Source organism: Ostrinia furnacalis, unplaced genomic scaffold, assembly GCF_004193835.3.
Source record: "Ostrinia furnacalis isolate ACB-3 unplaced genomic scaffold, ASM419383v2 OfSCF0020, whole genome shotgun sequence".
NCBI lineage: Eukaryota > Metazoa > Arthropoda > Insecta > Lepidoptera > Crambidae > Ostrinia > Ostrinia furnacalis.
The window spans coordinates 23,199-95,287 of record NW_021130259.1 but is presented as its reverse complement, the minus strand read 5'-3'; the positions used below and the strand labels follow the sequence as shown (position 1 = coordinate 95,287).

The window sequence follows — 72,089 nt, the reverse complement described above, 5'->3', positions numbered from 1 at the left end:
TTGTAAAGGGTCGCTTTAACCAGTGTAACCCTAACAAGGCTCACGAGTTTGATTCGCTTATCCTTGTTTGTCCCAGCCGTTCCTTAACTGCGGTTGCTGCACCTCTTCCTGGCACTCTCCTGAACGACTCTGTGTTATTTAATGTGGCTGCCCCTCTTCCTTGTACCCTCCTGTACGATTTCATTGCTTAGCCATATGCCTGGTCCAAGGTTCGACGCCACAAAATCAACTTCGTACAAGTGAAAATAGTTTAAATACTATTTCCCGTGCTTGCAACATTTTTCTTTACTGCTTCGCCTCTATTAGTCGTAGAGTGATTGTATATATCCTATAGCCTTCCTCAATGTATGAGCTATTCAACACAAAAATAATGATTTCAATCAAACTAGTAATTCTTAAGATTAGCGCGTTCAAACAAACAAACAAAAAACTCTTCAGCGTTTTAATATGAACTTGTTGTTGTTGATTTTTGGCGTCGAACCTTAGACCAGGCATACGGCTAGGCAACGTAGTCATGCAGGAGGATACAAGGAAGAGGGGCAGCCACAGTAGGTAACACAGAGTCGTTCAGGTGAGTGCCAGGAAGAGGTGCAGCAACCGCAGTTAAGGAACGGCTGGGACGAACAAGGACAGGCGCATCAAGCTCGTAAGCCTTGATAGGGTTACACTGGTTGAGGTGGCCCTTTTCAAGACTTGGAAGCCTGTGGGTAACAAACCATTGGGCGTGGAGAGGGTCATTAATTATACGTATATTTTCTACTTTGCCGAACTTTAGCGCGAGAACGGTTTGTCCAAAACATATGAATTTGGTCTTATTCAATGCAGGATTAAGTGCCCTTCAACCGTCATGAAGACCACTGTTTGATAGGGTAAGTCCTTTACGCGGTTTAACCGGAAAACCGAAAAAATGCCCCTTTCGGGGGCCCCCACCACTTAAGCACAACTCCGTCGAAGTCGAAAACTTAGGAAAGTCTTAATGGGCAACCAATGAAGCCATTAAAACAATAAAATCTTTTGTAGGAATTATTTCCGATTTAAAAGCTAATTCTACTGGACTAATAACACTCCTGAAAAAGTTAAATAAGCTCGTCACGTCGCAGCCTTTGCCTTATAATGCGTTGTATAAACATACCTAGTTGGGGTGGCGGGTCGTCCCGCTCGGCCGCTGGCAATCACGTCGCGCCCTCACGCCTCCCGCTGGGTCGCGCCCGGGTGTCACCCGGGTATTCTCTATGTGCGTACGATGTGTCGCTTGCCCGGGTGATACCCGGGCATTCTGTATGTGCGTTCAAGTGTCGCTTGCTGAATTTCAAGTGCACGGATTTAGCGGTTTCGGTTTTGAAGGGGATGATCTGGCTTATTGTTGCATACAAATCTAAGGTGTCAGAGAGTTACGTAGGTACATTTCGTTAGGTGCTTTTCACTCTAGGTAGATTTATTTTCCACGAATAATAAAACAGTTAATTTCTTTCTTTATGTATTGTTTAGCCCTTCAAGTACCAGCGAAACTAGACACATTAATTATAAATCAATTTTTGCTGTGGTCGGTCACATGCGACCACTAGGATTCTACAAGTTAGGCCATTACTTACTTAAATTTAAGTCTTTCAAATAAATTTTAAAATTACTTCTTAGATTTTTCAACGATCAAAGGCTTTGTGTTGCTAAAACATTGGGAAGGACTGTGCGTGCGTTCATCTTACTTTAGTCGATTTGTGTAATCCCATCGGAACATTAGCTCATTGACCTAAATGAGCCTATTCAAGGGGCTCGCGATTTATAAACATGGTTTTGTACATTACAAATATTTATTCCACCCCACAGGCGTCACAGAGCAATATTTGCGCGCCACGCGGCGCCACGTGGGTACTCATGGATTCGCACGCTCGGCACGTGCGTGAAATCTAACGTTACAATAATCGGTAAATAAATAGCAAAACACTGCTCTTTTTGCGAGTTTCTTCTTATTTAAACCAATTAATGCACATTGTTTTAACACTGTGTTCCGTGCAGAGGCGTAGTTATAAGGTACCACCTACTTAAGCTTAACAAATGAAATTAATATAGAAATTTATTAAGGAGACAGTGACCATAGGCTCTGGTGCAGAAAAAAGTGACAAATGAAATAAATATAGAAACTGCTTTTATTAAGGAGACAGTGACCAAAGGCTCTGGTGCAGAAGAAAGTGATAAGGTAGGACAGTTTTTGCTTTGATTTGTTCAAACATGTGTACATAGTGTTAAGTCAGCATTTAAAATGGTATCAACATGTTGTTGCTATACAGGGTGGCCAAAACAGTGAGGTCTAAAAGAAAAATTTAGATTCCTTACATCAAGGTGTACCTAAATCACCCCCATGTATATTATACGATTGTGCTTAGTTTAGGAGATAGAGTTAATTTTGTGATATTTTAAAATTTTATGACCTAGTAGGCTTTAAACATTTTTATCTTTTTTTTGGGTTGACGTTTTTCAGATTTCTTTTTTCGGACAGATTTGTTATGAATTGCAGATGTTTGAAAAAAATAATCACCTTTCTATCTTTGATTCAAGATACAAAAGTTTTGCTAGAAACATTAAAATTATGCTTTTATCAGAACACTATCAAATTTTCAACTTAAAAGTTTAAGTAAAAAAAAGAACTTCCATAGGTCCAAAACCATTTTAAAAACTGCGCCGTTTCCTGAACATTCATAATAATACAAAAAAACATGTACTTAATAGGCCACTATTTCCTGTAATCGGTCCACTAAAGTGGTAAGTCGGAGATTCCGTTACATGTTTTTGACTTTCTTAGAGTGAATTAATATTGGGAATCCTCTAAGTTTACATTACGTAGAACAGATTTAAAGCAGTAACTGGACAGAACATGTTTTTATTCTCAACGAGGAAGCTCTTGCCCTTCATCACACCTGGTGGAAACTGATGATTGTGCTGAAGGTGGAAGGGAACTTCAACTACAAAGGAACTATGGCTTCCTACCTCCAAATTCCGGAACACATTGTTATTTTAAGTAAGTTTTGATGAACATAAACCAAATATCCCTCCTTCTTCTTCTGACTGTAGTAGGTATTTCAAGGGTAATAGTAAAATGTAACAACTGCCTCTGTCTTCAAGTGGTAAGAGGTAAGCTTCAGAGGTCCCGGGTTTGATTCCCAGTGGAGGTGAAATTTTCTGCTCGGTTTGGTTGGTGGTAGGGTTTGATCTAAGTCTGCCTGGCTAGCAACTCTATTTTCCTAAGTCTGTCACTATAACAATAATGTTAAAAGCATTACTGTATTCCGGCATTTGGAGGTAGGAAGCCATAGTTCCTCTGTAGTTGAAGTTCCCTTCCACCTTCAGCCTAATCATCAGTTTCCACCAGGTGTGATGAAGGGCAAGAGCTTCCTCGTTGAGAATAAAAACATGTTCTGTCCAGTTACAGCTTTAAATCTGTTCTACGTAATGTAAACTTAGAGGATTCCCAATATTAATTCACTCTAAGAAAGTCAAAAACATGTAACGGAATCTCCGACTTACCACTTTAGTGGACCGATTACAGGAAATAGTGGCCTATTAAGTACATGTTTTTTTGTATTATTATGAAAGTTCAGGAAATGGCGCAGTTTTTAAAATAGTTTTGGACCTATGGAAGTTCTTATTTTTACTTAAACTTTTAAGTTGAAAATTTGATAGTGTTCTGATAAAATCATAATGTTAATGTTTCTAGCAAAACTTTTGTATCTTGAATCAAAGATAGGAAGGTGATTATTTTTTTCAAACATCTGCAATTCATAACAAATTTGTCGAAAAAAAGAAATCTGAAAAAAGTCAACCCAAAAAAAAGATAAAAATGTTTAAAGCCTACTGGGTCATAAAATTTTAAAATGTCACAAAATTAACTCTATCTCCTAAACTAAGCACAATCGTATAATATACATGGGGGTGATTTAGGTACACCTTGATGTAAGGAATCTAAATTTTTCTTTTAGACCTCACTGTTTTGGCCTGTATAATGTTCGTTGAAGTCCAAGGACGGTTTTTACGGCGAAAAAGTCGAATAATTTCTCCCCTAAGGGGGTAAAACAGGGTCCACGCGTACGAAGTCGCGGGCGGCCGTTAGTGTTCAATAAAAAAATCGGCCAAGTGCGTGTCGTGGCTCGCGCAGTGTAGGGTTCCGTAGTTGTCCTTCGTTACCACAATATATTTCAGAAGCAAGCAATTACTTCATCTAAAGTCACTTTTTATATTTTCTTCTAAGGAATTTTTACTAGTTAAGAAATTTTATTTTATAATACATGAGTAAAACCACTTTACTCTTACTTATTACTCTTAGGTAAACTGACTGATATATCTTAACCGCTACAGTTTTCCTTGAAAGTTCATAAAAATCACTATTATCATGATTTTGTTTCAGATTTTTTATGCCAACAGTTTAGTTTTTAGAGGGGGGACGCCTTAGGTACTCGAACAAAAATTGACACTTTAAACTTTAACATTTTACAAACGGATCCCTAAATCGAAAAATTGTCTTAGAAACCCCTAAGCCATTTAGAAAAGACCTATGCCCGTTTCACCATCAAACCATAATAAAATTTTAAGTGACCCCTATGGTAGTTAACACATTACTTGTTACATGTTTTCCTCTTCAAAAATAATGTTTCTTTTGTTTTTATTAACTGTATAGAATAGCACATTGCGGCACATTTGGAACGTCTTGTGCTTTAATATCTTTGTTTTTTCTATCTGTGCCTTTTCACTTTTATTAGTAGATATAGTGGGTTTATAGTGCGCTACGTGATAGAATCTTATCAATTATTTTGGATGGTAAATGTATGGACTTATCACGTTAAATCGATAAAATCGCGCGGTTGCATCGTTTCGCGGTGCGCATTCTAGACCCACAGTCCTCTTGTGGATAACGGTGTTGGTTGTATAATTACTTAAATGTTTACATAAGGTTTTAATTGTAATTCTTATTGTACAACTGTTTGTTTTCCTTAATAAAATAAAATAAAATAAAATTACATGAATTTTGTTTTCATAAGGGTCAATTAAAAATTAGGGATTGATGAAAACGGGCACTTTTCAACGATACCCCACACGATGGGGTTGGGGGTAGACGAAGAAAAAAAACCTTATCCCCATTTTACATGTAGGAGATATACCCTAAAAAAATATTCTACCATTTCGTCGGCGTGATTAATATACACACGTCCACAAAATTACAGCTCTCTAGTGCCAACAGTTTCCAAGCAAAACCTCAGACAGACAGACAGACAGACATATCGAAACTATAAGGGTTCCTTGTCAGGACTACGGAACCTAATTCCTCTATGACGGAACCCTAAAAACCGGGTCCCGGTAATATTCATCAAAATTACCTAAAAAAAAATAGAATGTTTTTCACATCAATGAAAATGTAGCAAAAACGAGAAAAAAAGGCGCGGGAAAGACCATTAATGCAATTTTCAAATAATCTACATATCAAGGAACAAGACGGTTTTTGAACGTATAACGCAACTGTCAGTGTCACAGACAGCCATCTCGTTAATGTCACTGTCATCACTGTCATTTCGTTGAAAATCACAACAAATGTGCGTGAAAAGTAACCTCAAAAGTTGAGTTTTTAGTGCAAAAATGGATGATTTACAGTTGAATATATCAGCCGTTAAAAAGGTAAATACATATTTTATTATTGTGTGTTAAAAATGTTTCAACTCTTACTGATAAAAGTGTTTTAATTTAGGTTAAAAAGAAGGTGAGTGCTCCCCCGAAAAATGCGTCTGAATACAAGTTTGTATCCAATCCTCAGTTTACTGGTAAAACTATAGCTAGGAAAAGGCCACAAAACTTCAATAAAGAACGGCAAAATCAACAAAAGTCTAATGGAGAACCTCAGAAGAAATTGCCTAAATTGTCAACCAACACTTCAGATGATTTGGACTCTAGATTGCGAGAACTCAGTGAGAATAAAGGGAAGTTTGAAGGAAAAAACTACCAGGAGATGAATGATGAGTTGCAAGTCCAACAGAAACCAAGAAGTGGTGCCTGGATTTCATCATTATTTAAAAATAACCCTGATGTGCCGAAGATTGGTCAACGAGCTGTAAAACCTCTTACAGAGAAAGTATTTGCAGGGAGAACTTTTGCAGATTTAGACATACATCCTCACAGTGTTGCCAATCTTCAACAAAACTTAGGATTAAATGAATTGATGACTGTGCAGCAGAAAGCAATTCCTGTAATATTGCAAGGCCGAGATGTTTTGATCAGGTATACGTATTAAATTATACATAGCGAATTCTTTTTATGTACACACAGTACTCAAGTGTGAACTATTTGTGCACTTATCCAAACAGAATAGTAATAATACTATAATTTAATATTATTATCTTCTTGGTAGAGAAATAGCATGTGCTCATGGTGTTATGGTTTTTGTCAAAACAAAGAATCAAAACAGTAGTAATTTCTTATAAGTATTTTTTTAAGTTATTTATTTAGATAAGTTATTGATGGTGTTGTGTGAGGAAAAATGATTTACATATCTATCTACAATGTTTAATGCCTCAACTTAGAACATGTATGTAAAAAAATGATTCAGTGTCTCATACTACAATAATTCCAATTTACCTAAAATCTTTCGTGCACATTTTTTAAATAAGCTAAACTCCACAGATCTCAGACAGGGTCAGGCAAAACTCTAGCCTATGCTCTACCCCTGATAGAAGGTTTGCAAGCCATTAGACCTAAAATCAATCGGCACGATGGCATCCGAGCTGTCGTTGTTGTGCCCACCAGGGAACTGGCCGTGCAGACTTATGAACTTTTTGTAAAGCTGGTGAAGGTAATTATTACTGACTGTACTTACATTTTATTCATGTGTTTCGATTGTGAAGTTTGTAGCGCATTATGACTTAATACAATAAATGTAAGATTTCACATAAAATAAGTAATTATTGATATTTTTGAACATCTTCCTGGCTACATTTTTCTGTTGACCAGATTGATACATTAAGATTAGCATTTGATTCAAGTAAAATATTAAGAATTTAACATTTTTCTAGCCATTTACTTGGATAGTGCCAGGTTTGTTAAGTGGTGGACAAAAGAGAAAAGCAGAGAAAGCTAGGTTAAGGAAAGGACTTAATATTTTGGTGGGTACTCCAGGACGAATAAATGACCATTTGAGACACACACAGTCATTGAACTTTGCTAAGACAGGGTAAGTATTGATGAGAAAATATAGGTATACTACCCCTACCTATATCTTTTTATTACACATGTATTAAAACAAAATAATAATATTTTTTATAAACAAAAACAAACATATTTTGTAAAAGCCTAATTAAAATACTTGTCATGGCAGATCTAACATTTGCATAGAAAAGGTATGGGAGTTGAAATAACTAGCAATTTAGATAAATTCTTCTCATCCTTAACTCTAGTCGTTTATTTTAGCTGCTTGATATTGGACGAAGCAGACAAGTTATTGGATATGGGTTACGAAAAAGATGTAGCTGCAATAGTAAAATCTATTGAAGACCATAAAAAAGCAGCTACATATGATCCACTAGCATTGATCAAACAAACAATTGTAAAGAAGATTGATGAAACTACAGATGTTGAAGAAGCAGAAAAGCTTGATGATAATGTAAATAGTGATATTAAACATAAGTTGACTGAAGTTCTTCTGTCTAAAGATAGGCAAACTATTTTGTTGTCAGCAACTCTTACCAAGGTAATAACGACTTTAAACTTACAGACCACAAAGACTCTAATCTTAAAATATCATTATTAATTTCATAATTTTCTTTAGGCAGTTGAGAATTTGGCGGGAATAACTATGAAGGATCCTGTATTTGTAGATACCTCAGAAGGCAGAGCACTTGTTGCTGACTCACTAAAACCAAAACTTTCCGAAGTTCAAGCTTTTAAAAAAGATGTCAAAACTGAAGAGAAAGTAACGAAAAGTAGTAAAGCTCTGACTCAAGAAGACAAAACAGACAAACAAGTTTCCAACGAAACAACAACAGAAAATAAGTTAGAAATTAAAAGAGGTACTTAATATAATCTGTCAATATTTATTATACCATTATACCTGATTAATATGTGTAATGTTATGTACAACTGTTTTTCTTGTTTTTTAGGATTAGTTGCATTTAGTGGGTTGAATCATACTGACTTATTTAAAAAAGAAAATGATATTGTAATAAATACTCATTCCAAACCTGTACCTCAAAGTAATGAAGATAGTGATAGTGACTCTGATTATGAATATTTCAAAGTACAAAAAGATTTGGAAGCAAAGAAACCTAAGGTTGAAGAAGATGATGAAGAAAAAGTCGATGAAGAACCTCAGCCGAATTTATTTGAGCAAGCTCTAAAGACAGCTGTTGTAGAAGATGAGCTTATTCTACCTGCAAGTGTAAATCAGACGTTTTTAATAGTTCCAATGAAGTTAAGATTAGTTACCTTATGTTCTCTCATAGTAGAACATTGTGTTTTAAACAAAAAAGGAGGCAAAATGATTGTTTTTATGGCAACTCTGGAGATGGTAGATTATCATTCTGAATTAATAGAAACTGTATTGACAGGAAAAAATGTTAAAGTGAAAAAGAAAGACAACAGTAAAAAAGAAAAAGGGAAAAAAAGAAAAGCAGATGAAGATGACAGTGATCAAGTAAGTTAATTGTTGGATCATAACATAATAATGATTGTAAATTGTTGATGTTAATCTAACGTTTCTATTAATTTATAGGAACAATCTTCAGAAAATTCGGATTCAGAATTCAAAGTAGATTATGAAGAACCTGCCGAAGGCGGATTGGTGCCTGTTGCATTAGATATGTTCAGTCTTCATGGTTCGATGCCGCACGAACAAAGAATGGAAGTCTTCAAGCAGTTCCGGGCTGCCAGGAATGGTGTACTTATTTGTACGGTAAGCATCTTTGAACTTAATCTTTTCATTTCACAGAGAATTTTAAAATATACATTAGAATAAAAAAAAATATTACCTAACCGGTTCGGTGCGTTCGTGCTTTTGATTCGTTCTCGAACTATAAAAATGATCTCATGAACAAATGAAAGCTTGCAAATTAAGATCCGTTATTAATCAATCGTCATCTAATGCTATAGAGGCTTTCAATGGTTCTAATGTGTTGAAATTCATAAGATTCCCGCCGCCTCCAGGCGCATTCTTAATTCAGCAACAAAAGGCTGACCGCGACCGCTCACCTCGCCGCGCCGGTAGTCGATTGTTGTTGGACTGGAGTTATTAGTTGGTCATTCGTTTGGCCTCTGTCGGCTCCCACAGCTTGCAGCACAATGGGCCTCGATTAAACACTATTATCTGTATTTATTACATCTGTAAGCGCCGCCGACACGCTCGCTCCTGAACTGCTGTCGTGAGATATAATTAAACGCTTTCACATGAGCCTTTCAAACAGCCTATTCAATCACCAATGGAATTCTCTGCAATACTGGCAGGATATTGATGTAATCATTTCGTAACTTCTTTCTTCTAAAAGATTTTGCCCATTAGTAGACTTTTAAATAATGTTAGTCTGTTTATTGTATTGCTAGTAGTGGTGTGGTAAACCAAGGAAGTATTTTTGAACCAATAACATACAATGTGATTTCGAATTGTTTCGTAGTTTATAAATCTTGAAACCCGTCCAAATTATATTTTTGAGTCCGGTTACATCTTTTGATCTTTTGTCTCTTTCTTAAACGTGGCTCCAAATTCAAAGGTGTGTTAATACTAGTAGCACAAAACATAATTCGTTATGAGGAATGGGTCACGTTAAAAGGTGGGAGCGGGTGCATCGCGCGGGTCGGATTCGCTTTGAAATCGCACACGTGGACGCGGACTTTGCGTTTAAGAATTTTCTCTTTTGTAGGTATACTACTACTACTATGCCCTTAAAGTCAAGAAGTTCTCTTTCCAGTCTTAAATCGCATATTAGGAGGGTCACGGATTATTTAAAAAAAAAATTAATTGAAAATTGAAAAAAATAATTACAGGTTCGTGTCTTTATTATTGATAGATATTATTGGAATATAAATAATTATTATATAGCAGTAAATAATTCGGTGAAAATAGACCTCCCTTGCGATACTATTAGGTGTTGGTTATGACCGCGCTCGCTCTTCCAATGTGAATACGCGGTTAATGCTACTGCCCATTACACAAATACTTCATTTCGTTGAGGATAATGATCCGAAAGCTGCTGACTGTGCGGTTTTGATTAGCCACTCTTATGAGCACGATTTAATAAAAAGTCCCTTGAAGTAGCGACCAAGGAATAGGCGATCAGCGTGACTAGAAGTTGTCTTAATCACAAATAAACACGGAACGTTATAAATGACAGTAAATTCATAATACATACACCGCCTTTTTGTCACGCGTCGTACCTATTTGTAAAGCAAAATCTACGCTGAATCTGAATCTGAAAATACCTACATAATGTGTCTTGAGCTTCTTGAGACTTATTTCTTGATTGCTACACCACGTCTATAATAATATGCTGTATTTATGAAAGATTCGTTATCAGAATAATATTCGTTATCAATAACGAATATTATTACAGAAACTCTACTTTTTATTATTTTTTTATGACAAGGATTATTCCGCTATTATTCGTGGAAGAAGCTCTTGCATGGCTCTTCGATCATAACTTGCGACTCGTCCGTTTTGTGTGAAACCATAAAAGTGACCGCTGCAGGTGCAATGTAGTATAAAAGATTTTATTCGTGATAATTGTAAATTGAGATTATTATGTTACCATTATTGGTACCATAGCGTTAACTCGTATCTTTTAACTGAAATTAGTAGATGTTTTATTTTCATGTTCGTTAAGTAGTTAGTTAGTCATTTTTTATTGGACTGTTGTTTTACTTAAATACATCATATCTTTTTACATACATAAAGGATGGTATTTGCTTCTGTAGTTTGTAGAGCATCTGTTTCGTTCCATTTCTCACATTTGGATCTCATTAATATCTTGATAGGAAGGGCATTAGTGTTGGCGAATTCCTACTCGACCGTGCCAGAAAAGATACACTTGCCACAAAAACTTGCAAATCTTAATGCCTCAAATTCGAATCCAATTTTAAATTTCCTTTTTCCGAGTTAATTAAACGCGCAAAAAGCCACGTTCGCAGTTGGACGACGAGTCCGTAGCGTTTTGTTCACCGCGCACCATTAAAGAGTCATTCTGTGATTTTATAATTACATTAAAACGGCAACGCGGCCGTTCTTTATATGGGAGTTAATCGAAATCCGAGGCGAGCCCCAATCTCGCGCGCAGCGGGCGGCCGCTACCGCGCTCTATCGGCACGCATTGCACAATGGAGCTTCTGTTCTTTTATTTAATCCGCTGTTACGGAACATACAGACAATAACATATCCTAATGCGATGTGAGATTGACTTCTAAATCGATGTACGTATTATTATTTCCGCAACAATTAAAAGTTATTTATATTTAGCGTTCACTGATTCCACAGCATTAGCCTAATTGATTTGCAGCATTGTTAAAATGTTCTGCAAGTGTTTTCGAAATTACTGTTTCTGCAATGTGATTTATTTTGTGTATTCTAGACGTATAATGTTTTTGTTAGTATATCAGTAACTCACAATTTATCACGTACACTATGTTGGCAATTTTATTCGGATAATACCGTTTCTGATCGTTGATCTTTTTTTGCGATTTTCATCTGTTTGAATGAGACGGTATCACGTATAAGACCGGTATTATTGATATTAAGTTCATTTCTTGGTCAATTTAATTTATTAATTCTTCTGCTTTTTGCCATTAGGACGTAGCGGCTCGTGGGATAGATGTCCCACGCGTGGACCTGGTGCTTCAGTACTGCGCGCCAGCCTCTGCCACCGACTACGTTCACAGGTTTGACTTGAAAATGGTTTAATCTAACTTTTATATGGTTGGAAGGAGATTCGAAACTGCTTGTTGTGGTGATGGTCAAATTATCGGAGAATGCCGAATGGCATTAACTTCGCCTTAAGTATTGTGTTTTATGTGCATGTAAGTTTTAAAAAAATAATAAATTTACTAGCGTATTTGTTTTCCTACATAGGGTCGGCCGCACGGGTCGTGCTGCGAAAGTTGGGGCTGCCATCATGTTCTTGCTGCCTAGTGAAGCGGAGTTTGTCAGACATTTGGAACAAAAACGCATCAGGTATGTCCTAGTTGAATAAAAAAATGTTTGTTTTGCAATAAACATTACATATTTTGATAGATAAAATATGAGTAAAGCTTTCTTGTATACGTCAAGCCGATGGGCGGTCGTCCTTATAACGTAAAAATAATACATTTGGACATAGGTTGCGGCAGTCAGACGAGACTGCGGCGCTGGAATCGCTTCGCAGCGTAGCGCCGGCGACCGCGAGCGTGCAGCGCGCCGCCATCGCGGTGCAGGCGCGCCTCGAGCACACCGCGCACAGCAGCAAGCAGTGGCTCGCGCGCGCTAGCAGAGGTGAGCTACCTTACACAGCCCCGTACAGTAGCAGCAGACGAGATTGCAGCACTGGAATCGCTTCGCAGCGTAGCGCCGGCGACCGCGAGCGTGCAGCGCGCCGCCATCGCGGTGCAGGCGCGCCTCGAGCACACCGCGCACAGCAGCAAGCAGTGGCTCGCGCGCGCTAGCAGAGGTGAGCTACCTTACACAGCCCCGTACAGTAGCAGCAGACGAGACTGCGGTCTGAAGGCTGAGTGTGAGTTTACATCAAACGCGTTCACTAAATGGCGCGTGAAAAAATGACATTAAATGTATGACGGATTGTACAGCGCCCCTAGTGGAAACGTTCAAGAACTAAAATGTTCATATATTTTTTTAACACGCTCGCTATAGTGAACGCATTTGATGTAAACTCGCACTAAGACCTCTGGAGTCACTCTGAAGTATTGGCCTTTCTCACGCTACACTAGCGTCTATCGAACGTTGTTGTCCCGCTTAGCGGCAGCGCCTGCGCAGCACAGACGCGGCGTTGGCGCATATCGGCGTCATGATGTCAACTCTAGAGTGAGGGAGTTGCGTTACTTCTATCGCATCGGCGCCGCGACACTTACGCTGAGCGCGGTGAAGGGTTGTTACTTGTCTGAAAAATAATATATAATATAATATATAATATAATATATAATATAATATATAATATAATATATAATATAATATATAATATAATAAAACCTTTATTACCAAAGATTTTACAATATACAGCTTACTAGTAGTCCCCAAACTAGGTAATCCTGTATCTTGGGGACTTGAGTTTAAGATAAAAACAAGACGATGTTGCTGGAAAAACGCTAGTGTGTTCTTTTAGTTAGTAGTTTTCCTCTCATACCCTCTAAGTCTAAGAACCACAACTGAACAAAGATAACTGAAAACGGGTTCTGTTAAGTTACATATCCATACGTTCTGCAGCACACATCATGGGTTCGCCTTTACTTTACCATGTCTGGAACTCTGGATGCCAGGCAACTTCACTTGGGCCACGCGGCCAAGTTCTTCACACAAAAAAACACGCAATTTCACTTTTCTCACAAATATTACACGTTCTCCAGCCTACACATCATGGGTGCGCTTCTACTCTGCCTACCCGCGCGAGGTGCGTCAATGGCTGGACGCGAGACAGATTCACCTCGGCCATGCGGCCAAGTCCTTCGCGCTGAGAGACACGCCCGCCATGCTGGCCAGGAGGGCTAAGGGACTCCCTAGCAATAAGGAGAAGCCTCAGAACAGGCTCACGCTGCACGAGGATGTGGACAAGAAACGACCTGGGTGAGTTTGTAGGGCTAATTTTTATTTCAATTCTAGTATAATCTATCTTCCTCTCTCACCTGGAGCATTGGCCTTTGCATTGCACTAGCAAGGAAGACGAACCGAGCATAACTATGCAGAATATCATAATAAAATGTGTAGTATTTTGATACAGCTTGTAACAATCAAAGCTAAAACATTACATTACAGGCGAATGCTTCAGGGAGCACTTTTAGGTTACAAATTGCGACTTATGAGTTTTCAGGGACTGTTTTTGGGTACCGATCTTCTCCATCTAGTTTAAACGTCATATATCGTTTTATTTTTTTTATTAAGTTAGTGTTTTTTATTACAAGACATGTAAGCTCAATCTCTGTTTTAAATTCATGTTATGAATTTAAATCTCTTACGATTAACGTAGGTAATAAAATATAATATTTCAACAGAATAATATTCTATTTACGGAACATCATTGCTTATCAAAACGTGTTTGTTGCAGTTTCCCTAAAATGAAGATTGGCAAATTCGGAAGCAATGTATCTAACAAACAGAGTTCTATGCACACGGCGAGCGAGTTCGACAGCGGACTACCGCCACTGGAACCCGCAAAGAAAAAGAAGAAAAATAAATAAGCTATTGTAATATTGAAAAATCGTTGTTTATATCAATAAATCGACTTTATTTTTATCTCTGATGTTTCATTAGAGCGTTTTGTTCCGAAGGAGGTAACTAATGAGAGATGGACCCAGTCCAAAACACTAAGCGCACTAATGGACGCGAGACGATGGCTACCGTTTTCATATTTCTGACTCACGAGTGGCTCGAATGAAAAATGATTTTAAACCATTACTTTGCCCCGTCCGGCCTTTTGATATTTAAATTTTTTTGAAGCGGTCGTCATTACCTCGGGATGATTTGCGAATTTCGCCCTAGCCCGCGGTTTTTGTCAGACTTTGAACGAGTTTTTTGTCGCTCTTACTCACGATGTTTTTATTGCTGCATAATGACAAATTAAAAGAGTATTGTGAGGCGCTTTCATGCTATATTCCGTGCCCTTTTCAAGGTTGAGGGGCTTTTCTTTCGGAACATGATTGTGGATGAACTCATCATGACTGTATTAAGAAATATTTTACATCGTTAGCAGTTCTGACTCATACTACAGGGTAAATGGTAAGTGTACCTAAGTGGTAAGTTATTATGTCTAAACTGGTGTATTCTAACTGGTTTATAAGGTATGAAATAATGTTTTGATTTTTTTTTGTTTTAAAACATTTTTAATAAATATAAGTCTTTTAATTTCACCATATTACGTCTAAAAAATTGCTTAACTTTATACAAAATGTTTGCAAAGTTATATTCAATATATTTTTCCCATTTCACTTGAAACTCACGAAACTGTTTGCCGTCCTAGACCTACGCATGTGTTTGTTTTCTCGGCAATTAGTGCATTAACATCACCACATTATTTGTGCGTGTGTAGTTTTCCGTAACGATTGAGCCGACTGTCGGCTGTGCCGCTTTGCGCGTCATTGGCGGCACATTTGCATGTGACCGGCGCCAAACCTCGTGAAAATGCCCGTTCATTACCATCAGCGGAGCTGAAAAATCGTTTTTCCAAACTTTAACGGCTTTTGTTGGATGATTATCTGTTGTTTTGTATGTTTACCACTTCGTAAGTAACTTTTCAGCAGGCAATTGATACCTATATCTTTCCTTATAGTTACATCGTTGATATTACAGTCTCTATCTAGACTTGTACACATTTTTAATAATGTTTTGCATTATTGCCTTAAGCCCTTAATCCGTCTTCGTAATTTTTATTTTTTTTACATAATTAAAACTGCCTTGACAAATTAAGTAAAAAAAGAGAATGAAATAAAATAACTCCATGATTTTTCACTTTAAAAATAGAGTTGGTGAAAAGTGACTAATGACTGAATGATTCAGAAAGCTATACATATTTAGCTCCAGCTTTAATTGAATAGGTGCGAGTAGATCGATGTAATTTTCCTTTATAAATAAGAAATGCTCGTCCATTATGTATTGAATATGAAACATCCAATAATAGGTTGCAGCTACTCGACTTTGAAAATTGGTTTCCCATAGCATGATATTAATTTCGCCAGCGATCGGTGTGATTGATGTGAGGGCAAATGTATCGGATTAAACAAATTTATGCCGCCATAGTAGCTGCTTTCATGGCGGAGAATTCCTTTCAAAGACGGAGTCAATTCGGTAGTAGGCACAATGAGTGTGAGGCTAGTTCGGTGGGCGAGGATAGAAAGATAACTTACTGTGTTAGATTGAGATTATGCCTATTCGTAGCAGTACCTATTCTGAGAGGCTCAGTAGTTAGTGTTCAATCAACAAAGGCAACGCATATAGAGCTTTCAGTCTCTAAAAATTATGATTCATTTAAAGTTTTTAAGAATTCTGCTTTTAAAAGCGTAACATTTTTATGGCTCTATCATGTTTACGATTATCAAATAATTATAACCGGCTCGTTTATCTAAACCCGTTTTGTGGTTTAAGATAAAGATTTCTTCACTTTCGTTCTTATACTACCTAAAAGCATTTAACTCTGTCGTCTTTGTTGCTGTCTTCTTGAACAGTTCTGAACAAACGTTACAGTGGGAGAAAGTTATGTTGCTGAACTTTTTCAAAAGTGAAAATTATCGCGTAACGCGTCTGTGTACAGCAGTTGGTCTATGCGTTGGGCGGCGAGTCAAACGCGCCGCGTCACGACCCACCGAATTATGGGCACAAAGCGCCGTTGATACCGAATATTCCATATAAATATTGAGCTAATCGCCCTTTCAATGAAGCGGCCCGCTTTTTATTAATAATTGATCGCGGAGCGGCGAGTCATGCGCCGCCTTATTGTGTAGTCGAACGTATTTTTTGCTGCAGCTCAACTCTTAATGAGTGGTCGCGGGAGCACATGACGCGAGCGGTATCGCCCGACTACCGATACTTCGGGGACCAATAACCTGGAACCAATTTTTGTTTGCGCAAAGGCTGATGAAATTTTTTGCTTCAACCCTTGCTTTACGGATCGGAACTGCCCGTTACGCTAATCATTATAAAAAGCTTCACTACCCTTTCAAATACCTTACAAAATACCTCTTGACATACATAGAAAAAATAATTAAATTTGTAATGATATGTTACGACTGCACAGCATTCGTTGTTCACACCTAACTTGCCTCATAATAATAGCTACTTGACTAACGTAATAAGCCTCTATCTGATAACATTTCGGAGGCGCTCCTCTAATTTGGCCGTAATGCTTAATTAAATTGTATAAATATCTATTTCTTAATCAGTCTGGGAACGCATGCGCTATTCGCGGAGTTTCTGTGCCACAATGTTTACTAGTTATGTTGTCACTTTCATTGATACTGCATGAGCTGGGTTCCGCAGTCCATTTATTTAATTAAACATTCTCACACGTTTCTTAAAAGAATAAATTTTAATTTTTAAGTATTACGAGTGCACCGCTTACAGGCAGTTAGGTTAACAGTAACAGCTTCGTGAGAAGTCGGCTAAAATGTTAGGCTGTCACCCCTTTAGCTATAAACGCGGATAATTTGAATGCTTGGTAGAGATTGCGGGAGATAAGCGACACGCGGCGGTCGGGAGTGGATAGTAATCATGCTTAATATTTATTAGCAATTATCACAAGAATCTGCGTGATTTGAAAAGAGTTTTAAAAGTAGGCTCACACCTGACGTTTTACATGAAAATTGCGTGCACATAATGGGAAATCTCTGAAAATGTATTCAACAGAATCCATATTTTCCGATCAATTTTGTAACAGATACCTACCGATTTCATTTGCAGCTGTGGCGTTTCCAATTTGCATCACGCATCAAGTTCTTTTCCGCCAACTAAAAAACTAGATTGATCTCATTTCCCTTGCCAATGTGTTGAACTGGACAATAAACCGTTTAACATATTAGATTGCTAACAGACATTGAATATTCAAATATGCATTAGTGCGTTTATAACTTGTTACGCGTACATCCCGTAGTTTCTACATTAAGTTATTCATGGGCACCGCAGCAAAAAAGCAGTGTCATTATTCGCGAGATGTTGCTGCTGATTATCGTTATTGTTTCAAAGCGGGGAACCGCTAACATTCACTCAATTTAATATAATTGAGTGAGCAAGGAACGTCATCAATTTATTACGAGTATTGAGCGAGTTCTAATTAGTTGATACATATTATAGTATGTTTAGTGGTTAACTGGGGTTAGTAAGCGATGTAAGTACAAGTGCACATGGGTATGGGTATGTTCATTATTATGCCCCTTGCTGGTATTTACTTATCCAAATACTATACGGTTATTTTTCTTTATATCGATGTATTTAAATTAGTTTTACGCTTTCAGTCTGAAATGTACCTATGTAGTTTGTGATTAATAATTTAGTTAATTTAAAAAAAAATGTATAAGTTTTTACATGTTTGGTGTTGTATCTTTTGCATTCCAGCCAGTAGACTGACGTGCAAAACTAAAGTCGTATCGTATGTACAGACCAAAGCACATCAAGGTAAATATTGTCGCATCTTATGTGCTTGTATTAAGGGCTATTTTACAACAAAAACGTATATTATGATAAGCTGTCATCTGTACATATCCACCTCCGTGCCTAATGACTTGGAAACCGATTCAAACGATCGAAACAGATGAAAAAACTAGATAACTTGTAGCAGACACTTTGCAAAACACTGAATAATAGCAAGAAACAACCGTTTTACAAGAATTAATCATAGTGTAGGTGGCAAAAACAGGCTATTAATGTTCCCGAGCGGGAGTCAGGCTTTTTACTATTCATGAGTGAATTAACGGCAAATATGGCAATGCTCTCACACTAGCATACTACACCACATTTGTTATTGTGTAACCGTGTCCGTAGCGTGATGGACATAGGGGTTACAATGGAATAGACATTGTAATAAATTGTTTAGGCGCGACGTAGACTGTCGACGTAAGGCGTGTGCGTGCGATTTATGTTATACTTATTGGAGAGAACGATAATTACGCCGACCTAACTTTTCTCACCCCGGCTCAGTATAATTAAGCCACTAATTGTATCAAATTGTTAGATTTTATTTTACAAATACATTTCATATTAGTTGTAAAGTAAGTAATAAGATAGCCTCGTATTGTTAGTTCCTCGGATCTAATAGGTAAGTTCTTTATAACTTACTTTACGAAATAGTTAACAACATAGTAAGTTTATAAGTTTCAGTTACTATAATTGCCAACTAGGTGACAATCTCTTTCCATACATCTACTAACTTAACAATTTGTACATCAAAACCTTCCCTGTGAACTCTATCTATTGATGAAAATCGCATTAAAATCTGTCACGAATTTTGAGGTTACAGACAGACTGCGTGACTTTGTTTACTATCTATGTAGAGACTATTAGCACTTTGTGCATTTTGCTTGATGATGATGATAATGAAGTTAAGTGTATTGATTACCTTTGATTAATCAGCCTCTCCTGACAGTTGTAGTTTTATTGATAATTGTAGGTATTTTCTGAGTCATTTTGTTTTATTTTTAAAGGAAAAGCGACGAGAGACATTATTGTTACAATTTTATAATAACCAAGGTCATTGTTACCATAAACAATGGTTAGTGTTACTTACAGTTGCGTGTTAAGGACGTGTAACTTAAGTCCCATGTAACTTAGACTCACTTTTTTACTGTTGTCTGTTTATGATAATATCGATTTTTGTTCGAATTTAACACTTGACTAAGTACAGCCTTAAGGTTTACTTGTAAGATAATTTAGTAACTAAGTAGAGGGTAGAAAAAGCAAGTAAAAAAACGTTTAACATAGCGATTAAAGTATAAATTATTATAGCATAGAGCCGTTCATTTAAATTAAAGAAGTTCTTACATATAGGTACAGACGACGGCATGCCGAGCTTGACAATGTGGGACCTTATTGTGTTTTGTAATAGGGGATAGTTTGTAGCAAAATAGTAAAGTCAGATGTGCTCTACATTTTGCAGGATCGTAGACGCCTATGTGGTCTGGTGGTTAATGTGACTTTGACTCTTAGACTCCGAGATGTTTTAAGTTTGTTTAAGATTTTCTTCAACCTGATTGTCTGAAAACGAATATGATCCCGAGTTTCAGAGCACGTAATGTCGTTGATAGAGCTAAGTCAGACGCTCGTGGCTCATTGCTTTACGATAATAGTAGTTTTGGCACAAAATATTATGCGTGTATAGTTTTAAGTCCCTTTGTTCTGTTTTTCTGTTTTCTTTTGTGTCAAATAAAGTTTTTCTTATTCTTATTCTTATTCTAGTGTGTTCTATGGACCCTAGCAGATCAATGGTGAGCTGTAAACAACTTCATTTCTCATTTAGAGTAGATGCAAGCTGTGTGCAGGTAAGAGAGAGTCTGAGGGAGCTAAATACTTTTGATCAAAGTAATAGTCAACAGCTAATCCGACTAGGTATTTGCTTTGATCGATATAAATCGTTTAAAATTGAACCCTATTTACTTAGAGTGCTCGGAAGCCTATAAGAGCTGTAAGCGATTTCACCAGCCGGGCGCGTAACTTAACCCCGGCTGCGGTCACCACAAGACTGCGAGTTGCGCCCGCGCAGCGTATCGCGTCCACTGCACACTGCAAATCGACGCTTATATCGTTTACACGTTACCAATCCTATCGGAATCTTTTAGTAATTTTATATTTCCGTTAGTTTCTATGACTGTCGGGCATTTATGGCTAACAATCAAGAACACATACATAGGTAAATCAGGTGCCTTATCGTCAGTTTAGTGTAAGAAGAACAATTTTTATTGTAGAAATCATTAAAAGTACATATGACATATCAACTCATTTAATCGGGTAAGTGCATCTTTTGCGCCTCTAGTATTGTTTACAATCGAATTCGTAGCTCTTTTAAAAATGACTTCTTCCAAGAAAACATAAGTGATTGCGTGTTCACTGCGCAGTCGGTCGAAGGCTCAACGGGTAAGTCGCTCGTCAAGTCGTCACCGATACATTAACCAATAGTTTAACTCAATCATATCGGCTTACAATTGCCCAGTTATCGAGGATTATTGCGGTATTGATGCCATATAACATGTCTAAACATTGACACAGTAGGTACATTGTATTGAAACTTACCGAGACGGAAATCGGTGTTGGTTTTTTGAATGGCTACTCATTCACAGTTCATGTAGCATTTGTTTGAATAAAAACTTCATTTTACTGAGATTGGTTACGGTCTGAAGTCTTCTAATTTAAATATTTTCCATTCTAATTCCTAAAGTTTCTGAAACTGAAACTTTTGTACCTAATTCACATGTTTGTTGTAGTAAAAGACGAAGTTGACTGAGTTTCTTCGATTACTTCTTCACAGTAGGTAGTTATGCATNCATATGATGTACATTATCTACTATAAAAACTACCAACGAAAATTATTTTGAACGAGATTTAGTAAGTAGTTTTTTTAATACCTCGAAAATCGTAAACCGCTTATTACCGCGTAATCTTTCATACAAATAACTTAAATTAAAAAAAATAATTCATAAATCAATGGTAGATACGGAAGTACGAAACCCTTTGTGCGTGAGTCCGACACGCACTTGGCCGGTTTTTCATGCTAGGCTGTTTGCACGCCAACTCCAACTCTGACGTTAATCTGTGGTCGGTAACGAACGTGCTGCGAAAAACATTACGCGCCCGAGCTGCCTGATAAGTAATCTGTGGCTGCCTGAGCCGAGCTTCGGTGGCGGGAAAGTGAAGCGTCATGTTTTGCAGTTAGATATTATTTATTTTTAGTTTTTAAAATGTGAAATAGGTACATAATATTCCCCAAACGTGTATGAGTGTAGTATAGGTAAAATAGGGTAAAATACGACGCAACAAGATTTTGCTTTGCGTTTAAAACATTTCTTTATCCTAAAACTTAGTCATTCAAGCTTAAATGGCTGTCGCACGGTATCTTTCTTCTTCGTTGGGTCTTAAAGAACATTTTAAAACTTCAAAGTGAAAAAAAAAACTCTTTATCGCTTCTGTGTAAAATGTCTAGAATAGTTTTAAAACGAAACGATAAAATCGCGTGATCAATCATTCAGTGCTAGCCCGACTGCAAGACGTAGAAGTTCAGATTTTCATCGCAAACTCTTTTGTATTTTGAGTGATGACCTGTGGTGATAAATAGAACCTTCTCCTTTTTTTTTGAAGTTGGATAAAACTAATCAATTATCCCGCTGAAGTCTAGCTTTTAAATATAATGTAGGTAATCCTTAGTAAGGTAGGTAGCTTATTTATTATGTCTTCTACTTAAAACGGTCACTTTTGCTACGGTCTGCTACGAGTAGGTAGTTATGCATCCGTCAGCTCCCTCTGCTCTAGACTAAACAAGATAAGTCATCACTTTCCACTCTACAGTGTAAGCATTCGTAGAATTGTTATTCACATAAGAGATGTGTCAGCAGAACTAAATTGTAAACACCGTACTGGACGACTGCGATCGGCCACAATATTAAATCATTATTAAATCGCCTCCAACTCGGCGAGGACGTGATCACTTAGTTTAATTAAATATAATCCTTTTTAAAAAGCTTCCACCCCGCTCCCGAAATCTGACTGGCGCAGCCGCAAACGCAGACGCGTTATCCCGCATAAAAGTAAATGCTCTCGATTCAGATAATCAGTCCATGAAAGTAAATGTTAGCAAAAAGGAAAAACGTATTCAAAAACATGTTGATAAAGTAGTAAAGAAAATAGAAAAATTATCATCAGGAAGTACAATAGTAATTTCCGACTCTACATCCTCAGAAGGAAGTAGACAATTAGGTTCAGAATATCCGATTCCGTCGTCAAATAATTCAGACTGTGTCGATGAACAATCAAATAACTCACAAACTATTCATTCCGCAAAAGATACCGAATCACAAGGCATCCCAATCTTAAACGAAGCAATCGATAACAAACCTAATCAAATATTAGTCTTTGAACGATTCGATAATGAACTTTCAGTCAAAAACCTTTCGCGCGATAAACAAAAGGTTCTTGAAGTACATTTACCTGATAATAATGCAGAATTAGTAAAACAGTTTTTAAAAGAATATATCAAACCNTTCAGTTATAGATGACCCACGCTGAACTGTCCCGCCAAACTCAATGACAGGGGGGCGCTACCATCATTGAACTTTATGGTTTCCAACATGGCAAAAATCGGAACCAGCGATTCGGTATTGACGGTGGCGCCCCGCTGTCAATGTCATCGATAGGACAGTTCAGTATTTTGGAACTATACTGTTGCCATTAAAAGAAATTAGTACCATTAGTTTTCCGCAACATGGCGAGGGTTTTTATGTTCCTGGTCAGGCTATAGCATTGTTTATTTGTCAGACATTTTATGAAATGGATGGTCATACAGTTTGAATGCAACATGGTGCAATATTGCGATGTCCAAAGCCATAATCTGTGCATCAGATGTCACCTTGCTTGCTAAATCAAAATAGACTTTAAGATTCACTAAATAGCGTCTCAAATGTTTCATTTATATAGTTCGTAATTTAAATACAATGACAGCTGACGGATTCACGTTGTTGACAGTTTTGTGAAAATAGTTGCTATGGCGGCATTTTCGTTTTTCCTGTACCTAATATTTTCAAGTTAATGTGATATTCCACAATCAAAGCTATTCTAGATGAAGTTAAAATTAAGAATTCGTCGATAAAAATCCATGACAATGAAGAAATTTCGTGACAGATGTGATGCAAACTTAATTCTTCGCTAAAATTTTATGGCATCAAAAGTTTATCATCCGTTTTGTTTTGGTTGATAAAACCATCTATTGAATAATGAATGGTCTAAAAAAAGAGGGATTTAAGCGTGATATGTGTAAAAGTCACTCCGCCCGGTCAGATCGAGGTAAGTTACATTGTACCTACTTTGAACAAAATTCTACTTGCAAATAACCAATCAAATGCACTGAAAGAGCTTCCTGATGAATGAATTAAACCTCAAAATTATCAAATTTATTACCCGAAAAGGTTATAGAGTTGAAAGATGACAAAAAAATTAAAAAATAATATTTTATTATAGAGTTATACAGAGTATGCCCGTCTAAGCTAAGTAAGAAAGAACTGGAGGATCTCTACTTCACTCTGTTGGAGAACAACTTGGAACTAAAGCGGACAGTCACTGGGCAGCAAGAGCAGATCAAAGTATTGTCTACCCGAGTGCAGAGAATGACTGCTGCCAACAAGAACCATGTGGCCAAAGAAAAAGACTGTTGTACTTACACAAAGTCAATTGTCAACGAACAGAAAGAATCGTGAGTCTTGAAAACCATGTTATTTAAGTGTTTATCCACACTTTTTTGTACAATAATAATGTTATTAATAATAAATTGTATTTTTTAAACAACGAGAAACATTGTCTCACTCTAATTAATAATTTTCAATTTTGCATCTAGTGAGTTTAATTTTGTGAAACAACTTATTTTATATTTGCTCCAGTCAATTAGTCACATTAATGCAGAAGTGCAAATACAATAAACCTTAAACAGTTTATTGTCTATTGTTGAAATCAAAATCAAAAATATTTAGTGGCACTTGTGAACGTCAAAATGTAAATAATAAAAAAAGAAAAGGTAGCCCTTATGGGGCACTTTACATGTCTCCTTATCTTTTGGGCCCTACCAGCGCTTCGAGACAAACATATGGCAAGTGCTGAGAAGAAATGCCGGAACAAAGTTGACGTTGACTATTCCATCCTTTTTAGTAATGCGTCCTAGTACTGTTACACTTCCTATTTTAATTCCAACAGGATAGCAGACCTGAAAAGAGCAAATGAAAGATTATCCGAGAGGATTCGTGTGCTGAACATGAGGCTGTGCTCGGCCAAACAGTTCCTCCGCCGAAGCCCTGCCACCTCCGTCTCTCGTTGTACTAAGTGCTCTGCGCCACCAGCATCTCTGAAGTAAGTTAACTGGTAATCATGTAATGCAAATGATTTATAATAATATTAGGAATACATGTTTATGATATATCAACCTGAATGTTTTAATTTGTCTTTAAAATTGAATTTTCTGTAAAGCAATGATGCTTGTTCAACATCAAAATACATTATTGTATTTTCCAGAAATTCATCTGTGAGTGTATTAAATGCAAGGATAAGTGATAGCAATGTGAAAACAGCAGTATCCACCCGTTTTGTTGATAAGTATGATGGTTAATCTTTTGATTTAAAATATTATTTGGTCATCCACCGACTGATCGAAACTTTTGATTGTAGGGATCCTATGTTATCAACGAGGACGGTGGAGACTGAAACTGAAGAACCAGAAAAGTGGGTTGCAACTTGTATTGTTTTTTCAAGTGTAAATTCTTAATTAATTTTCATTCTTATTTTTATGATTTTAGAGAGAACCCTGAGACGTTATGTAATGAGAATAGATGTCGAAGTCTTATGGAAGAGTTGAAACAAAAAATCGTCGATTTACAAGAGGTAATTAGTTTATTATTTAGTCCTGTTTTTTGTATTTTATTATTGACTGTAAACTTTTATATTTATTTAAAACACTTTCAGGAACTCTCCAAGACTCACAACGAGTATTCTACCCGCATCGGCCGCCTTGAAGATGAAGTGTCCGAGCTGCGAGCGGCGAATGATCGCGAGCGAACACAGCGCGCCGCGAGTGACCACGAACTTACTGCGCGCGCGCAACAAGCTGAGCAGCTCGCGAGCCGGCTGAGGGATGCTGAAGCTAAGTGCGGTTAGTATGCGAGTGGATGCATTTGCGAGCGAACACAGCGCGCACAGATAACATCGAAAGTGAAGCAACCACGTAAAATAAATTGGTGACAATTTTAATTTTTAATTTCGTGATGCGATTACGGAGTTGAATCTTTTTAAAAAAAGCCGTTAGCCCCTCGTACTAAGCTAAATATGCTTGTACTAGCTTTTGCCCGCGGCTTCACCCGCGTGAAATTTAGTTAGTCACAGATCGTCATAAATTATAGCCTATATGTTATTCTGGGTTATAAACAATAATACTGCAAAGTTTCATCAAAATCCGTTCAGTAGTTTTTGCATGAAAGAGTAACAAACATCCACACAAGCTTTCGCATTTATAATATTAGTAGGACTAGTAGGATTACGAGTGAGCTCACCACGATAGTCGAGCGGCGGCGGGGACCGAACCCGCGTTCCCCGGATCACGAGTCACCCCTTCACCGTTCGGCTATCTGTCACGAATGTTACTTTACTTAGTGCGTGAATCACAGACAACAACAAATTGAAATAGATTCAAATTATATTCTGTACTAGCCGCGACTTCGTACGCGTGGATCCCGTTTTACCCCTTCATCTATCTTACGCGGTTTAGATTTTTTCATACAAATGTTTTTTCCCGCTAACTCCCGTTGCCGTGGGAATTTTGCAATATCCTGTTGTAACTAAGCTTTAAGTTTACTAAGATACCTGCATGCCGAATTTCAAGCGTCTAACTTAAGCAGTTCTGGGGGCACGGCAGTGCCCCCACCAAGTCGAGCATAAAAGCGGCACGGCCGTACCATCCTTTTCTCGAAGCAATTCAGGCAATTTTCGACCGCCTGTAACTTCGTTGTGGATAAAACTAGAAGGCTGAATTTTCATTAGCTATGCAGGCATTGTAAAGACACGGTATATTAAAAATTTAATTTAATTTGAACCAGTAGTTTAAGAATTATAACGGGTCAAAGTTACTTAATTTTGTCACTCACTGACTGACTGACTGACTGACTCACCGATCATCAAAATTCTAAGGCACTTCTAGTAGACCTAGAAGCTTCAAATTTGGAATATAAGTAGTGTTTGGTGTATGAATCAAGGAAAAACTAAAATATTTGGGGGCACGGTAGTGCAACCGCCAAGTCGAGTAAAATTTTTCAATTTCAATTTCATAACTGCTGTCTACAAAATACAAAAAGAAATGAGATCCCATCAAAAACAATACTTGTCAAAAAAACCAAGTCTCGCAACTCAGTTGTTCTACGGTAAAAAGTTGTGAGATCCATGTAATACCAAGTCCAGGCCAGGAAATCTTTAACGTTTTACATAAATATATTGACTTGGCCATCGCATGAAAACACGTGTAAATTAAATTATTTAGTGCGATGGCCAAGTCAATAATTTATGTAAAACGTTAAAGATTTCCTGGCCTGGACTTGGTATTACATGGATCTCACAACTTTTTACCGTAGAACAACTGAGTTGCGAGACTTGTTTTTTTTGACAAGTATTGTTTTTGATGGGATTAGATTTTTTCATACAAATGTTTTTTTCCTGCTAACTCCCGATCCCGTGGGAATTTTGCAATATCCTGTTGTAACTGAGCTTTAAGTTTACTAAGGTACCTGCATACCAAATTCAAAGTGTCTAACATAAGCGGTTTAGATTTTTCATACAAAATGATTTTCCCGCCAATTCCCGTACCCGTGGGAATTCCTAAGTATCCTATAACCTGCCCAGGAGTACGAAGAATAATTGTACCAAATTTCGTTAAAATCCGTCGAGTAGTTTTTGTTTCTATAAGGAACATACAGACGGACAGACAGACAAAAATTTTACTGATTGCATTTTTGGCATCAGTATCGATCACTAATCCCTCCTGATAGTTATTTTGAAAATATATTTCATGTACAGAATTGACCTCTCTACAGATTTATTATAAGTATAGATTTTCTATTTTTCACAGGCGAAGTGTCAACGGAGCTTTCGATCGAGAAGAGAAAGGTAGCAGAGTTAGAAACACGCGTGCGTGCCGCCGACCGCGCCGCCGCCGTCTCCAAGACGCTGCAGGACCACCTCAACAGCTCCAGTGTAAGCTTGATATCTTGTTTATGTGGATCAAGCATTAAACTTTAAACCATTATTTAAAGACTATACTTAACTTTAAAAGGCCTCATGATTCAGCTACTGCTGAACATAGGCCTTACCTAATGATTTCTAAATTGGCCTTACCTAATGATTTCTAAAAGTCTTAGCATTTCCATTTGGCGCCACTGTAGAGTCTGTCAGTCGCTAGTGGCTAGCTATGATAGCGGTGCCAACTAGTGAAGCGCTGAAGCGGTACCTAGCAGATGCATAGCATTTCCACTTACCAGGATGACGCCACTGTAAAGTAAGGCCCTGTCACTTGCCAGTGGTGCCAACTGTTGAGCACAAAAACATTTATCTTCATAGCAAAATTTTAATGACTACAAATAAAAATCAAGTTAATAAATTGCCTTATAAATGTCAATGTTTTAAAAAATTTCAGCAAATGAAGAATGAAATCGAAAATGAAGAAACGGAGCCAAGAGGTTCGCCTTTCTACACTCCGCGATGGGAGTCTTCACCTCGGGTATGTATGAAAGTTTTTCATCAGCCGATCAACCTCGGAATTCTGCTTCAGCTGCACATCTCTATACTATACATAAAAGTACCTTGTTGGAATGGTTGCAAATCCTACTCAAATTATAAATGCGAAAATTTGTATGGATGTCTGGATGTCAACATGTTTGTTACTCTTTCAGGACTACTGAACGGATTTTGATGAAACTACAGTATTATTGTTTATGACTCAGAATAACATACTATAGGCTATAATTTATGACGATAATAAATATTGTGACAAACTAAATTTCAATAAATAGATAAGAGGTGAGAAATATCTATAAAAGCGCCATCTAGCGACATGCTTTTGACGTTTGTAAATATTCATGAGGGCAAAGCCGTGAAACGCCATCTATCAACAAAAACCACCTCTAAGGGGGTAAAACGAGGTCAACGCGTACGAAGTCACGGGCGGCCGCTAGTGTTGCAATAATTTAGTGAGTGTAAAAAAGAATATACCTATTTATCTTTCTATGAAATCCCTCACTTCAAGTCCATCAAAATCAATTATACCCTAGAACTAATTTTATTCATGCTATTCCCATCTCAGCTAGAAGTGCCTCAGTTAGAAGTGCCCCAGCTAGAAGTGCCCAGTGAGACGGCCGGCCAGCCTTCGGAAGCGACTGACAAGCCTTCAGACAAGGACCAGTCCACGGAGAAGGCGGACCAGCACCGGCTGTCCAAGCTGTCCAACGATTCGGGGTACATCGACGCTTATAAGAGCCCTGTTGCGGCCGACCAGAAGGTATTTATTTACTTTTCATAAACCTTAGCTAAAGTCTGGTCTGTGAGCACGTAGAATTTTGTCCAATGACCCCAAGCTACCCATCCTTATCGCGCGCTCGTAATTATGTTGCTGTCGCGCTCGCACACTCACTGCGGGCGCCCGTCGCACAGTCGCGACAGCAATACAATTACGCGCGAGCGATAAGGATGGGTAGCTTGGGGTCATTGGACAAAATTCTACGTGCTCACAGACCGGGCTTTACTTAGATCTTAAGGTAAGGCTTACCGTATACATAAAGGAAGCTGGAAACTTATAAACTTGCGCTTGGCGCTTGTCAGCGCTGGTAACCCGCGCAGGAAAGTATATGAACGCGCGCCGATGCCATTCAACTTGCTTCCTTTGTGAACGAACGGACCAGCGCTGACAAGCGCCGGTAAGCGCTTATAAGTTTCTAGCTTTCTTTCTGTAAACGGCCTAAGATTAGACTAGGATCCTCGCGACAAAGTTTGTTTGAAGTCGAGGAAACGATTTTTTAGATGAATAAACCTAGGCGAGCACGAGTGACTTTTGTCACCATGACAGTATGTCCCTTTTGTTTCTCTCTTCGTCTCTCTCTCCGGAGGAACCGCTCCGCTTCCTAGCAGTTCATACAGATCGGCTGTGCGGAGCGATCCGCACTGACAGTCCGCGTGACACTAAAACCAGCCTAAAGAGAGAAACAAAGGGACATACTGTCACGGTGCTATTATATGTGTTATACGTGCAAAAGAGAGATACATTGTCACGGCAAAAATTCGCCCGTGCGCGCCTAGCCTAGGTCAAGTAGTTTTAGAGATTTCGTGTTTAGTCAGTGAGTGAGTGAATGAACTAATGAATAAGTGATTTTCGGCTTTATATTTGTCTAAATATTATTTTCACATATAATCATTTTTTAACAATACAAAATTGTACTTTTTCAGACGATTACTCGCATGGATGATGAGCTGAAAAATAGAATAGCTTATCTGCAACAACAAATGGATGAGATTCTGTCTGTAGTGAGTATTCATTCAACGTTTCATTCATTAACAATAGAGTATGATCGCTGCATCATTAGTCGGCCCTATAGTCGATCCAACACGCTTTCATCTCTATTGATGTTATAGGTCTACGCGCCACCCACATACTAGAGATGAGACGTATTTACTAGTACAGATCCACACACTAGGTATTTTACAGTACTAAGCGGCACCTATTCCATTTTTTTAAATACTTGATCCACCTAGTATTTTATAAATTACACGATTTCCGACCTTACTGTCAAAGCAATAGAGGTTATTATTGCGTAATCCGTAGTCGTGTATTACGCGCACCGAGTATTTCTCGCTAAGCTTATGTGCGAACGTAGAGATTCACTCCGTCTCTGTCTGACCAAACAAATTTGAGCGCGACGAAGCAAACGCACATAAACGTAGTCAAACCATATTCATGTACAAAAAAATATGTAAATATTTTTATGAAATTGATATATTTTAAATACGCCAACAACCAACAACAAATTGTATTTTAAAGTCATATTACGTGGATTAGTCCGCACTAGTCGCGTCAAGTATGCTAAATTACTACGTACTAAGTGGAATAGGTATTTGGATCGAGTATTAATAAATACTAGGAATAGGTGCACCTAGTATCAAATTTACCTAGTATAATCCATCTCTACCACATACTACCGTAATAGATGTCATATGATATCACCATTGTTCTAGCGTTAATCTCAGTCAGTGCCTGAGGTATGAGTGGCACGGGAGGGTATTTTTGTGACGTCAAACGTCAGCGAGATATCAATTGTGCCTGAGATTTGTATGCTCTGTCACGTCATAATATGTTATTGTTACCCCTCCCTTGCCGCCCGAGAAAATCTCCAGGGTCGAGCGATTGGAACGCTGCCACGAAATTCCGATCGACCAGTAGATCAAGCGCCGTAATGAGGGCTATCGTTTTTATACTTAACAGTTGGCACCCCTGGCGATTGACAGGACCTTACTCTACAGTGGCGCCATCTTGATGAGTGCAAATGCGATAGTCCTCCTACCACTTTAGCGCTCACCAGTTGGTGCCACTGTCTTCGCTACTAGCAAGTGACAGGACCTTACTCTACAGTGGCGCTAACTGGTGAGCGCTGAAACGATAGCCCTCATTGGAACTGGATTGGCCACACTCTCCGAAGGGATTCCGATCGCATCCCCAAGCAGGCAGGATTGGAACCCCCAAGGAAAACGCAAACGTGGTCGCCCCAAGCAAACTTGGCGGTGCACTGTGGCAGACGAAGCGAAGGAGGTCGGCAAGACTTGGAGCGAGATCAAACGCGAAGCTCAAGACCGAACGCGATGGAGGAATGTTGTGGACCCCCTCTGCCCCATCTAGGGGACATAGGACCTTAGCCAGAAGGATATCTTAGACTTGTCATGCTCACTAAAATGTCTCTGGCTGGGGTAGTGGCGTGTGAGGCGGGTCGTTACATTCCCTATAATATGGTTGAGTGAAGCGATGGCTGGTTCACACGTCATGTCTGTGAACAGGCGCTGCCTTCGGGGACTGGTCAAGGAAAGATATACCTGACATAAAATATATATGTATCAAAACGCAACAATTAACCTAGAAATTAGCACGGCACTAAATAAATATATTCAAAACTGCCACGCGGTCTCGTGCTAGATGGGCGTCTTAAAGGCCACCTTCTATCAACGGGAGCGCGTGGTAAGTAACTTGCTTCCGAATGTATTGTAACTTCCTACTTTTTTATATTTTTAAACCGGCAGACAGTGGTGACTGAGTTTGTTGCGGCGCTTCTTCTCAGCACTTGCCAAATGTTTGTCTCGAAGAGCTGGTAGGGCAAAAAAAGAATGAGACATGTATAGGCTCCTTAAGAGCATTTGACGATTTGCAAGAACTAATTTAATTAGTCTAAACAAATAAAGAAAATTTTGATTTTGATTTTAAGTCAAGTCCCTTGCCGCTGCCATACCTAAGGCACTGCTCTCGTTAAGCGCTAGACCGTAACATCTTTTATTAACTGGCTCTTGGTTCCCACATTGCAATGTTCTTATTTTCAGATGAAACAAGGAGAGGCATCTGAAGTGCCCAAGGAAAGAGTTGGCAAATCATTCTACTTTGAAGCTTACGACTCGGGCCCTAGAATGGCTGACTCTCCCGCGATAGACGTCAACGATAAACGTGATGATGAAGATGGGATTGTATTGGAGGTTAGAACCGATTTATTGTTGAATTTCAATGAGGGCTATCGTTTTTATACTTAACAGTTGGCACCCCTGGCGATTGACAGGACCTTACTCTACAGTGGCGCCATCTTGATGAGTGCAAATGCGATAGTCCTCCTACCACTTTAGCGCTCACCAGTTGGTGCCACTGTCTTCGCTACTAGCAAGTGACAGGACCTTACTCTACAGTGGCGCCATCTTGATGAGTGCAAATGCGATAGTCCTCCTACCACTTTAGCGCTCACCAGTGACGACTTGTATGCTTCGCCATCTATCGTCATTGGTTAAAATCTACAGCGCTGTACAAATTACTGTTTTTGACGTTCGTAAATATTTATGCGGGGGAAGCCGTGAAACGCCATCTATCAACATGATATCTAACGGGGGTAAAACGAGGTCCACGCGTACGAAGTCGCGGGCGGCCGCTAGTGTTAAATAATCATATTTGTTGTTAGCTTTTTATCATTATCAATTTAAATTCTTCATACAGGAAGCTTCATACTCCAAATCAAAGCCGTCTGACGTGACGACTCCCGATCGGGACAGGGTCGTAGAGTCGCCTGCACGCGAGGTTAAAGAAGAAAAGCAGAAGACTCCATTGCTCAAAAATAAACGACTCGCTGGGAGAAAAAATACAATACTAGACAAGAGGCTCGCGCTTGATGTAAAAGGGTAAATAAATATAATTATAGATCGTTTCATCCACGAAGACGCCCCACCATTCTTCCGTTAATGTTTGATTGTTATCGGTACACGCTAAATTATCCACGAGTGCACACGCACACTACAATAATGACGCTTGGATTGCTCGGATCAAACTCCCCGCACCCCGCTTCCCTCGACCAAAAGTTGGTGGGGCGCGTCTTCGTGGATGAAACGATCTATACTATAGCAGGCCTGTTCATCTCCGCGAGTTTACACCGAAATCAAAACACGCACGATGGCCCACCTACAGGATACGATTCGACAAAGCCTCACATACGAGCGAACAGTACTAAATACTGTGCAGTATTTAACTACCTAGATAATAATAAAAACACAGAATGTACTTTTTTAAGTTGCCTCAAGACACTGAGAGGTAAATAAGTAGTTAATATTATTCATGATAATTCATGCTAAATCATGTATTTCCTCCGCCATTTTCCGCAGTTTGGCACCTCACGTCACATCATTTTACCGAAGTCAGCCCTATAGCTTCGGCGCAGTGCCGATCACTGACGTTTGTCAACAAAATGGTGATTGACTCTTGAGACAGGCTAAATTATACCATATTGTTAATGACATTGAGCATAAATTTTTTTATATACCTTCGCGAGGTAAAACTTCTGTACGTAGTACTTATTATTATTCTGTGACTATAGTCAAAATCACCTATGCGCTAGATCTATAGGGAAAAAAAAAATCTACCATTCGTGCGCTGCTTCTTCTCAGCACCGGTCCATTTATTGTCCCAAAGCATTGGTAGGGTTAAAGTAATACTGAGACGTGTAAAACGCTTTATAAAACCTCTTTACAGAAAATAAATGACTTTTATGGCTTTAATTTAATGACCATAAACTTTTACAGTGTCAATGCCGTGATCGATAAAGAGGAAAAACATTCGTTTGTTAGCAAAAACGTTGAACAGATTCGCTCTGACCTTACGGCAGAGTCTGCTGAGCACACTAAAAAGGACTCGCACAACAGCCTTCAAATACCAGGACCATTGCCTGTGGGAAAAACTTTTATAATTGATAAAGCCGTTGATAAGTTCAAGAAGAGAAATGGCGTTAAACCCAAAAAAGACAAGGAAACTAAAGAGGTAGTAAGAGCGAGAGAAATCAATAAGCTACAAGGCTTTGATGTTAAAAAAGACGATAACGTCGAAGTTCCTTTGCGCATACAAAATATTGTAGAAGATTCGACTATGACTAATTTGAATCTGAAAGATGCAACTATACAAGCAATTGATAGCGTAGAGGGTGGAAAAGTTCAAGCAACGAACGGCAAAGAATCTGTCCATTCAGGCAAGGCTCCAATGCCCATGAGTAGTTTGATGGAGAAGTATATAGAAAAAGATCCGGAGAGAGTTGGGACATCGAGTACGCTTATTTTGCCAGAAGTCAAGAAACCGGAAGCAGAAGACAGCAAAGTAATTGGTAAGTTATAAAAACATTCAGGATACATAAAAAAAATTAAAAGTGTGCTTGTTTGCCAATCTATCTCTAATCTACTATTAGGCCACTACTTGCCTAAAACCTGCTTTCAAGCGCTGCGCGTGCGCCGTTGTAATAAGAGAAATTTTTGGCTATAAAATTGTATAAGCTGCAGTGCTGTCGTATGTTCAAATAACTAACTCACTCACCCCAAGAGCCGGATCCGGGCCTCTTCAAGGCGAGAGTGAATATTAGGCACTTACAGGGCAGGTATGTGCCATCCTAGACTGCATTTTACTTTAGGGCCGTCTTTAACCTACTTACTAGAGACCTTGGGCATTTAAGGATCTTAGGGATCAAGGGGGCCCTTATTATCTAGAAAAAGCTCTTTTGAGCAGATAGGGGGCCTCGGTAGCAGGGCCCTGGGTACGCACCCAAAGTGCCGAGTGGGAAAGAAGGCCCTGTCTTACTTCACGTCAGGTGTGATTGCAGTCAAATACCTGCTTTGTTCTGCATAAAAAAGTCCCTTTTCCCTTAACTTTCCTTGCACGTAGAGCTGTGTCTGCACCATACACGAGCGTGCACGTGCCCGGGCGCACAACGACGCGACGTGGCCGTGTTCCGCACGTGCTCGGGCACGCTACGCTTCCGCACTGCGCCCGCCGCCGCTTTCAAACGCTGCGCGTGCGCCGCTAAAGAAGAAAACGCTGGGACGTGTGAACAAGGTTTACTTTGTTGAGTAGTAGTTTTTGACTGCTGGTCAGTTGAGAAATTTAGTTTGAGAACCGTAGGGTAGCTTTAATAATGGGTCTGCGGGTGTCTATGGGCGACGGTAATCACTTACCATCAGGTGAACCGTCTGCACGTTTGCCTCCTGTCACATAAAAAAAAATAGTTGATAACTTCCTTAAAACTGTTTGTTCTAGTCTTTTAAACCATGTTAGTTTTCAATTTATTGTTTGTAAAATAATATTTTTAGTAGCTTTGAAATCACCTAAGTTATGAAACAGTCAATCAACTTCACCCATGGATCCTTACTATAGAAATGTATTGTTGTGGTCTTCTCCAGACGTTGACGTCGGCGACTCGGCGTTCAGATGCGATAGGAACCTTTGATGCTGACGTCGGATGCCTCGTATAGCGTTTAATAGGAGACCGTAGTCGTAGTGATTTCTCCATAGCCGTACAAAACCCATATTAGAAAATCACCTTATGTATGTCAATGATTAGCGTATCCACGGTCCTATTGTTGGATATAGTTATTAATAGAGTTTAAGATTAGTACAAGTTGAAATAATTACAAAGGTAAATCATATTACCTTACTCCACCTTACTTTGATATTCGTATCAGCCAAATGACGTCCACTGCTGGACAAAGGCCTCCCCCAAGGTTTTCCACAATGAACGGTTCTGCGCTGCCCGCATCCAGGCTCTTCCCGCGACCTTTACCAGATCGTCGGTCCACCTAGTAGGAGGCCTGCCCACGCTACGTCTTCCAGCCCGTGGTCGCCACTCGAGAACTTTCCTGCCCCAACGGCCATCGTCTCTACGAGCTATGTGCCCCGCCCACTGCCACTTGATTTTAGCAATTCTGCGAGCTATGTCGGTTACTTTGGTTCTCCTGCGGATCTCCTCATTTCTGATTCGATCACGCAGGGAAACTCCGAGTACTTTGATATATTGGTCCATAATTGTTCTGGTTCGGACTAATGAATATTCCTTCATTGTCAACTTCAGGGACTCAAGTGGAGCCCGAGGCGACGCATAGCAGAGGCCACACCTACCCTGTGCCGCCGCGCTCGCCCGACAACACCGACTGCGAGATATCCTCGCTGACTGACCTACCTTCAGAGAGGGACGGTAAGTACTACTCGTAGTACAGTCAGGCCTGTTCATCTCCGCGAGTTTGCATCGAAAACAAAACACGCGCGACTACACCTCCTGAGATGTCTAATCGACAGGACAATCACGAGCGAGCATTGACGCACGCACGTGTATTCTTCACCCATTTGCATTGTAAAGACAATATTAAACTAATGTAAAAACGGGTGTAATTAATACTGTGCAATATTTTAACTGTCTGAATTATAATAGAAACGTAGTACTTATTATTATTCTGTTTTACAGACGGCGGTACAATAGGGGGGTTATTCCGAAAAACGTTAACGTATATTGTCATCCCTCTCACGGAAAGCAAGATGCCAGCGTGAGTTACGGCGGCAGATAAAACAAAACTACGTAAACAGTGTTTTGGAGTAGCCCTTCAGACAATACATTTTTGATGAAGAATAATTTCTTTTACAACTTAATGACACAATATTTGGTTTGATGCGCCGTTGGCCATACATGCGTCGATAGCACACCTTTGCTGCGTAATCATGACAGCAAAGCTATCATTGCCTACACATATTTGAGCTGTGCCTGTATCTGGACACGGAAAATGTACACAGTTCATGACATCAACCTATGCTCCTAATCGTTAAGTCACGGGTGGTTGCAATCTTTGAATTTCGTCGCCATCTCCTCCCTTACTTTGTACTTATAGCAGACATAACAAAAGAAAGACAGTTTTCGCTTATAAATATGTATAAAGTTAGTTCTTTCGTACTCGGGGTCGTGAAATGACAGTCCAAAGCACGATTCAAAGGCACAGACACATTTAATGTCCTCCACAAATCGAAATATAACACAAATAGTACTTGTAATCAGTATATAGTGATTTAACAGCCAAAACATAGAAAGTTTGTTCGCGCGCGTCGCGGCCATGGGCGGACTGACCATAAGGTCGAGTTTAGAAAAGCACAATACGCGGTGACCGTTGGAAAAAAGCGCGCTGGCAGAGCGCGCTTTTTTCCAACGGCCTTATTCAAAAAGAAGGCCCGCCAAACGCGAATCCGAGCGTCAACGATCGTCGCTGTACATAGGGGGCGTCCATTAATTACGTGAGAATTTTTTTGCAATTTTTCAACCCCCCCGCCCTCTTTGATAGATTTGGTGAGATTTTTCCAGACCCCCTCCCCCTCCCCACAATCTCACGTGAGATTTCTTAAAATACATATTTGCAATGTAAATGGGTAATATTAGGATTAGGATTTAATATTAAAAAAAACTGTTTCTTCTAATTTCTTTATTGTCAGACGGTTTAGAATAAAAAATTGAATAATCTATACTTATAATAAATCTGTAGAGAGGTCAATTCTGTACATGAAATATATTTTCAAAATAACTATCAGGGGGTGATTAGTGATCGATACTGATGCCAAAAATGCAATCAGTAAAATTTTTGTCTGTCTGTCTGTCTGTCTGTCTGTCTGTCTGTCTGTCTGTCTGTCTGTATGTTCCTTATAGAAACAAAAACTACTCGACGGATTTTAACGAAACTTGGTACAATTATTCTTCATACTCCTGGGCAGGTTATAGGATACTTAAGAATGCCCACGGGAACGGGAATTAGCGGGAATATCCTTTTGTATGAAAAATCTAAACCGCTTAAGTTAGACACTTGATATTTGGCACGCAGGTACCTTAGTAAACTCAAAGCTTAGTTACAACAGGATATTGCAAAATTCCCACGGGAACGGGAGTTAGCTGGAAAAAACATTTGTATGAAAAACTCTAAACCGCGTAAGATAGACGCTTGAAATTTGGCATGCAGGTACCTTAGCAAATTTAAAGCTTAGTTACAACAGGATATTGCAAAATTCTCACGGGAACGGGAGTTAGCGGGAAAAAACATTTGTATGAAAAAATCTAAACCGCGTAATATAGACGCTTGAAATTTGGCATGCAGGTACCTTAGTAAACTTAAAGCTTAGTTACAACAGGATATTGCAAAGTTCCCACCGGAACGGGAGTTAGCGGAAAAAAAAATTGTATGAAAAAATCTAAGCCGCGTAAGATACATATCGATGAAGGGGGTAAAACGGGATCCACGCGTACGAAGTCGCGGGCGGCCGCTAGTTAATCATAATTATCTATCTTAAAACATTTTTTTTTAATTATAACCCAGTTTTCTCGCAATTTGACCCTTTTTCTTGCTGAAAAAAATTACGTGATATTTGTCGAGACCCCCCCTCTCCCCTACGTGAGATTTAGTGAGGTTTTTCATGACCCCCTCACCCCCCTAAACGTCTCACGTAATTAATGGACGCCCCCATATGTGTTTTTGTCAATTCCAGGCAAGTCCCCCCGCTCGGCGCGGTCACCAGGCGAGCAGAAGACGACGTCCACCTACACTGAATCATACTCGCCGCACTCCACCACGGCCTACAGCTCGCTCAGCGAGGGGGAGCTACCTGGTGCGGGGGGAGGTAAGTAAAATGACAGCTGTCATTCATTCAGATTCAGATTTTTTAAATCGCTAGAATGAAAGACTTTTTGTTGATAACTTAGGCGCAGGGTAACTATATTACATTTAGACTGGGTTGCACCACCTTACTTTAACTTTGACAAACGTCAAAAATCTGTCAAACTCCATACAAAAAAAACACCGGTTATAGTTACGGTCAAAGTTAGGTGGTGCATCTCAACCTTAGTTATCAGTGGTCACATCAAGTCACCCAGGATTTTTAATCAAAAATCAATCTGGAGTGTTCGATTAAATAAAATAAATAAATAATGTTTTTCTACTTTAAATGTTACAGGTCCAAACTTATCAGATGGAGAAGCAAAAGTCGACCTTAAAGACAAGAAACAGTAAGTACTCTTTGAAGACAATTTACAAATACAATAATTTTAAACAAATGTTTCGGTCACGTCACATTTATTTATTTAAACTTTAATGCCAAAATTAATTTGTACATAAGGCGAACTTAATGTACTAAAGCATTCTCGACCAGTTTACCTTTGAGCAGAAAAGAAATTTGTTTGGCGGTACTTCTCACATTCACATTGCAGTGAGTGACGAGCGCTTTTGAAAATTGCTCCTTAAGTTCTCAGCCTCATAATCCATTTTCCATCGCAGAACCTTCGCAGCGCCGCCTGCCGCGCGTATGGAGGAGGCACTAGCGGCCATTACGGAGGAACTAGCACTGTGCCGCGACCTGCTTCACGCGCGCAGCGCTGTCGAGGTGACCCGCCTTGCCTTGTACTGAAGTGTACAAGCTTGACTTACTTGACTTATGGTCCTATGTCCCCTAGATGGGGCAGAGGGTGTCCACAACAGTCCTCCATCGCGTTCGGTCTTGAGCTATGTGTTTGATCTCGCTCCAAGTCTTGCCGATCTTCTTCGCCTCGTCTGCCACAGTGCACCGCCAAGTTTGCTTGGGGCGACTAAGTTTGCGTTTTCCTTGGGGGTTCCAATCCAGGGCCTGCTTGGGGATGTGATGTGAAGTGTACGAGCGGTTATTCGTATATTGTCCAACTACAACGAACCGTCCCATCAGTTACATTGACAGGGGGCGCCACCGTCAATACTGGATCGCTGGTTCCAATTTTTGCCATGTTAAGGCCTATTTAGACCTACGCGGTATTCGCTACCGTCTGCGGCAGAGAAAACCCAGTGGGTATGCGGTAATAATACTGTTCAGACCTAAGCGGTATTCGCTACCGTCTGCGGCAGAGAAAACACTCTATATACCGCGGTACTTGATACTAAATACCTGAGCAAAACCCGCGTGGTATGTACCTCTACCCACAGCGGCAGCGAATATCGCTCAGGTCGCTCTAGCCGCGATACTTGATACTGAATACCTGAGCGAAACCCGCGCGGTATGTACCTCTACCCACAGCGGCAGCGAATATCGCTCAGGTTTGAATAGGCCTTTACAAACTATAGTTGAACAATGGTGGGTGGCGCCTCCCTGTCAATGAGTTTGGTGGGACAGTTCAGTGTAGTTCATCTATACTGGGGTACATGACACTACTGGATTCGGAATTCGGCTCTTCCTTACTCTGGAGTGTAAAAGAGGCAACCATTATGACATCAATGGATGCCTTTCTTCTGAATTCAGATTCAAAAATTTTTTTTGTTGTTACGGCGCGGCGACAGTCTTTATTACTCTTGAATAGAGTTTTTTCTCGTGTTTGGTGTCATGTAGTCACTTTTTCTGATTTGGACTATTTCCAAACAATATTATTTACTTACTTGGATATAATATTAAGTTTTTGTTACGTATATGGGCCTGCTATTAATTTTAATGAAAATTCCAAAAAACTATGACTAGTTTGACTGTAGCATTTATTAGACATAGTTTTAGTCCGTAGTTTAGTTTGTAGTGTAGATTATACAGGTGGTGGTATTACAGAAGTGAATTTATGAAGTACCTCGTCTAGTTTAGTTTGATGAAAATGTATTTTTGAATTTGCCTTCGTATTTGATAGTAGATACAAACGCATTCTATTTATATTTCAGTAATATTATGTAATTGTTGGGTTAAAATTTAATTTTCTTCTATAGTCGCCTTGTGAAGTTACTACATATTTGTTTTGCGTGGGAGTTATTCTTTATTTACGTGTTAAGTTTAATTGTATTTGAAAATAATCTAGTCACTATGACTCAAGTTTATGTAGTTATTATTTAATATTTTTGTTAAATGTTAAAGCTTAAAAATATAAAGACTGCTTGTCCTCCTTTAAATATAAGAAAAAAATGTATACGTTAGTAGTTTATGTTTTAATAATAGAACTACATAAAAATACATATTTGACCTAGATCTGTCTCATATTATTTAAATATCTAACGCTAGTATGTAAACTATTTTTCTCACCAAAGTGAATTTTCAATATATTCCGTCCTTTTAAATACTAAATAAATGCGAAATATCTTTTTTAATTTGCGTTTTATTTTTGTGAACCTTGGCTTGAGTAGTATTTGTAGTTCCGTAAAGTGTACGTAGTAAATGGTATTCGATTTGACATTATACATATCATTGCTACATGTCTTGCATGGGATGTCCTTAAAAATGGTATGTATTCATATTTATTTTAATAGCTTTCTAGTTATAAAGTGGTTGGTCAGCTTATCAGCTATAACAAGGAAGCTGGTTGATTGTGTCAAATCTCTCAGCAGATAGATGTTTGGGTTGTTAATAGCAATATGCTGCTATAATATTAAATCTTAGAAACAGCTCCAAACCCTAAGGCCCGCCATACACGGACAGTTTGAAGCAGCTAGTATCCGACAGCTTCAAGCTGTCCGTGTATAGCAGGCCTAACAAAAAAGTGTTGATTTTGATGCTTTGATAGTAGACCTGTCCCTATTCTGCGTTCATATCGCTTCTGAGTCTTCTGACCCGTTGTCCTAAGTAAGCGACGCGTCGCGACGGGACGCGACAAAACGACGCGATACGAGGCAATGCGACCAATACTTTACGTGACATAATGACACATGACACGCATCTACGTAGGCCACTATTAGGTATATTAAACGACTTCTGGATATTTTTCGTTGTTGCGTTTATTGTCATTCACCTAAGACAACGGGTGAGAGGCTACTAGCGTATTTCTATGTGTTGCAATCGCTCATGCCGAAATCTTACGACAATGAGGGTTTTCGCGATTGAAAAATCCGTCAGATGGCAATACGTAGACACGAGGTCCAAATGCTGCGTGTTTGGTGGATTTTGACATATCTATCAATGTCATGTCAAAAATAACCAATCATGCAGCATTTGGACCTCGCGTCTATGTATTGCCATCTGGCGGATTTTTCAATCGCGAAAATCCTCATTGATAGAACCAACACTTAGGAGAGTCGTTGTAAGTAACCTCAGCGATTGAATCTTACAAGTCATTTATTGTCCCGAAGCAGTGACAGGGTTAATATTTGGACGTGTAAAAGTGCTTTTTAAAAACCTATTTGCAAAAATAAATGAGTTTTATGAGGTTTTTATTTCTCTTCCAGACCAAGCCGCCTACAAAGGACGCGTCCCTGATGGTAGATCTGTGCCCCGGGCCCATCGCTCTGAAGAGAGCCGCGGGCTCGCCGCGCATCGGGGATGCTTTCACTCCGAAATGCATCTTTACGCTGCACATCGGGACGGTGGTGCTGTCTGACGAGGTTGTTATGCTACTAAGGCCTGGTCCGTGAGCACGTAGAATTTTGTCCAATGACCCCTAGCTACCCATCCTTATCGCTCGCGCGTAATTATATTGCTGTCGCGACTGTGCGACGGGCGCCCGCAGTGACTGTATTTGTTTTGATCGTATTCTAATGGTTTACGATAAATCATAATCTAGTCCAAGAGACTAAAGGGGGCGTGGCTAGTCATGTACAAAGACAAAATTAAATCACATTTAGTCGAGAGGATGTGAATTTTGTCGTGTTCTATCAGGAAGAAGTTTCTAGATTGTGCTAGTGAGTGGCTATCGTTTCCAGGCTGTGATAAACTCGCGCGACTTGTCCCTAGTGCTGACGTGGAAGTTCTATGAGCAGAGCGCGGCGATGATGCGCATGCGCAATTTTGGTCGTATTATAACGGATACGATAAACTATGTACTTAACTTTAACATTTATAGGTCGCTTAACTAAGTCAGTCAGACATAGGTATGGAAGCGGCACGGGAGAGGTGACATCGACCTATTATGACATGGCAAAGTATACAAATCTGAAGCACATCTAAAATCTCGCGTGAAGCACATCTAAAACATTTGACAGCGCAAAAACACCGTCCCGTGCCGCTGACATAATTACCTCAGGCATTGACTCAGTTAGCGCTAGAACTATAGCCCAGAGGGTGTGGAATCTTGTCGTGTACTAGTAGAAAGAAGTTTATGTACTGTTTGTAGGCAGTGATAAACTCGCGCGACTTGTCGCTGGTGCTGACGTGGAAGTTCTACGAGCAGAGCGCCGCCATGACTCGCATGCGCGCCGGCCGCGTGGTGCTGTTCGACTTCTCCACCGAGTACGACGTCAAGATCACCGACCACTTCCTGGACTATCTCAAGCACGTATGTTTTCCAGCTTTCATATACCCTGCTTTGTGATACGCAGCTATGTTTTCTATTTCTCGAAGATTTGTTTCCCTATTTGGTTTGGTTTAAGCCCCGAGAAGCCTTCGAGACACAATAGAAATCAACTGTTACGCGGCGCGGTAATTATTTGTTCGACGCTCTTTAAATTTACCCATCAAACCCCATGATGGGTAAATTAGATGGGTGAGACAATGTTAATGAAGGAGACAATGGCGGTGTACAAATCAATGTTTAAGACATCAGACATCATATTTAGCTAAGAAATACAAATATATCCTACATTTAACTACCCTATCATTGTATGATACTTATAGAATAATTGCCAAAAACGTTGAGGTTACAGGTATTTTGTTTCTCTTCAGGAAAACATGCAGATAATAATCAGCGAGCTGGACAAGCAGAATGAGCCGTTCGCGAGCTGCGCGCTGCCGCTGCGAGATGCACTGTTACATACCAACAGGCGCGCTGACATGTCTCTGGCTTTGGTAAGTTATTGGCATTGGTTTTACATCTTGACTGACTAAGGGTGGATTCGACCAAACAAGAGTAAATATTAATCTCAGAATAAATCGTCAGTTATTCGACATTTTGACATATTTCCCATATTGAAACTATCAATGAGCCAGTTATACCAGAAGTTATTCTCGGATAAAAGTTTGGTCTAATCGGGCCTAAGTACTATATTATGCAGGTTATGGCATGGATCAAAACATAACAAAACAAAATCGGCTAAGCGCTGGTAGTATAAATAGGTACTTAAAATGTGACGCTGCGCAATGCACTGTTGCACGCCTACAAGTAGGCTGACATGTCTCTAGCTTTGTTAAGCTATTAGTATAAGTGTTTACTGTTCTTTGATTTCCTGACCGACTAACCAATCCAAAGGTTGTTGTCACATCACGGACGGACATCCGAAAAATCGGCTAAGCGTGACGCCTGCAATTACTTGTCTTAATTTTTAGATTATACAAATGTGACGTTACAAGGTTAACGGTTGTGCGCTGGGTATGCCCACCGTGCCCACTATAGGATCTGCCAGGTGACCTACTCCCTTTATATCAGTACTAGCGGCCGCCCGCGACTTCGTGCGCGTGGATCCCGTTTTACCCCATTAGAGATGGAGTTTCGTAAAATCCTTACTTAGCGGATGCCTACGTCATAACATCTACCTGCATGCCAAATTTCAGCCCGATCGGTCCAGTGGTTGATAGATTACTACGTCAGTCAGTCAGTCAGTCACTGAGTTATATAATTCAGATTGCCTTGCAGGTGGCTGGACCTCACTTGCGTCGAGCGCAAGATCCATTAGACTCTGGTGACGAGGTGGGCGTGTTAGACCTGTGGTGCATGTTACGCGTCGATCCCGCGCTGCTGCCCGCTATCAACCGCGCCATCGCCAATGTAAGCAGGTTGATGTTTTATACAAGTAGGCATTGGTGATATAATTAACCGCCTCTGTGGTCTAAGAGCTGAATGTGAGTTTTTTTTCAACATGACATTAAAAAAATGACATTATAATAAATAAATAAATAAATCTTTGGACAATTTCACACAGCGCCAGCTAGCCCCAAAGTAAGCAACTTAATGTTTGTGTTATGGGTGCTAGCTTAACGGATATACTACTTATATACTTTTTTTTAAATACATAAATATTATACATAGTCACACCCAGACCCGTCACAGAAATTAAAATTCATCATTTCAATTTCTGCCCGGCCGGGAATCGAACCCGGGACCTCTCGGCATAGTAGTCCGTTCTGAACCACTACACCAACGGCCGACGAAAATGTATGACGTTAAATGACAACATTAAATGTATGACGGATAGTACAGCGCCTCTAGCGGGAAACTTTCAAAAACAAAAATTTTCATACATTTTTTAAACGCGCTCACTAGTGATCGCGTTTGATTTAAACTCACACTCGGCCCACTAGTGGTAAAACCACCTGCTTTAAACGCAGAGGTCCCGGATTCGATTCCCAGTGGGGGCAGATTTTTCTGTTCGGTTTGGTTGATGGTAGGGCTTGTTCTAAGTCCGCGTGGCTAGCTACCACCATCTTAGCTAAGTCTGTCGCCATAACAACAATGTTAACAGCATTATTGTGTTCGTTAGAGGTAAGATAGCCAGTTCCTCCGTGGTTGAGGATTCCGGGTGAAGCTAGTTTCCACTTTCGGCCTGATCGTCACTTACCATCAGGTGAGATGCAGGCCAAGAGCTTCCTCGTTGTGGATTAAAAAAAAAAGTATTGGTGAAAGAATCACTTCGTTAGCATGAAAACTTTCCGAGATATCGCTTTTTCAAATACATTTTTAGATTTTTTCTTTATAACGCTATAGTAACGACTATTCTATGGACTTTCCCTAACACGCCCAGTAATGAACTCCATTGTAACGTCTCACTCAAATATTGTTGTGTGTGTGGCAGTCATAACTCATAATCGGTCAAAACCACTTTTGACTGCAAAAATCAGACAAAATTTTTGATAAAAAAACTCACTGACATGGGGGCGCCACCATCATTCAATTATATACACTCGACAGCAAATAAATCGAACCACACGCGACGCGAACTTTAAAGATTTTCTTTTGACACAATAATGGTGCCCCAACAATATTGGTGTTATTTGAAAGCCCAATAAATATCCTTAAAGAAAAACACATTTAGTTTCTTAATAAATGATTAACATATACCATAAATGTGACTTGAAAAAAGATCTCACTTTGTTCTCACCTCTGGGATCANTGAACAGGCCTGGTAAAACTTCTAAAACCAATCCGTATGTCGCAGCCAAAATCATCAACGGACCGGGACCCGAGCGAGGACCACGTCGGCCAGTGCGTGGACATCACGGTGATGTGGCTCGCGCTGAACGAGGAGTGCGCGGCCATGGCCGACGCGCGCGTCACGCGCCTCTACGTGGCGTACACGTTCCTGGGNCTTTCCTTTAATGAAATGAAGTTTAGAACTAGGCTTTTAAATGGTGCCAATATTGGTGGGAAGTAGGGATGCATACGTTTGAAAATGCTTGTCGCGGGTGGTGCGATTTATTTGCTGTCGAGTGTAGTTTCCAACGTGGCAAAAATCGGAACCAGCGATCCGGTATTGACGGTGACGCCCCCCTGTCAATGTCCCGGGTGGGACCAGTTCAGTGTATTGGGTCTATAATCTGAAGGTACCTCCATATGTCTTCATATTCTACTATTTTAACCTTGCTCACATTGTTCTCCAGCCAGGCCCAGCCGACCCGTCAGCCCAGCTAGAGCAGAACTTGATGGACGACGACGACCGGTACAACGAAGACCAGCTGTCCCAAGACTTGGACATGCGGCCGTCCAAGCAGAAGGCCGGGCTCTACGACTTCGAGACTCCCGCGACTTACAGCGCGAAGAAGAACGACATGTATGATTTGGTAAGATACAGATTAAAGATATTTTTGTGCTCTACATATCTATACTTATCTAAACTAATATTATAAAGCTGAAGAGTTTGTTAGTTTGTTTACTTGAACGCGCTAATCTCCGGAACTACTGGTCCGATTTGAAAAATGCTTTTTGTATTAGATAGCCCATTTATCGAGGAAGGCTTTAGGCTATACAACATCACGCTACGATCAATAGGAGCAGAGCAAAAATTAAAAATGTTGCGAAAACGGGTTTTCACGTGTACGAAGTCGCGGGCACAGCTAGTTTTTATTAAACGAATAACATGAAGAGTTTGTTTGAACGCGCTTATCTCAGGAAGTACTGGTCCGATTTGAAAAATGCTTTTTGTGTTAGATAGCCCATTTATCTAGAAAGGCTTTAGTTAGGCTATAACATCGCCTTACAGCCAATAGAGGCGGAGCAGTAAATAAAAGTGTTGTGATGCAAAAACGCTAAATATTACTAGCTACTACATAGCTAGTTATATTCGAATACTAGAAAATAACATGTTTATTAAATGAGGAGTGTTTGTAGTATGTGATCTGAATAATTAATTTATTTGCGGGCCCAATTTAACTTTCCCCCGGGACAAACTTGACATTCACTGGTTGGGTTTTATTGGCGGTCAAGCTGTAGATCCTGGCTACACAGGAGTTGCAGCGGTGGGAACGAGAGGTGGGAATAGTCCTGTACATCGTAATGATAACACAATGTACCTTGATTCAGAATAATGAACCTTATTGTCTTATCCTTAGAGTCGTCCGCTGGGACCGCCAGACCGTTGTCGCAGCGTGGGCAGTCAGAGCCACGGGGAGTCTACTAGCAATTCACCTGTAAGTGCTTAGTAATATGTATTAATAACTAGCTTTTGCCCGCGGCTTCACCCGCGTGAAATTTAGAGTCACAGATCGGCATAAATTATAGCTTATATGTTAATCTGGGTTACAAACAATAATACTGTAAAGTTTCAACAAAATCCGTTCAGTAGTTTTTGCGTGAAAGAGTAACAAACATCCACACATCCAGACATCATGACATCCAAACTTTCGCATTTATAATATTAGTAGGATAGGAAGGATTAGTAGGATATTAGTAGGATAATGACATATTTTGAACAATATGAATAATAATTGACAGTGACAGATATTGTTTGTAACATCTTTGCAGGTGACATTGAACACCGAAAATCGTCGTAGTATTTCGGCACAGGCTACAACATCGAACGCCAATCAATTGGTAATATTTGTATGTTTTGAAATGTTAGTGGTAAAGGCTATAATTTCAATAAATCGACTTCAACATATTTTTTCTAACTCCATCACCCATCAAATAGGCGGATAGGCCGGGCCTATAGTTTCCAAAAAAATATCAAAACAAAAATCTCTTGTATGACATCTAAGCTATGTTATTGATTATTACCATCGAAAATATTGGAATGTTATTCTGTGAAATTACAACTAACAATCCATCTTCACTTTAACCTTAGGTTACACCATCTTACTTTAACTTTAACGTCAAAAGTCTGTCAAACTCCATACAAAAACACCGGGGTACCGTTAAAGCTAAGATGGTGAAACTCAGCCTTAGTGTTTATTTAATTTGTTGCAGCCTCAACAAAACCAAGTGCGGGTGTCTCTACAACGCGAACGCGGACCAGTAGGATTTAAAGATGCAGATGTAAGAGATAGGCTTTCAAATCTTAAAAAAATCTTTAAAAACATTTACCTGTCCAATAATGCAGGTAAATAAGGTAATTACTACCAAAACCTAAAATATTAATCACATTATTTTTGATACATACAGTCAACCCAATCCAGAATACTCGTGAATGAAGTGGTATGTATTTTTTTAATTATTCACGCAGTTAGTTTAGTACCCGTAGAAAATTTAAGATATTTTTTAATGAAAACATAATTTATTATTCGTATCATTATTAAGTATTTCCATTACATCTAGTCATTTATTTAGTTCGAGACAGTAAAATTCGGAACTTTACTGCTAAATATTATAATTTGTTTCAGCCTGCAAAAATAAAATCGGCGAACGATATGAAACAAGCATTAGATGTATGTTAAACTTGCCAACATTATGAGTTTGCTTGTTTGCTTTCAAATTTTCAACAGTTTCTTGTATTCCAGCGTTACGCCGTGCATGAAAACATACCTCCTATATCACGACTGGAAAAAATTGAGGATGTAAGATTTTTTTATTTCATGTGCATTTGTACCTTCGTTTCTAATGCTGAGTTGCACCACCTTATATTAACTGTGACTATAACCATAACCAGTGTTTTATGTATGGAGTTTAACAGACTTTTGACGTCTGTAAAAGTTAAAGTAAGATGGTGCAGCCCAGCCTAAAATAAAGAGATCTAAACATTTTAATATTTTCAGGATGCAGCGTCTCAAACACATTCTACTGCTAGTTCTTGGGTTTGTAATTTTTTTTAACTAAATAGTGGCATATGTGTTACTATTCTATTTCATTACTTTAAAAAGAGTTTTACATATTATTGATTACACTTGTTTTTATTTTACATGTTCAGAGAGGCCTAGTCACGAGGCGACAAATTCCCAAATCAAACAAACGAAGCAGCTTTTTTGTGAGTGTTATAATCGTGATTTTGTATTGTTTTTTACCTCAATATTTCATTCATTCACATCTTTCTTTGCAGAAAAATGAATGTTCTATGACTAGTTTAGTAAAAAAGGACACTAATTATAATAGTAAGTAATTTTTCGCACTCATACAATATTTTTATAGTGTGGTATAGAGGTAGACTTGTCAAGATATTGTGTTCATTGTATGTGGAAAATTCTATCGCCATTCCTCAATCATAGTAAAAATATATAAGAGACTAGCTGTGCTAGCAACATCGTACGTGTTAAACCCTTACCACGTAGGATTATGATATGAGTAATAGTTTACGTCCTGTGTGACGTCAGTGTCAGTGTCGTCAGCTGCGCAGTTAATTCGACCGGGTTGTAACACTGCGACAGGAGTATTTTGATTTGATTGATGAGGTCTCGTTCATTCCTAATATATCTTTGCAGAGCAATCCAAAGCCATGCAAACGACCCGGCAGACAGTAGACGATCCTCCGGAGCTGAGCAAATGTAAATACTTCCAGCCTTTGTATTTCGATCGATGGAAGGAACATAAACCAGCGCCTATACTATTTTACAGCTTCCAGGGGGCTAGATGGTTCAAAAAAATTCGTCACCATCGCAAAAAACAGTAAATCTTGGGATAAAGAAAATAAGGTAAGACCTTTTGTTAACAGTTGTTTGAATTATGTTGATTTTTATGCGTTATGGCGGCGGTATATCAAATTCAACACTTTAGCAACCTATTACGTACTAAGAGGTGTGTTTTTTTTACAAAAGTTTTAGTAGTTTGTTTTTCTATCAACGTTATGTTAATTTAAAATTAAATATCGTCTTCTCATAACATTATTAGGCAATTTTAATCCGATTATGAAATGTAGGTACTTTCGTTAAAAGTTTCTTTTTCCAAAATACATATACCCACACCATTTAGTTACTCTGTAGCATCTTTGACGAACGTAAAACCACAGAATAATAATAAGTACTACGTACAGAAGTTTTACTTCGCGAAGGTATTTAAAAAAATGTATGCTCAATGTCATTAACAATATGGTGTAATTTAGCTTGTCTCAAGAGTCAAGCAAGTTTGTCAGAAGTTTTGTTGACAAACGTCAGTGATCGGTACTGCGCCGAAGCTATAGGGCTGACTTCGGTAAAATGATGTGACGTGAGGTGTCNCCGGGGCCGCTCCGGCGCCGAGCTCGAGACGCCCGTCAGCCTGCCCAAGCCCCGGAGCTACGTCGACAAGTGCTACTTCCAGTTCAGCAAGAGTGAGTGTCTAGAGACAATGTGGCCGCGCTCTACGTGGCGTACACGTTCCGGGGCCGCTCCGGCGCCGAGCTCGAGACGCCCGTCAGCCTGCCCAAGCCCCGGAGCTACGTCGACAAGTGCTACTTCCAGTTCAGCAAGAGTGAGTGTCTAGAGACAATGTGGCCGCGCTCTACGTGGCGTACACGTTCCGGGGCCGCTCCGGCGCCGAGCTCGAGACGCCCGTCAGCCTGCCCAAGCCCCGGAGCTACGTCGACAAGTGCTACTTCCAGTTCAGCAAGAGTGAGTGTCTAGAGACAATGTGGCCGCGCTCTACGTGGCGTACACGTTCCGGGGCCGCTCCGGCGCCGAGCTCGAGACGCCCGTCAGCCTGCCCAAGCCCCGGAGCTACGTCGACAAGTGCTACTTCCAGTTCAGCAAGAGTGAGTGTCTAGAGACAATGTGGCCGCGCTCTACGTGGCGTACACGTTCCGGGGCCGCTCCGGCGCCGAGCTCGAGACGCCCGTCAGCCTGCCCAAGCCCCGGAGCTACGTCGACAAGTGCTACTTCCAGTTCAGCAAGAGTGAGTGTCTAGAGACAATGTGGCCGCGCTCTACGTGGCGTACACGTTCCGGGGCCGCTCCGGCGCCGAGCTCGAGACGCCCGTCAGCCTGCCCAAGCCCCGGAGCTACGTCGACAAGTGCTACTTCCAGTTCAGCAAGAGTGAGTGTCTAGAGACAATGTGGCCGCGCTCTACGTGGCGTACACGTTCCGGGGCCGCTCCGGCGCCGAGCTCGAGACGCCCGTCAGCCTGCCCAAGCCCCGGAGCTACGTCGACAAGTGCTACTTCCAGTTCAGCAAGAGTAAGTACTGTTTGGTTCGTCATTTGTCTCAATTGCACTTGTAGGATGCGCCCTAAGCTTGGTCATCTATAGATTAGAACGCATTTGAGTGGCACTGCGCTACACATCTACGTTTGCTGCAGCCTCGCCCTAACTTAGCATACACCATACAAATAGCAAAACTTTATAGAGCATAGAACACAGTCCAAGGACTAGGTCGTCTTCAGCGTCATCAGCGAGTCGCCACTTGACCCGTGGCGACTTTTAGTGACTGATACCCCATATCAAGAAGACAGTCATTTCCACCAGTCACTGACTGACTCTTGCCCCACCAGAGTTCCACCTGACGTACCGTGACCTGTCGCTGCTTGGGCACTTTGTCTTCAGCGTGAGCACAAGCCATCATTACCCGTGATGACCTTTATTGACCGACTCCCCTTATCTAAAAGAGTCACTTTCACCAGTCACTGACTCTTACTCCAAACCACCAGAGTTCCACCTGACGGACTGCGACCTGCTGCTGTTGGTGCACATGGCCAAGTGCCGCTCCACCAACCGTACCGAGCACAGCTCCAAGGACTGCGTCATCTTCAGCGTCATCAGCGAACCGCCCGAAGATCCGCGGCTACCTTTAGTGACCGATCATCGTCATCATCATTTCAGCCATAGGACGTCCACTGCTAAACATAGGCCACCCCCAATGCTTTCCACGTTGGTCGATTGGTAGCGGTCTGCGTCCAGTGCTTCCCTGCTACCTTTACGATGTCGTCGGTCCACCTTGTAGGTGGTCGTCCCACGCTGCGTTTTCCAGTACGTACGACCGATACACCATATCTAAAAGACAGCCACTTCCACCAGTCCCGACTTTTGCTCCAATCCCCCAAAATTCAACCTGACACTCTTCAGCCTCATTAGCGAGCCGCCCGCGACGATCTTTAGTAACCGATACCCCATATCTAAAAGGTACCCCATTTCAAGAACAGTGTACCTACCATGAGAGTTTACGTTAGGTGTGCTCGCTAGCGAGTACGTCAAAAATCTCTAAGAAGATTTTGTTTCTTCAAAGTAGCCGCAAGGGGCGCTGCACAATATGTCATACAATTAAATGTCATTTTTTTACGCAGTCGCTAGCGAGCACACCTAACGTAAACTCATGGTAAGCACACTGAGCCTCTTCCACCAGTCACTAACTGACTCTTGCCCCCGCAGAGTTCCACCTGACGGACTGCGACCTGCCGCTGCTGGGGCACATGGCCAAGTGCCGCTCCACCAACCGCACCGAGCACAGCTCTAAAGACTGCGTCATCTTCAGCGTCATCAGCGAGCCGCCAGAAGACCCGCTGGGCTTGGACAACTGCGAGGATATTGGGTGAGAAATCATCTTAAATTTCAACTACTCTAAACCATTACATAACTGTCAGATTTGTTTGCAAATAGCTGCCTGTATCCGTACGGATAAAGTGAGAATCCCATGACATAGGAATATGATTTGCTATTATTTTCCTACAGGTAAGACCTTTTGCTCAATAACTGGAGTAATTATTACTACACCACAACGTTCGAAGTCGAATTCAAAGTCAGTCAGAGCTTAAATTCTTCATCTTCGGTTCATAAATCTGTACCTGATTGGTAAGGCCATTTATTGTCCCGAAGCAGTGGTTAGTGTTGGGACGTGTAAAAGCGCTTTTTTAAAGCCTATTTGCAAAAATAAATGAATTTTATGAATTTTATGAATTTTATGAATTTTAATGCTTAAAAGTGACTTGTGAGAAAACGTCGTTCTGTAATGCCGTGCTCTATTCTAATTTACGATGCCACATTAAATTGCTACTCACGTTTAATCTTGAAGCCTCTTTATCAATGCTGTTCTTCGGGGTTAATAAAGAGGGGTTAATCGGGGTTTTCTAACACAAGTATCTACTTATACTTAAAAGAAAACCCCAATCGAAACCCTGTTTTTTCAAACCTGATTCTGAATAAACAATTTTGTATTTGTATTTGTATTTGTATTTGTTCGTTCGTTCGTTTCAGCCGAAAGACGTCCACAGCTGGACAAAGGCCTCCCACAAGGTTTTCCACAACGACCGGTCCTGCGCCGCCCGCATCCAATCACCTTCCGCGATCTTCACCAGTAGGTCTAAGATGCGCGCCGCAATAAGCGGTTATCACGCCATTTTATCGATTTTTCCCATACATTTTGACGTCGATAAAAGTTATCACGGCGCGCATCTTAGGCCTACAGATCGTCGTTGTCAATGATGACCAATATTTAAATGCTTTGTCGTCAGCTACGCGTACCTTTACCTGGGCGACCTGCTGGCCTACAGCTCCGGCAACGACAGCTACATCGAGGTGGTGCCGGTACAAGGCGCGCTGCCCGGCGAGGCCGTCTGCGGCGTGCTCGCCGTCAAGGTAAACATCGGTACACGTTAACCCTTGATAAGGTCCGGTTTCCGCCGCGGAGCGGAGGGGAGAAATATTTTGAACAACCAATCAGATGTCATTCAGATTGAATAAAATTGTCAGAATTAAATCTGATTGGTTATTCAGAACATATCTCCGCACCGCCTTGGTGGAAACCGGGTCTAATGGCTGGTTTACACGTATTAAGTAGTTAAGTAGGTATAGCCTGACCAGGAACATAAAAACCCTGGCATAGAGGCGCGTCAATTGCATTTGATAGTGCAACACTGAGTACAGTCGTACCTGTGTTAATTAATAGGCTAACTTTATGTATCAAGATTCAGGATTACGGGTTACTTTGATATTTTCATAAATTAACGAAAAAATATTATTATAGGTAACCTGGTTTAAATAAATTAAATGAAACCATCAATCGAGCTAGTAGGATTTATTTTATTATTCATCAATAATCAAATTCAGAACTTGAATATTCAACCGCAATGTCTGCTCATGAACGCTTCAAACTCGGTACTTCTTTCCCAATTCCATAAAATTCAACACTTAGAAAGTGACAAAAATTTTTAAAACAGGTAGTTGAAACAAACCACAGCTAATTTTCATAGTGGACTGTACTATAGGTACGATAAACATGTCAGTCAATTTGACAACCTTTGTCGGAAACATTATTCAATGAAAATATTGTCCGAACCCTTAGTATTTCTCTTCGACAAATACTTTAACACATTGTGAACCACTTTTCTTTCACGACTGTAAAAAGATTTTAGCAATTTAATTCACAAAATCAGTTGCGTACATTTAAAATAAAGTTTGTTAACACTTTGACAGCAATAGACTGACATGCAAGGTGACATGACAATGAAGTTTTCAGTTACTGTTGCCATTAAAAGAAATTAGTACCATTAGTTTTCCGCAACATGGCGAGGGTTTTTATGTTCCTGGTCGGGCTATAACTAAAGGACAATGTTCGTTCTCCATACATTGTTCGCCGTTAGATCAACAGTGCCGAAATAATACTTTCTAGGTTCTAAATGACACAAATCTTTATGTAAGAACAATTATTCCTGGCGGACCAATTCTATAAACTTATTGATAGCAATATTGTTATCATAACCTCTTACTTACTAGTATTGTATTGTATTATTTTATGCACATTGATTTGGGAGATGTTCTGTATTGTAGTTGTCGCAGCCAAATTGTATTATAATATTGGACGGGTTTTGGAAATAGTTCGGCGTTCCACTTTTATGATTTACTTACTTACATTTTGCACGTAAATAAATAACATGAATCCTATGTTTACTTTCCACTCTTGACATTTAACACGTGACTTACCAAACTAACTATCTCCATGGTTACCGTCTTAGTCTATGCATGACTAGGGATTGAACAACTTTTAATTGAATATTATTAACAATTCTCGATAATTATTATCGATTGAAAAATATTCGGTATTTGAATCGAAAGACATATTCAATTTTATCAATATCAAAATATTCAATTTTAATAATAAAATAAATATTATTTACTACCACCTATGAAATGTTCTAAAAATTGCCTGGAGCGCTCCCCCAATCCTGGGTTTTCCCTTTCCAAGCTGAGAGGATATCATTTTGGTTCTATCGATACATTATAAAGGTACTTAATATTTGAAATGTATTACCAATTATTGTTATAAGCATTTTGAGCGAATAAAACTTTCAATTCTATTAGAACTTTAGACATTTCTCTCACTTTAAGCGGCATTGGATTTTTCATCGAATTTTGAAACTGTAACAGATATATTAAAGATGATCCCATATTGTTGTCATTGTCTATATCAGTGTTATGATCACAATTCTTTTTATTTTATTCATGACCTTCGACCAGTTGGACACATTAGATAGCTTCTTGTAGTATCGTGCAATATATTTTTAACTTTTAATTAAAATCTAGTCATACTGTAGCAATTTGGACGATTTATTTTATTTACAAGATCGGTATCTTATTGTCTATGATGACCGCAGTCAACATCACTATTACATGGATTCCTAACAATGAAGTACGGCATTGCCTTGTGCCGATTTTACATAGATTTTATCGACACAAATTATGGAACTTCATAGGATATGGAGCAGGCCACGCCCTAAAATGTCCGGATGTCGTCATAGTATTATGGAATACATATAAAATACTTTTATTATTTCATTTTTTAATCCTCAAGTGTCCGTTACAATCTAATTAATATTTAAGTATTCAAAAAGTAAGAGATTAATTTTGATACTTTACTGCTGTGCCCAGGAATCTGAGGCGGTTTCTGACAATGTCCTTTAACTTAATTTTAAGTGATCAACTTGCGTCAAGCTCATGTTTACTATGAAACTGTTTGTCAAAATGTGTCAAGTGACAAGCCCCGCACACCAACTTGACGTAAAAATCAAGTAAAAATTTTGTTACCTATTTAACTACTTAACACGTAAATCGGTCTTAAGGTTAAGCAAGTCTATTTTTTCATGGTTTTTGCACTTTATTCTCACTTAGCACCCGTGCGAAGTCGGGGCAGTTTGCTAATATTGTGTAAGATGCTCAAATAACTGTATTTCATCAGGTGGACGGCTTGGACGTACTCCGCCGATGCGCACTGATGGCCGTCTCGCAGACTCGGGACCTATCTGCTATGTACTGAGTGAGTATTGATTATTTGCCTTGGTCTAGATAATTTTTTTACCTTATGTTAAATGACTTCGCTAGAATATTAGGATATACAGTAGGGTGGAGCGAAAATTTTTTTTTCAGATATCTGTAATGTAATAGTCAAAATTTTGTGCCTTTAGGGCTTAAATGAAGTCATGCAAAATATTAATCAATTCGGTTTAGAGTAACTGCCTCCGCATCGACACTGAATTTATAAAAAAAGTTGGTTTTAGACCTCACTTAGGCGCCACATATCTCTGCAATATTTAAATAAAAGTACTATTTTTTATCACAAATCGTTTACTGATATGCTATATTTTCAATGTAAAATACACAAAAAAGCCAGGCTTTGGGTTTATAATTTTAATAAGGGCGTGAGAGAGCGCGAGAAGAGAATTTTTCTGGCCCTTTTCGCGACTCACGTCTTTGTCAGATAGTCTACTGGAAAAGCTCTGGAAACATGTGAGAAACTGCCTATCTATAAATTTGAACAAATTGAAGGACAAAATGTGATCAGAAATGGCCAATTATCTGAGTACTGATCAGCAGAACTTGCATAAAATTGCTTCGGCGGTAATTAGGCGTATTCTCACAAAATCTCGCAATAATTTCTCCTGGTGAATTGTAACATGCCCGTTAGATCACACGAGCGTACCGAATACTACGTTTGTATTGTAGAAACTTAAAATCCAATAGAAATTTTGATACCTCTGGCTACTATTGTGGTTAAAGTCTATGCTTCTTCCTGGTTTTTGATTAAGACAAAACCATCATGCAAAGATGGCACCCGTCATCTGTTTAAAATTATTATGGCCTCGAGAGGCCTGCCAGATACCCTATGAAAGATTAAAGAACTAGTTACCCGGAGAAAAAGCTATTACGAGTATCCTGATAGCAGTCTTCTTACGATGTCAGAGAGCTGGCCGCTCGTCGCATACTAAAGTCACACAGTACGAGTCACCCTTCAATACCTAGAATTTTTCAAGTACTAGTGATACACTTTAATGCTATTTTATATATTTATTTAATTTACTTAACCAAACAGCCGCTTTTGAGATATTTATTTGACTAAGAAATTCAGCACATTGTCAAATCTGGTGGTGAGAGCAAACCTTTGTTTTAGGGCTTCTCTACCTCACTCAAGCTGTTGAGGGACCTGTGAAGATTACGATCAAAGATTCTATTTCTCACTGCATCCAGAAAGTCACTAATAAGGTGCAATAAAAGTTAAGTTGGAATCGCAAAACGTGATGCCTAAATTTTGATCAAAAAAGGATTTTCAAACATAATAATTAAAGTAATTTATCTAATTCTTGTATGTATTTCTTGTTATATTACCTTAGTAAATATCTAATCTATAAATTATCTGTCATTTAATACCTTCTTACTAATAAATAGAGCGCAATATTTCACCTTAGACTACTTTCAACTTTAAATAAAATTTTAAAATTTAGAAGTCACTGCGGAGGCAGAAGATATTCATTAAATGGGATAAAAAATTACAGTTATTTATACTTTCATATAAGGCACAAATCCCCCCCTATTAGAACTTCGAAACTAAAAAAAAAATTTTTCCCATACAACCGTGCTCCACCCTAATATACAGGGTGATTTTGTTAACAGTATCCAAATATTTTTAATAAGCTCTATAGAACCATTTAACAATACAACTTTATCTTAATTATTCTTAATCGCGGTAATATATTGTTTTCTTTACGTAAATCGATTAATTACTGATTCTGAGTCGTTTCTAAAAATTTGGATAGCGATAACAAAATCATCCTGTATGATATATCTCGGCATAGGCCCCGCCCATAACAACTACCCAACCTCAAAAAATACCTTCAAGAACTAAAATAGAAACAGTATCCTTCCTACCTACTTCAAAATGTACCTAACTACTTCCTAACTCCTACCACCTTCCTTCCTTTCAGAATCCGCATCCAAGACTGCCAAAGTATTAAAAGCCGCATAAAAGTAAAACGTATCGTTCTCTTTATAAATTATCTGTAAGAATAATGTATTTATTAAATTATTATTAAACTTCAACAATAGAAAGCAGTCTTTAATCATCAAGCTAGAAATAAACCAAATATTTTTTTATTGATCGATATGAGAATAAATAAAATCTCAAGTATGAAAATGTCTCAAAGAGACTGAAATTATTTTCCTAGCGTACAGTGCGACAATAACTATTCGCTACCAGGTTTAAAATTGTGTCATCAAGAAAGAAATAAACCAAGTATTTTCTTATTAATCGATATGAAAATAAAATGTTTCTTAAAATGTCTGAAAGACACTCAAAATATTTTTACAGCGTTCAGTGCTACAATAACTGTCTCTAGCTAGCAGATTCAAAATTATGTCTTTGGTCATCAAGCAAGAAATTAAACCAAGTATTTTCTTATTGATCGATATAAGAATATTGATCTTTTGAAATATGTAAATGTCTGAAAGAGACTGAAAATATTTTGCCAGCGTTCAGCGACAATAATTGGCTACCAGTTTTCAAGTTGCGTCTTTAGTCTTAAAGCAAGAAATATATCAATTATTTTCTTATTGATATGACAATATTGAACTTTTTACAAGCATGAAAATGTCTCAAAGAGACTGAAAATATTTGCCAGCGTTGTCTTTAGTCTTAAAGCAAGAAATAAATCAATCATTTTCTTATTGATATGACAATATTGAACTTTTTACAAGCATGTAAATGTCTGAAAGAAACTGAAAATATTTTCACCGCCTTCGGTGCGACAATAACCGTCGCTACAGGTTCAAAGTTGTCTCCCATGAATCCGCGCGTCTAGTAACTCTATCAGTCGTCCGCCAGTACCGCGCGCGTTCCCGCCCGAAGATACCGCGTCCGGACTTCGCTGCTCCGTAACCGTACCCGCCGAGTGCCAGCCGCGTACCCGTAGAGTACCCGTACCCGTGTGTACCCCAGTGATAACCGCCTAACACGCGTGCACATTGTTTACATTCAGTGCGTGCACACAACACAGTGTAAACTCGAACTAAAGTTACCCGTAAAAGTTTTAAAAAGATGTACAGTTTCGATAATGCGATTATTTAATCATTAATATAATGCGACACATAAAATGTAAACTGCACCAAATATTCAAACCAATGCACACTGTACAGATGAAACATATTTTCAGTCATAGAATTTTATTATTGTTTGTGTTTCCTATTCATCTTATTTTGTGATATTAAAATTTCTACTCAAATTGTCAACATTCGAAGATTCGCATGTCTGTTAAATCTGTTTACCCAAATTCTTCAAGATTCACAGTCCTGGGATTATTTAGTGGCACGCTTCAGCACTTCAGTAAGCTGTTACGTCCGAAGTCTAGTCTTCAAGAGAAGATTAATCGGTTAATCAATCTACCGACTGCATAGGCGCTAGGCGTCCTTGCCCCACTACGGTGTCAGAGACGCGACGGTTTTAGACCTGCCTATCCGGCTTTGACTCGCACACTTTCTTCGAGATCAATCACTCAAATACAACCCTTACTATCCTTATATTAAGACGCTTGATAGATGCACAGATAAATCTGTCACGTCTAATCCCGGCAGACTTTCCCGAGTTAAAAATTGCGGGATTACCGACCGTAATCACCGGAGATAAAGGTGACGTCGCATGAAGCGATAAGCTTGTCGATTTGTAAACACAGAGGAACGCGGACCTGATTGGGGCTCTGCACTGACATTTGGGTTGCTGAAGACTTTCGATTCAGTTTTATTCAGATCAGTTGCATCTAATAAAAACGTTGCATCATCTAGCTCAACTGATCTGAACTCTTTCGAATGCTCTATTTCTGCCTTAGTTATATTGTTTCCGAGCATTTTTTGTAATCGGTCAATGTACCCGATTTTGTGGAAGACTCAAAAAATCTCGTTTCAGTAACTTTTTCCAGAACATTACATTTCTTGTTTCTCTCAGTATAGTGAGGTACGATCTATGTATAGTATAGTTGCGCCAGCAAAGCGATCTTTAATTTTGATGTCTGATAGCGAATTGCATAAATCTTGAAATTTTGCGTTCGATTGTCCGTACATTACGCTCGCATGAGTTATGGCTACAACGCCATCAGTCTATTTCAGATCCCATTCAAATGCTCTCGAGACTAAACTGTTTTGTAAACTCATATTGCGTGTGTTTATTTACACGCTGTTGCGTTTAATCATCTTCCAGTTGTTCCAGTTTTATAGATTTTGTAATCCATTATATGAAAAATATTGTTTGAATTGATCCTGATTTTAAGTGGCATCCTTTATAGATTAATTGATGATTGATACCTACATTAATAGATGGTTTGACATAGATGCTAGATTGGTTATTATTTCTACAGGTCAACTTTATACCTGCACCATCTCTCGGTCTACTTATGGTTGGGCGGGATTCTTTCATCAAACGTCTTGACAATAGTCCCGATCCCGAAGTGGTTCACTGAGCTAGTGATTCACGCCTTCGATTTATCTCGACAACGTGACATTTACAGCTGCAGTGCTTGTCACGGCTGATTCTGATTTATCGATGTTATTGACTTCAAATTGCCGGTGCCTGTCTAATCGGATATTTGATGCAACTATATCATTATTATTTACTTCAGGATTATGCAAATTAATGCTAGAAGCTCTGCTTAATTGCAGAAATAGTTCAGTAACGGATTTATGAGCAGATTCCATAGTTTAATCATCATAACCGCGTTGCCCAAATGTCATAGTGAGTCAACGTAACGTAGTATTTACAGAAGCCGCTCGTAGGTGGCTCTATTTATAATCCTAGCTATTTCAAGTTCATGCACTTACTGAATACTTTGTATCTCGACTATGACACTTCTGAATTCTTCGGCCCTTTGTTACAATGTTTTAAATTAAATTCTCGCATAATTTGGGAGTCAAATAATCATGTCTGTTTTGTGTCCTAAAATTCTTCTTCTTTATTGAATATTTTTAGTATCTCTCTCTCTTGATTCTTTTAGTGTACATTTCACTACATGATGCATTATGTTATTTTGAATATTTTGAGTCAAAACTATTTTGCACAACTTTCGACGGCCTTACAAAAATATTCACAGTCCGAGGACATTGATCATCATTCATCAATTACTCGCACGTTTCTGACGTCCGTATATTTGGTACAACTGTAAATATATTTCACATTATCTTCAAGAAACTGTGAATGTCATATTTTATAAAGTCATAATGTCTATAACACTCACATAAAATGTAATTTACAGCTAGTTTTAGAGAATCATTTATCCGTCATAAAATCTATAACCTAATTTTTTGGTTATCTGGCGTTGTTTTGCAGTTAATGTCTTGAAGAAATTCCGTTTCCTAAATGATTGTGATGAGCTAAATATTTTTCCGTAAAGTTTATTTATTCGTGATGTTTCTTTTCGTGTTATTCCACTATCCTCCGTAGTCTTATTGGCAGTCATCTTATTTGCTATTAAGCTCCGTCTAGCTTTTCATGTCAATGTAGCGGAAAGTTCGTCATCGCCACATTGGGTTGTGCCAATTTCGATAAACTGAATGTCACTTGACGGGGGCCTCCATTGATAGCACAATCAACGTGCTGTAAAGAAGACCCGCTCTATAATGAGAAAACCGTACCATTGTGCCATTAATTCCATTGCTGCATTGTGATAATTTTCAGGAATTAGCTGAAGATAATTCCACAAAGTGAGAAGAAATTTCAATTCATGGTGGCGTTAAATTAGACTAGTAGCCAATGGTCTGATGCGTACCGTTATGTACCATCCCTCGAGCCTTCTGCTTTACAAAAGCACACGACAAGTTGTACTTCAACTGTACTTACAGAAATTTCCATGAAGGTTGTTTAAGAGGGGTCTCTTCCATCAGGTATCTATTCTTTCAAATGGTTGTTATGTAGTGGGAAATGCAATATTTTAGGCGTACATATTATGGTATCTCTTTTATTGGAAAATGGTCCTACTCAGTCTGTTTCTCTTGTGTTGAAATCTTCCAGCGAAGCCGTAAATCTGATAGGCACAGGCCACGCAGTAATTTTAGCCTTATCTGATGGATAGGACGGGACGTTTGGCGCTGGTGCTTCAGGGTTGGTCAAGGTGGTCTATTTCGAATAAATATCTATCAATCGGTCACTAGAGTATGGTTATTTGGAGATTCTTTTGAATATAATGCTCTATGTATCGCTTTACCAAAATAAAAGTAAACTTCCGGTAAACGATAGGTCTTGTTCAACAATTGGAATTTTAATAGAACTGAACTCGAAAGTAGACTCATAAACAACATTCCTTAATTTGTCAGCACGTCAACAGTCAAGTGACTAAAATAAATAAAGGTGATTGATGAATGAATCTAAAATGATCCTGACTAAATATAGTAAAACGCGTTACGCTTGATCTGCCAAGAGCTCAGTAAACCTGGCATGAAAACATATTTGCTGGTGTAAGTTAGTGCAAATAATATAATAAAAAGATATTATGCATCAGATCTCTCCCTGCCACCCTTGCCAACTCTCGTAGTGTTGTTTTACTGCAATTGTATTGGTCAGTTACTACATATTTTAAAGCCATTTCAAATTGCAGATAATTTCTGTCATAGTCGAAGTGGTTAGAGTCGCTTATAAATTACAAATTATGACTCCTAAAGCTCTGTAGTATTGAATTTAGAAGTCTGATAAATCTTGATAATAGCCTAAGAATGCATTTTAGATGATATAATAATCCTTTAGGAATGGAACAGATAATAGAGTGAGAGAAAGAGGATTTATTGGCCAGATTTATAGCGCTGACAGCCTTCTTCAGTTTATCAAATCACGGAATCAGATAGCCAGCAAGTGCACTGCTGGCAACGTTGGCAGTGCGTTCTGGCAACCACTGGCAGCCGCTGACAGTTGCGCCACGCATTCCCTCGCGCGGGTCATTCCTTTGCATTATCTAGATTCGCTGAACAATGCGTCTTCGCATTGCCAAATTGCGTTGGCTTCGTTTTGCGGCAGTTTTCGAGTATTTGTAAACTGGCGTTTAACCCAATTTTTGGGAATTTTGTAGGTGCTAATTTGAAATTGATGATTGTTTCAATTACCTTAAATTACTATCCAAGACGCCTACTTTTTAAATTGAGTTCTCCGATTTTCCATTTGCCACCGTGATTGGTCCACAGATAAAAGTGTCCTTTTCAAGGCGAGAGTGAATAGGCACTTACAGGGCAGATATTACCATTCTAAACTGTATCCTACTTAACACCAGGTGCGATTGTGGTCAAATACCTGCCTTGTTATGCATAATAAAAATACACATTGATGATTGACGCTCTTCGAGCTGCTGTTACTTTCGTACTTCTTCAAGCTAAATCTTACAAAATTTAATTTCAGTTTCTTCACCAATTTATGGCTTTTAATTTAAAAAAGAAATATTTCCAAGAAATATCTCGTAGTGAAAAATTCGGTGTTACGAAACATGCTAATGAAAAACGATAAAACGAACGACGTCAATGAATCAACGAGTGATTTGTGATGTAAAGTGTAGTGAGCCGACACGAACACAACGAATTGGATTCCATTAAACAGAAAGTGATATAAATACACACAACATGTACGAACACGACACATCAGACATCATGACCAAAGAGGCGATAGGTCAGTTTACACGACTCTACGTGTGCCCAGTGAGAACGTTCTTCAGTAGATATTAATATAAGCATGAGCTCTTCTTTCTTTAGTAGACTAATACGGCCGAACTACTGAAAATATAGACAAGGCTCATTTTAAAAAATAGCCAACCAAATGTATGCTTTTTTAGCTGTATTGGATGTGCCTATTATGACAAAATTTTGTTGTTTGGCTATTCTTAGAATGTTTCAACCTGTCTAGTTCTTTTTGTGATTTGGCCGATGATGTTTTAACTCAAGTTAAGCTTGACGCCGATGGGTAACACTATTCTTTTCTCCAGCTTTACGTGTGCATAAGGAAAAGCTGCCCATCTTGACCTATAGGAAGGATGGCATCCCCCTACCGCTCAACGCAAAATAAATTAATGGACTGTCATGTCACCCCAACTGCCATAATTTATTGACAGAAATCTCATCAACTTTATTGATGACTGACAGCGTTAAAAATGATGTGACTAGTTAGCCGTTAATTTTGATTAGTCGGTATGCAATAATATTAATGTATACTCTGAAAATGAGGCCGTAGTACGCCTTTCTGGATGTCTAGTAGCAATAACTCAACGCAGACCGTTAGTAGCAACAAGCCTCTTGGTTTCTTTACTACACAATACACACTTTCTTATATTGACGAAAGAACAACTAGCTACAGTTAAACTTGCACGAATTGATGAGTAGTATCCACTGCTGTACAGTCGGAGTCAAATTGTTCGTGACACTCAGTAGCCAAAATGTTTGCAACAAATCTTTGTTACAATGGGCTATTTCCTGAAAAAAACTTTTAATCTGTCAATTATGTCATCAAAACATGTCGTAGGTATACGTATATTTTTATTTGTCATTATGAAGTTATGGTGCGTTGAAGTTCTGCGTGACGTCACAAAGTGCTATACCACGTCTTGACGTCACGGGCCTCGTCTTTTGAACTTTGGCGCTTTTTATCTTTAAATTTTCATTACTTTGAAATAGTGAAAAATACGTGTCGATTATTTTTTGACTCTTGCTTTTTTTCTCAGGAAACATCCCATTGGAATACGATTGTGTTGTCAACTTTTTGGCCACTTTGGGTGTCACGAACTTTTTGACGCTGACTGTACGATTCCGAGATATTTACAAACAACACCTACGCACGCGCTTTCCTTCTGTTCTGTGTTCACTGTATTTTCCCGTGTTGTTGACATCAGCTATGCCTCCAATACTAACAATAAACAGCATGTTTTGTGTAAGTTCCTTTAGTCTGTTTCATTAAATCTTATTATCGTTGTACTTGTAGTTGTGGTTAACGTGTATCGCCTCTCATTGTTTAATGTTTATGATTTTATTGTACACTTTCAAATTGTTCATTGGATCTCATTTGTACTTAAGTCATATTTTTGTTTACTTATCGACCTAGAATCTAGTATGACATTGGCTAAGTATATCGTTGAAGTTATTATTACCGAAAAACTTATTTGTACTAGATTCTGAGAAGAAAATTTATTTGTTTGAGTTATTCTGCTAGCCTCTATGACCATAATATTAGTCTCTAGAGCCATAACTCTTACAAATATTCGCCATTTCATTATTCGCTATTATAACCTACCTTGTTGTTATTGTGGTAACATTCATTCAATCATTCTACTTGCACATTCATTTCCCTGGGCCTCATTTAATAAAAGTGACAAGCCGATACAAACCTTATGTATCATTATAGAAAATGTGATCCATGCATAGAAGTTACTCCTCAACAAATGACACCTCGATTCGGATCATTTTTGCCTGATACTATACTCGTCTACATCTTTACTAAAGCACCATAAAGTTTCCCCTTTTGTCAAGCATATCACAGTCGGATTGTCACTCGTATTACCTAGGGCACAGGCACCACATTAGTGTGCGGTAGTGCGGTGTAGTGACGTGAGCCCTTGCGCAGAGTTTGGCGAGTGGCTGTCGCGCGGGCCGGTAATCTTCATTTCCCTGGACCCTATTTAATAAAAGTGACAAGCCGATACAAATGTGATCCATACATAGAGCTTACTTCGTGCCTGTGAAAAGTGCACCGTATCTTTATTGCATTTGGATCACATTTGCCTGATGCTACTCGTCTGCATTACTAAAACATCATAAAGTTTCCCCTTTTATCAAGCAGAGCTCAGTCGGATTGTCACTCGTATTACCTAGGGCACAGTGTCATATTGACGCTCGGTAGTGCGGTGTTGACGTGAGCCCTTGCGCAAAGTTTGGCGAGTGGCTGTCGCGCGGGCCGGTGACACTTTCATTTCCCTGGACCCTATTTAATAGAAGTGACAAGCCGATACAAATGTGATCCATACATCGAGCTTACTTCCCACAAATGACACTTCGTGTCTGTGAAAAATGCACCGTATCTTTATTGCATTCGGATCACATTTGCCTGATGCCACTCGTCTGCATTACTAAAGCACCATAAAGTTTCCCCTTTTATCAAGCATATCACAGTCGGATTGTCACTCGTATTACCTAGGGCACAGGCACCACATTGACACGGTTAGTGCGGTGTAGTGACGTGAGCCCTTGCGCAGAGTTCGGCGAGTGGCTGTCGCGCGGGCCGGTAACCTTCATTTCCCTGGACCCTATTTAATAAAAGTGACAAGCCGATACAAATGTGATCCATACATAGAGCTTACTTCCCACAAATGACACTTCGTGCGTGTCTGTGAAAAGAGCACCGTATCTTTATTGCATTCGGATCACATTTGCCTGATGCTACACATCTACATCTGTACGAAAGCACTATAAAGTTTCCGCTTTTATCAAGCAGAGCACAGTCGGATTGTCACTCGTATTACCTAGGGCACAGGGGGCACATTAGTGTGCGGTAGTGCGGTGTAGTGACGTGAGCCCTTGCGCAGAGTTCGGCGAGTGGCTGTCGCGCGGGCCGGTGGCGGCGCTGGTGCGCGCGCGCAGGCGGCCCAGCGAGGCGAGGGCACGGGCGTTGACGCTGCGGGAAAACATGGAGGTGAGTCATTAAAACTCAGTAAAAAAACTCCGTAAAACTCATTTATTTCTGTAAATAGGCTTAAAAAAAGCACTTTTACACGTCCCAGTATTAACCCTACCACTGCTTCAGGACAATAAATAAATGGGCCAGTGCTGAGAAGAAGCAGCGCAAGAAAATTACTTTATAATATTATTTTCTATCTTGCTAACATAGGCTAAGTGAACATTGTTACTAACACAATTATGGACCCCGGTCTGACAATACTTTTCACGTCCTTTTTTAAGCTGGTAAAACGCAATTCTCCGAAAAATGCTGTAAGGCAAAGATAAGCTATGACGTAAAATAGGGACTTTTTTTAACAACTCATTTGACTGACTATTAAATGGAGTCAACTGCCCAACAATCAAAAGTTGGTAGCTTCTGTAGGTAGATTAAAGTCCATCACTCGCTAGTGGCTAAGACAGTAGTGGCGCCAACTGATAAGCGCTGAAGTGGTAGGGCTTTTGCATTTGCTCCACTGAATATAAGTGATTTCAATTGAGTAAGGTCTTGTCATTCGTCAGTGGCGTCAAATAAAGCATTAATAAATAAAATGATAGATAAACATGTACTTACTTACTAATAATGTTGACGAAATCGTCAGAGATAATATGTTGTAAGTAAGGATTAAAGTTTTGTCTGAATTTACATACATGACTTACTTACAACATCCACATTTTCTAGTTACACCGCCGCTGTGTATTGCTAAAATGGGTATCTCAGTGTATGTTATTGATTTACGAAAACCGCATGACGTAGGTATCTAATCCGCCGACGCGATTTGTATACCTCAAGCTTTCCTCAATGGCAGACAATGAATAGACGTGTTTGGATTACGTTCAAACATCCTAGTAATTCCCAATAATTCAAATTTAATCCCACTTCGTTCACATCTGTCTGTAATTAGTCATAGTAACTAGTAGATGGCAGCTCGTTTCTGATTCAGTCGTAAATCTTGCACGGGTACCTAGTTGATAACTACGGTCGCAAGCGCAGGAAATGTAGTAGGTGTCTGCAGAAGGTTGTCTCGCTGGCAGATGACAAATATTGACGTCATTAAAGTCTGATTAAGCCTAGGCGCAGACCACCGACTTTTAGTTGGCCGATAGTTGGGCCCGATTCTATTTTGTATGAAGAATCGGCCGATATCAAACCTGTGTAATGTGCGCACTTTCATACATGTTCATACAGATCAACAGCTCGACCCAACTATCGGCCAACTAAAAATGGGTGGTCTGCGATTAGGCTAAAAGTTGTATTATTATGCGTAATATTGGCTCCGTGCACGATTACAGCGCCAACTAGCGTCCACAACTTTGTGGGCTCTGTCACATTGACATTTAGGTCGTATATTTGTGAAAAAATATCGAAATGAAAAAATAACAAATATTTTCAACTAATAAATTGTTGTGATACCACGATTTGGGTGGAAAAAAGGTTTTGAAATCATTTTGGTCATTCAAATCAAATGAGGTAAGTCCAAAAAGTGTGTTTAATTTTGATTGTGTCAGGGTTTGTTTACTTCATTTATAGTTGTAGTTTTACAGTAAAACAAAAAGAAAAAGCTACTTTAACGGTTTCATTATATAACAGTAAATATATTTAAATGTTTCTGTATCGCTAGTAATAAATTAAATATCGTTTTCAGATCGAAATGAGTATCGTTTTGAAGACCGGGTTTGTGAGAGTTACAATATCAAATTCCAACCACAAACCGTATTTAAAGGAAAGTTGTTGGTATTGGCTGGACAAGTCCGAGATGTAGAAGAATTAAGAACAAAACAAGGGCAGAGTTCAATAATTCACGCTCTCATCATAAGGCAAACATCTGTGCACAACAACTACTGTCTCATTTTTGTACTACCACGTTGTATAGTTTAGTTATTTCCGTTATGGCTATTAAAACAGCCCTATCGAAATACAGTCCACTCTTTTATTTAAGTTCCCAGTAGGACCCTTTTCATGCGATTAATTAATGATATTAAAATGTATTATGTAGAATCGCTTTGCCATTGACAGATACATCTGATGACAGAGCTTACATTATTTCTACTTTTGACCACCATGAGCGCTGCGATAGATTATGTCCCCCCCACCTAGTACTTCGCACCCAGCGAATAACGCTATGTAACAAATAAATGTTGCTGGTTATTGACTGGCTGGTCAGAATTTTTTTCTATTCAATACCATTGCGCCACACTTATGTTGTATAGTGGGTCACAGTTTCAGCTACCCATTTCCGGTCATTTATCGTCTCGTTCTATCGCAAAGATTATCATTTGTGAGAGTGAGAAACCGTAAATGGGTAGCTGGAACTGGGGTGCACTGTGCCTAAGGACAACTATTACAATTATCTCAGAACTTACTGATTTACAAAAAACTTCATATAATTTTCACTGTTACTCGTTTACGTTGTTTGTCCGTAAGCTAACCAAACGTTAAACCGTTAAACGTTATTTCCCATGTTATACAATACAAACAAACTGGATCTAACTCGTAAACTAGGATTTTGAGACTATTAAACTGAGTTTTATATAGCTCTTAAACATAACACCGCCTTTGTACCTCCTACCATCATATTATGGTTCATTTCTTGTGGTTATTTCGTAAACCATTTTATGAGATGGTTTAGTTGCCGGCTCCGCTTAGCTTAACTGAATTCCGGTCTCCACATCTCACAAATAACTAGAGACTTACATTGTGCTGTAAGATTACTTATCTGTGCAAGATTTTAAACTTTCGCGTTCCATTTCAACTAAAAAAGAATCTCTATTTTACTCCTCTGTGGTTGAGGATAGGAGTCTAGAAGAAGTTCGCTTCCATTTTCGGCCTATTTTCACTTTAAACGCAATACAGTAAAACGCAGGCCAAAAGCTTCTCAGTTGTCTTAGGCGACCCATGGAAACTCGTGTAATGTCTTATTAAGGCCACATAAATAGTTAAAAACAATTGGCTATGATTTATACATCGTTTGTGTCACGATTTATCATATTACTCTTATAGTGTGGTGACTGGTGAGTAATTTTGGTATATAAATAAGTACGATGACGACTGAATAAATGATGGGATTAAATATGTCGCCAATGCTGTAATATGCATCGCTGAATTTATTTGACTGCCAAGCGCACATAACAAACAGTGCTATTTTTACTTGTTTACTTTCTTCTATAAATAAAATCCGTTAAAACTGTACGTATAGCGCCATCTACCGGCAATGCCTCGAATCACATACTCGCTTTACACGATCTGCTTTTGATTCAGACTCACACCACGAAAATTTCAGCGAGTTCGTGAAAATGACGAGAGATGGCGCTGCCTACCGCGACTAACTATCGACCTCGTGAAAATTACTCATTTCCTTTGGAGTGCACTTTGCAGGATCATCTGGCTGTTAAGCTAAAGTAGAGCCCTGGTCTAATGATTACTGAATTAGAAATCTACGTTTGATTTTTCTGCAACATATTATTATTTGTATATTCTGAGTTGAAGTTGGTTCATAAATAGAAAAAAGTTCTCCCAGTAAGTTTCCTCACTCGTGTCTTAACGTGCACCGTGCAATGCTATTTCTGACCGTTTGACAAACGGTTGTCAATTAGCAACTTGCCTGTAAATCTTCGCCTATGCGTGAGGCTGGATGTTCTACTAAATGGGCTGCAATTTATCTTTCTATTACGAAAAATATAAATCACTAGCTGACCCGGCGAACTTCGTACCGCCTTAGCGTAGAGATTTTCTTAATATTTTTTTCCGTAAGAACCATCCTTGGACTTCCACAAACATTTAAAAAAAAGAATTATCGAAATCGGTTCAGCCGTTCACACGTGATGCCGTGACAACGCGAAACGGGTTTCATTTTTATATATATAGATTATGGCTTTATAGGCATAGCAGACCTAGAAATTGTAGTCAAATGGGATAAACCAACATGGTTTACTAAATCTGCATCTTAATTAGTCATTCTGGATTTATATCCTACATAGTCCTTTCATAATTTCCTCATTAAGAGTACATACTTTCTTCATTCATCAAAAAATCTAGTTTAAAGAAAAGCACTAAATATCCTTCAAACTATATCTCCTGAAATTATTCGATATCGATTAAGTGATCAATGTTCGTGACCATGCACCCAATAACCAGGACATTTTTCACTGCACTTAACCCTTTCACTGCGGGCCTGTTGAATGTCCACTTTCCAGGTCGTCGTCTGGTTACTGTCGGTAATTCATGGCCAGATTGTGCAATGTGCGAAAAGTGCATCTTACACCAAATTTACTTGGGCCAAAATTAAGCTGAGTTGTATTATACAGACTAAAAAACCATGAAAATACTCAAATAGATAAAATATTATACTATGCGATCATCACACTAACATCTCATCGGGATTCGAAACCCAAACATTTTATATGCCAATCGCAGTAACGAACATTGTTTAGACTCGCCGACTTGAAATGAGAGTTCGCGAAAGTAAACATAGTCTATTGCTAAGAGAGTTTTTTAAAAGGAAATACAAATACATATCATAACAGCTATAGCTTTTACGACGTTTAGAAAATATGGAACACGTCCGTTGTTTGGAAAACTGGGGATTCAACTCGTGCAAATAATATTTAGCTAAGACAAAACAAAGCTTAAGTAATATTTCGTTCTCTCCGACGGGCGTTTGTCAACAAAATCTAGAAAACAATAATAGTGGCAACCGGCGGGTTCCGAGAAAACCGATATTATTACATTTGGACGACGTTTGAACCGGCGGCCCTGAACCAGTTAACTAATAATACGCTAAAATACGGTTACGTCACGGAAACTTAGCGCTACTCCAGAAAAGTTGGCTGTATTCTGGAATATAAGAGTACTAAACGAAGCTTGGTAGATATTTTTTCAGCTTTTACCCGATTTCTTGGCTTTTCAGCTGGTAGAATGGTTTTCAAATCAATTTTCATTAGGCTTAGTACCCCTATAATATTAATATCGATTTTGGATAATACCAATGATGATACACATCCTACTGTCTAG

At 39.2% G+C, this 72,089-nt stretch overlaps 3 protein-coding genes across 3 annotated transcripts; all 3 read left to right on the top strand.

The window, feature by feature from the left end:
* Window positions 1–5,619: 5,619 nt before the first annotated feature.
* Window positions 5,620–14,446, top strand: LOC114366620 (probable ATP-dependent RNA helicase CG8611). Its single transcript, XM_028323580.1, has 13 exons — window positions 5,620–5,658; window positions 5,729–6,255; window positions 6,658–6,826; window positions 7,047–7,204; window positions 7,441–7,720; window positions 7,799–8,039; window positions 8,130–8,662; window positions 8,741–8,920; window positions 11,801–11,889; window positions 12,080–12,181; window positions 12,327–12,478; window positions 13,564–13,780; window positions 14,259–14,446. The coding sequence occupies exons 1-13, from the start codon at window positions 5,620–5,622 to the stop codon at window positions 14,389–14,391; spliced, it is 2,820 nt and encodes a 939-aa protein (XP_028179381.1). The 3' UTR covers window positions 14,392–14,446.
* An 8,935-nt stretch (window positions 14,447–23,381) lies between these two features.
* Window positions 23,382–52,543, top strand: LOC114366221 (uncharacterized). The gene is made up of 41 exons (XM_028323057.1): window positions 23,382–23,680; window positions 23,855–24,086; window positions 24,581–24,733; window positions 24,896–24,976; window positions 25,049–25,102; window positions 25,177–25,261; window positions 25,343–25,529; window positions 27,492–27,616; window positions 28,056–28,139; window positions 28,722–28,916; window positions 29,858–29,935; window positions 31,991–32,140; window positions 32,646–32,827; window positions 33,722–34,293; window positions 34,845–35,015; window positions 36,028–36,150; window positions 38,469–38,600; window positions 38,934–38,985; window positions 39,254–39,359; window positions 42,134–42,289; window positions 43,018–43,179; window positions 43,566–43,688; window positions 44,473–44,604; window positions 46,434–46,613; window positions 47,382–47,459; window positions 47,794–47,862; window positions 48,235–48,303; window positions 48,430–48,462; window positions 48,648–48,692; window positions 48,765–48,821; window positions 49,020–49,058; window positions 49,172–49,228; window positions 49,301–49,352; window positions 49,680–49,742; window positions 49,813–49,889; window positions 50,406–50,503; window positions 50,656–50,783; window positions 50,938–51,063; window positions 51,218–51,343; window positions 51,814–51,956; window positions 52,532–52,543. The coding sequence occupies exons 1-41, from the start codon at window positions 23,611–23,613 to the stop codon at window positions 52,541–52,543; spliced, it is 4,857 nt and encodes a 1,618-aa protein (XP_028178858.1). The 5' UTR covers window positions 23,382–23,610.
* LOC114366704 (protein fantom-like) lies at window positions 50,429–58,398 on the top strand. The gene is made up of 5 exons (XM_028323691.1): window positions 50,429–51,343; window positions 52,532–52,691; window positions 53,611–53,734; window positions 56,331–56,408; window positions 58,351–58,398. The coding sequence occupies exons 2-4, from the start codon at window positions 52,573–52,575 to the stop codon at window positions 56,406–56,408; spliced, it is 321 nt and encodes a 106-aa protein (XP_028179492.1). The 5' UTR covers window positions 50,429–51,343; window positions 52,532–52,572; the 3' UTR covers window positions 58,351–58,398.
* Window positions 58,399–72,089: the final 13,691 nt, after the last annotated feature.

What these genes read in the sequence shown, in the direction of transcription:
- LOC114366704 (XM_028323691.1), top strand. Translation starts at nt 52,573, where the DNA reads ATGGCCAAGTGCCGCTCCACCAACCGCACCGAGCACAGCTCTAAAGAC. An exon ending in GACAACTGCGAGGATATTGG is followed by an intron (nt 52,692 to 53,610) that starts GTGAGAAATCAT and finishes CTTTGTCGTCAG; the next exon opens with CTACGCGTACCTTTACCTGG. An exon ending in GCGGCGTGCTCGCCGTCAAG is followed by an intron (nt 53,735 to 56,330) that starts GTAAACATCGGT and finishes GTATTTCATCAG; the next exon opens with GTGGACGGCTTGGACGTACT.
- LOC114366620 (XM_028323580.1), top strand. Translation starts at nt 5,620, where the DNA reads ATGGATGATTTACAGTTGAATATATCAGCCGTTAAAAAG. An exon ending in TAAGTTAGAAATTAAAAGAG is followed by an intron (nt 8,040 to 8,129) that starts GTACTTAATATA and finishes CTTGTTTTTTAG; the next exon opens with GATTAGTTGCATTTAGTGGG. An exon ending in GTGGACAAGAAACGACCTGG is followed by an intron (nt 13,781 to 14,258) that starts GTGAGTTTGTAG and finishes TGTTTGTTGCAG; the next exon opens with TTTCCCTAAAATGAAGATTG.